The 72,089-nt window shown below is 35.7% G+C and overlaps 3 protein-coding genes across 3 annotated transcripts; all 3 read right to left on the bottom strand.

Annotated features, from left to right (window-relative positions):
• Positions 1-7,566: 7,566 nt before the first annotated feature.
• On the bottom strand, positions 7,567-8,529 carry LOC141517490 (olfactory receptor 1B1-like). The gene has a single exon (XM_074228531.1). It carries the CDS (start codon positions 8,527-8,529, stop codon positions 7,567-7,569), a length of 963 nt encoding a protein of 320 aa, XP_074084632.1.
• Positions 8,530-30,386: 21,857 nt separating this feature from the next.
• Positions 30,387-31,340, bottom strand: LOC141497497 (olfactory receptor 1B1-like). The gene has a single exon (XM_074200175.1). The coding sequence runs from the start codon at positions 31,338-31,340 to the stop codon at positions 30,387-30,389; it is 954 nt and encodes a 317-aa protein (XP_074056276.1).
• Positions 31,341-52,503: 21,163 nt separating this feature from the next.
• LOC141497560 (olfactory receptor 1L1-like) lies at positions 52,504-53,433 on the bottom strand. Its single transcript, XM_074200278.1, has one exon. The coding sequence runs from the start codon at positions 53,431-53,433 to the stop codon at positions 52,504-52,506; it is 930 nt and encodes a 309-aa protein (XP_074056379.1).
• Between the last annotated feature and the right edge of the window lie 18,656 nt (positions 53,434-72,089).

The raw sequence follows: 72,089 nt of genomic DNA on the forward strand, positions 1-72,089 counted from the left end.
CCAACACAGGGGAAATGGAATGAGACCCAGGACTAACCTCAGAGCACCCTCAGAAACCTTGGCTTTGTGAGCAAGCAGAAGAGCAGCATACTGGGTGGGAGAGCTCCAGCACCCCAGCTAGACATCAATTTGGTCAGCTCAACTGGACTGGAAGATCAGGACTGTATTTTCAGCAGAGTCCCTGTGTTTCAGGTTAAGTCCACCCTCCCCATCCCTGTGAGAGCAAAGGGACTCTTTCCAGAACAAATACAATAACAATCTCCACCCCCCAGGCTTAGATGTGGGTAGCAGATCTCTCTCAATAATGAAATTAGCTAAATGGCCCAAGGACCAAGCTCACATTGTTCAAGGAGAATTCAGACACTGCTCCTCCCCACTCACCCCAGGGCTAAGAAACAGAACCACAAATCAAGATCACAGACACTTCAGAGAAAGCCTCTAGTGCCCCTTCCTGGCTGGCCCACTTGGAGTTACTAGGATTTTCAAATCTAAAAGTCTGTGAACAAGCCCTTCCCCTAACACTCAGATCCTAGGAAAATGAAGAAAGGCCATCAAAAAGGGGTCCCATTGAAAGTTACTTTGAAGACAATGACCCTAACTCAAATAGAGCTAGGACTTCTGAGAGAATATGAATTGATCTCGAGTCCAGAAAGATTTTTTAGAAGAGATTGGGAAAGAGTTTCTAAATCAATTGGAAAAATTGGGAAAAGAAACTCAAGAGAAAAGTAGTACCTTGAAACAAGAAAACAAATACTTAGAAAATACAATTGAACAAATGCAAAAAGAAAATGATTTTCTCAAAACTACATTAGACAAATAGAAAACACCTTCAAAAATAGAATTGACCAATTGGAAAAGAAGTTGCAAAAGGTAAATGAAGAAAATTCTTCTCTAAAAAAAGGAATGGAATCTGTGGAAACTAATGACTTCATGAGACAATAAGAATATTGAACAAAACCAAAAAAATAAAAAAATAGAAGAAAATGTAAAATACCTCATTGGCAAAACCACTGATCCTGAAAATAGATTCAGGAGAGACAACTAAGAATCATTGAACTTCCTGAAAATCTTCCTGAATAGAAAAAAGTTTTACAGGATTTAGGATCATCATGGAACCAGAGGGCAAAAGAGTTATTGAAAGAATACATTGATCCCCTCCTGAAAGGGATCCCAAAATCCCAAGAAATATTGTGGCCAAATTTAATAACTATCAGATAAAAGAGTAAATACTGCAAGCAGCTAGAAAGAAAAAATTTAAATACCAAGCAGCCACAGTAAGGATTATACAGGACCTGGCTGCATCAACATTAAGGGATCAAAGGACTTGGAATGTGATATTTCAAAGAACAAGGGAGGTTGGAATGTAGCCAAGAATTCACTCTCTGGCAAAACTGTGCCTTCACTTACAGGGGAAAAGATGAATATTTAATGAAATAGGAGATTTCCAACTTTTTCTTGATGAAAAGACCAGAGCTAAATAAAAAATTTGGACTTCAAACAGGAGACTCAAGAGACACGTGAAAAGGTAAAAAAGGGGGTAAATGAAAAAAAGTGTTATACAATAAGATAAAACTGGCCATATTCCCACATGGGCAAAAAGATTCTCATAACTCTTGAGAATTGTAACTCTATTAGAGAGAATATACTTTGTCAGAAGTGATGGACACTCATGATATCTCCCTGACTCTGATGAACTATTTAAAATAATATCACCTTAAAAAGGGGAAACAGTGAAGAGAGGGGATAACGGAGGAGATTGAAAGGGGTAAATCACATTACATTAAGAGGTACAAAGGCCCTATTGCAATAAGGGGAAGAAGGAAGGAGGTGAGAACCATTTGAATCTTACATTCATCAGACTTGGCTTAAAGTTAACATATAGAAACTCACTTAAGTTAAGAAACTTATCTTGCCTTTCAAATATTAAAAGGGGAAAGAGGTAGGGTGGATGAAGAGAGGAACTAACATAAGGAAGGGAAGGAATAAGGGGCAAAGGGAAAGGCAAAAGAAAGGGGAGGGGTTAGATATAAGGGGAAAACCACACTGAAGGTGATGGTATTCAGAAACAAAAGTCTGGGGAATATGGATAAATTGAAAAGGGGGGGAAATACAGAGGGAAGATAGCATGGAGGGCAATAAAGAGTTAGTAAGTATAACTTTGAATGTGAATGGGATGAACTCTCCCAGAAAATGTAAGCAAATAGCAGACTGGATTAAAAACCAGAATCCTACAATATTCTGCTTACAAGAAAATCATTTGAAGTAGAGAGATACATATACAGTAAAGCTAAAAGATTGGAGCAAAATATATTTTGCTTTAGTTGAAGTGAAAAAATCAGGGGGTAGCAATCCTTATCTCAGACAAGGCAGCTGCAAAAATAGATCTCATTAAAGGAGATAAAGAAGTAAGCGATGTCCTCCTAAAAGGTACCATAGGTAATGTAGCAATTTCAATACTAAATATGTATGCACTATGTGGTATAACATTCAAATTCTTAGAGGAGAAGTTGAATGACTTACAGGAAGACATGGGCAGCAAAACTCTACTGGTAGGAGACCTCAACCTCACACTCTTGGATTTAGATAAATCTATCCAAAAAATAAACAAGAAGGAAGTTAAGGAGATAAAGAGAATGTTAGAAAACCTAGACATGATAGACCTTGGGAGAAAGTTGAATGAAGATAGAAAGGAATATACTTTTTTTCTGAAATCCATGGCATTCAAACAAAAATTGACCATGTACTAGGACATAAAAATATGATAAACAAATGCAGAAAGACAAATAGCAAATACATCCTTCTCAGATCATAATGCAATAGCAATCACATGCAATAATGGGCCAGAGAGAAAGAGACATAAAACTAAATAACTAAATAACCTCATTTTAAAGAATGCATGGATAAAACAACAAATTAGAGAAAGAATTAATGATTTTATCCTAGATAATGACAATAAAGAGACAAGATACCAAAACTTATGGGATACAACTAAGGCAGTTGTCAGAGGTTATATTATATCTTTAAATGCTTACCTGAATAAATTGGAGAAAGAGGAAATAAATGAACAAAACATGCAAATAAAAAAATTAGAGAAAGAACAAATTAAAAAACCCCAACTAAATACCAAATTAGAAATTCTAAATACTAAAGGAGAAATTAATAAAATTGAAAGCAAGAAAACTATTGAACTAATAAATAAAACCCAGAGTTGGTTTTATGAAAAAAACAATTAAATTGATCAACCTATGGTTAATTTGATTTAAAAAAAGAAATAAGAAAAAATTAAGAGCATCATAAATGAAAAAAGTGAACTCACCACCAATAAGGAATAAATTAAAGGAATAATTAACAAATATTTTGCCCAACTGTATACCAATAAATTTGATAATCTAAGTTAAAGGGAGGAATATTGATGAAAATATAAGTTGTCCAGGTTAAATGAAGCCAAGTTATTAAATGTTTATTTAATTTGTTATTTTAATTTATTATTATTATATTATTATAATGAAGTTAAGAAATTAAACATCTAAATAACCCAATGTCAGAATAAGAAATTCAATAAGCCATCACTGAACTCCCTAAGAAAAAATCTCCATGGCCAGAGGGATTCACAAGTGAATTCTATCAAACATTTAAGAAACAATTGATTCCAATTCTATATAAATTCTTTGGCTAAATAGGTGAGGATGGAACTCTGCCTAACTCTTTCTATGACACCAATAAGGTGCTGATACCTAAACCAGCAAGTGTCAAAACAGAGAAAGAAAATTATAGAACTATCTCCCTAATGAATATGGATGCAAAAATCTTAAATAAAATCTTAACAAAGCAATTACAGCAAGTTATCACTAGGATAATACCCTATGACAAAGTAGGATTTATCCCAGAAATGCAGGATTGGTTCAATATTAGGAAAACTGTTAGTATAGTTAACTATATCAATAACAAACCTATCAGAAATCATATGATTATCTCAATAGATGCTTAAAAAGACTGACAAAATACAGCACCCCATTCCTACCAGAAACAATAGAGAGCACAGGAATAAATGGATTGTTCCTTAGAATGATCAGTAGTATCTATCTGATACCATAAACAAGCATTATATGCAATGGGGATAAGCTAGAGGCATTTCCATTAAGATCAGGGGTGAAGCAAGGATGCCCATTATCACCTCTACTATTCAATATTGTGTTAGAAATGTTAGCTTCAGCAATAAGAGAAGAAAAAGAAATTGAAGAAATTAGAATTGGGAAGGAGGAACAAAATTGACTTTTTGCAGATGACATGATGATATACCTAGAAAATCCTAAAAAAATCATCTAAAAAAACTACTAAAAACAATTAGCAACTTTAGCAAAGTCACAGGATATGATATAAACCTTCATAAATCCTCATCTTCTGTATATATTACTAGCAAGATACAGCAGCAAGAGCTAGAAAGAGAAATCCTATTCAAAATTACTTCAATTTAAAATACTTGGGAGTGTACCTGCCAAGGAAGATTCAAAAACTGTATGAAAACAACTACAAAACACTTTTCTCACAAACAAAATCATATTTAAATAACTGGGTAACTATCAACTGCTCATGGATAGGCTGTGTTACTATAATAAAAAATGACAAGTCTACCGAAATTAAACTACTTATGGGACAGTTAGGTGGCACAGTGGATAAAGCACTGGCCCTGGAGTCAGGAGTACCTGGGTTCAAATTCAGTCTCAGACACTTAATAATTACCTAGCTGTGTGGCCTTGGGCAAGCCACTTAATGCTATTTGCCTTGTAAAAAAAGCTAAATTTTTTTTAAAAAAGTTAAACTACTTATTTAGTGCCCTACCAATCAAAATCCCCAAAATTTCTTTAATGAGCTAGAAAAAAATTGTAAGTAAATTCATATGAGAAATAAAAAGTCAAGAATTTTCAGGGATTCAATGAAAAAAAGTGCAAAAGAAGGTGGCTTAGCCCTATCAGTTCTAAAATTATAAAGCATCAGTTATCAAACTGTCTAGTATTGGCTAAGAAATAGAGTGGTGGATCAGTGAAATAGACTAGGTGCAATAGCAGGAAGCAATTATAGTAATCTACTGTTCGATAAACCCAAAGAGTCCAGCATCTGGGATAAAATTCTCTCTTTAATAAAAACTGTTGGCAAAATTGGAAGTTAGTATAGAAGAAACTTGGATTAGACCAATAAGATCAAAATGGATACAGGATCTAGACATAAAAGACAATATTATAGGCAAACTAGGAGATCAAAGATTAGTTTACTTGTCAGTTCTATGGAAAGGCAAGCAGTTTATGACCAAGAAACAAATGGAGAACATCATTAAAAACATACTACACAATTTTGATTTCATCAAATTAAAAGCTTTTGCACAGACAAACCCACTGTAACCAAGATCAAAAGAAAATAATAAATTGGGAAATAATATATACAACTAGTATTTCTGACAAAAGACTCATTTCTAAAATATATAGAGAACAGCCAAATTTATAAAATAAAAAAAAACAAGCCATTCCCCAAATGACAAATGATAAAAGGATATGCAGAGGCAATTTACAGATGGGGAAATCAAAGCCATCAATGGTCATATGAAATATTGCTCTAAATTAATGCCTATTAGAGAAATACAAACTAAAGAGTCTCTGAGGAACCACCTCACACCTCTCAGATTGGCCAATATGGCTAGAAAGGACAATGATGGATGTGGGAAATCTGGGACATTGATGCATTGTTGATGGAGCTGTGAACTCATCCAACCTTTCTGAAATTTTGCCCAAAGGGAAATAAAAAATGTGCATACCCTTTGATCCCACTACTGGGTCTATGCCCTGAAAAGATCATGAAAAAAGGATAAAAACATCACTTGTACAAAAATATTCATAACACCCCTGTTTGTGATGGCAAAGAATTGGAAAGTGAGTGAATGTCCATCAATTGTGGAATGGCTGAACAAATTGTGGTAGTTATGGAATACTGTTGTTCTATTAGAAACCAGGAGGGATGGGAATTTAGAGAAACATGTAAGGATTTGCATGAACTGATGCTGAGTGAGATGAGCAGGACCATAAAAATATTGTACATCATAACAGCAACATGGGATTGATGATCAATCTTAATGGACTTGCTCATTTCATAAGTGCAACAATCAGGGACAATTTTGGGGTATTTGTGATGGAGAATACTATCTGTATCCAGAGAAAGAATTATGGAGTGTGAACAATGACCAAAGACTATTACCTTTAATTTTTTTTAAATGTCATCTTATTATGTAATCTTACTATCTTTTATATTTTGTTTTTTTCCTTAAGGATATGATTTTTCTCTCAACACACAATTTTGATCAATGTATAGAATGGAAATAATGTAAAGACTATCAGATTTCCTTCTGTGGGGGATGGGGGAGGGAAGCAAAATTAGGGGAAAAATTGTCAAATTTAAAAATAAATAAATAAATTAGAATAAAAGATTAACTTAAGAAAGGCATAAAGAAGCAAATTTGTGATACATAAAAGAAAAAAATCTTAACTGTTCAAGATATCCAAACATTTGATATGAGTGGTTTCCCATCTCCTCCAAGCTCCCCTAGATCTTCAGGAAAAGCTTGGTTCTTCATTATGGGTTGTGTTATAGAGTCAATTCTAGTTCAGGTATACATTGTAATTGATGGTTTCTGAGTCCCTATTTGACATTGAGATTTTCTGAACTCTTAACCAAAGAGGTTCACAATCTAGAAGATTAATGAATTCTGTGAATAGGATAAGCTTCAGTAAAAATCCTAGTTCTAATAAGCTTTCACAAATGTACCATAATCAATGAATGTACTTAATTCTAGATTAATCATTATAACTCTTTGAGTATGAAGATTCTTTTTAATATAAAAACCTCATGTTACAATAGTTGTATTATTAATATTTGTGATCTCAAATGCTGGTGCCATCCCTTCCTATTTTATATTTATTCTCTTTATCTTCATCCTGTGTGTAATTATATTTGTACTTCTTGTTTCTCCCATTAGAATGTAGTTTTGGAGGCAGCTAGGTAGCACAGTGAATAGAGCATGGGCCCTGGAGTCAGGAGGACCTGAGTTCAAATCCAGTCTCAGACACTTAATAATTACCTAGCTGTGTGACCCATTGCCTTACCAAAAAGATGTAAGTGTTTTTTTCCAGAGCAGGAATTATTTCATTCTTTGCATTTACACCCCCAGAACCTAACACAGTACCTGGAACACAGGATCTTAATTTAACTCATTAATTTGTTGTAAAAATACATGTTGACCAAAAATTGCTATGAATTCAGAAATATTTTTAGTTATTTTTCATTTTATTAATCACTACAGTGCCCATCTAAAACTGTATTTATGTCTTTGAACATCAAACTGACATACATGTATAGTATATATATATTGGGCTAGAGAAGGTACATTTTCTTATTCACTATACTGAATCAGAATCAATATTATGCTAGAGCTAAAAACCAATGTGGCAGTGTTTAATATGCACTTGGTTCCATGGACTCCTTGGAATAGGTCTGTTGAAAGGATACCTACATATCTCAAGGTCAATCCAACTGAGTATTCAATTGACTGGAACTTAGAAGTCTGTGGAGAGCATCCTTAACATTCTTATTTCTGAAGCTGTAGACAAATGGGTTGGCCAAAGGGGTAATAGCTGTATAAATCACAGCAGCTGCCATGTCCTGCTCTGGGGAGTTGTGGGAGGGGGGCTGGAAGTAAACCCAAATGACAGTGCCATAGAGGAAACTAACCATAGTGAGGTGAGAGCTGCAAGTGGACACAGCCTTCCTGTGGCCAGCTGCTGAGTGCAAGGAAAAGATGGTAGCTGCAATATGGGCATAAGAAAACAGGATGAGACCACAGGGACCTGCCACAAATAAGCTGCCCTCCAAGAAGATAGCCAACACATTGTATTGGATGTCAGAGCAAGATGCCCTAACTAGGGTCCAGTGATCACAGAAAAAGTGAGGGATTTGTACAGCACCTCCACTTTCCCCAGACCACTGAAGAGGTAACAAAAGCCCTGAATGCAAAATGGAGTGGAACAAGGACAGGATCAAACAGGAAGCCATGAGGCAGTCACAAACATGGCAATTCATCAAAGTTGAGTAGTGCAGTGGGTCACAGATAGCCACATAATGGTCCAGTGCCATGACAGCCACCACCAAGGTGTCTGTGACAGCAAATAGATAAAAGAAGAAAAACTGGGCCAGGCAATGGGCTGCAGGGATGATTGGTTGGGAACAGACAAGATGAACCAACAGCTGAGGTAAAGTAACTGTGGCCTGTGCTGCATCCACTACAGAGAGGCCACGAAGCAGGTAGTACATGGGTGTACCAAGTTGTGAGTCCCGAGAGATGAGTAGGACTAGCATCAAGTTACCTGACACAGCAGCCACATAGGCAATTAAGAACAGTGGAAAAAGAAGATAGTTGGGGGTTCCACCTCTCCACAGTCCCACCAACAGGAATATGGGAGTATGGGAGGCATTGGAGCCACAACCCATGGTGGGAATGTGAAGACAGAGAGCCTTGTGGGAAGGGGAGAGGATGGATTTATAAGTAGATCTCAGTAAGTCTAGTTTATCAATTCAATTAAAAATTAACCCCTTCTTTCTGTCCTATCATCATTCTCTCATTCTCCATCTTCAATCAATCAATGAAAAAAAATCAATAACATAACTCACTCCCAGGCATTGTAGTTAGGATTGGGAGAAGTAAAAATTGTACAAAAGATAAAGTCCTATTCAAGGAACCCTCAAGGGTTAGCCTCTTGATTTGGTGCCAATAAAAAAATCCATTGTGACCAAGATTAATGAATTTTAAAGGCCAAATAAGAAATTTATTTGATAACTTTTTCCATGTTGTGGGTATTTGGAAACACTTCTCTTTGGGCTTCAGTTTCTTCACCTATAAAAAGAGAAATTGGACAAGAATCATCAATTCCAGTCCAATGTTTGGTTCTTCATGTTGTTCCTAGTAGTTTATCTAATTAAATATCTATATTTTAATAATCCACAATGTTCTAAATTATCTGACATTTTGAAAGGAGGTAGCAGTGGGAATTAGAAATTCTTTTTCACTAATTAAATGTGTGACCACATTCCAGTCTCCTTTGTTCGAATTTCATCAAATATACATCACAAACCATCAGTGTCTCCCAAAGCTCTGTCCTGGCCTCTCTTCTTCTCCCTCTATACTTTCTCATTGGCAATATCAGTTCCCATGAATTCAATTGTTATTTCTATGAAGATAGCTCCTAGATTTAAATATCCAATCTCATCTCTAGCCTGATCTTCAATCCCACATCACCAGCCTATGTTTTATAAGCATCTCAAACTCAACCTGTCCAAAATACAATTTATCATCTCTTCCCAAAAACCATCATCTTTTCCCAACTTTATGATTATAGTTGAGGGCAACATCATCTTCCTATTCTCTTGAGCTTATAATTTTAGTGTCATCCTCAACTTCTCAATGTTACTCACCCCATATATGAAAAATAAGTGGATTAAAGTAATATGTTCTGCATGACTAGATGAGTTTATGCAGGAAGTCAATTACTCCTTTTGTAGGAATGTTGTAGAAATTATTCATATTTCACTAAGAAGTTTAACCATTAAAGTTCTATTGTTGAAATTGTCCTGATTTTACTCCATGAATTTGCAATATTCTGATGCCCCTCCTACTTCCATGGCTATTCCTTATTCATTTTTTCATAGAAGTTCCCTGAAGCTCAATTTGAAACTCTCTTCTTTTCTCCATAAACTCTCACCTTCAGAAATTAAGTCATCTCTGAAAATGTTAACTAGAACCTCTCTGCAGATGATTCTCAAACCTCTAATAGTAGTTTTCAAAGTATATTCCTTAAGGTTCTCTCAGTGTACTATGTCATTGTCCTACACAGCTCCAACTTCAAAAACCATAAACCACCCAATTTTGCCTCCACACTAAACTCACCCTTTTCTGAGCTTATAGTTAACACTATGGACATATTTGTGCCCAAATAAATTAAAACATCTTCTATAAAAACAAAAGGTTGTAAGCCCTCATCTATTTTGAAGTTTCCACACTCTAACACCTTCATCATTCCCTTTTCCTTCCAACCCTCCAAAGCCTCCCTATCTCATCCCCGATGATAATTTTTCACCTACTCTTCTTAGATTGGCAGCTAGAAGGTCACAATAGCAACCCCATTCTCATAGGCTAAATGCTGCCTTCTTTTCCAATTTGAATCTCTGGGAAAAAGAAATTAAAGGGAAAGGGGAAAAGGAAAGGAAGAGAGGAGAAAAATAAAAAATCTAAAGGCCTAGGGAAGGAGACCCAACTTCCCAGGTACCCTTTTTTATTATTAATTTAAACAGTCAATGTTCCATGATTCCTATCAGTAAAAACTATAGTTTTATAAAGAAACAAAAATTAAAGATCACTGTATAAACACTAGGTCTGATGGCTGATATCCTGGGCTAGTGACCAACATTGAGGAGCAAAGATAAGAATTGAAGGATCTTTCCTCAGATTAGTCATGTGTGGAAATTAAGGAGTACTTTGATTCAGACTGAAGTAGGAAGCAATTATAGTAAAAGAGGAGAAGAGAGACGAGGGAAACATGAATAAGGGACAAGGATAAAGAAGAAAACAAAGGAAAAAGAGGGGAATGGTGAGAATGACAAATGGGGGAGGAAGAGAAATAGGATATGAAGCTTGAGACAGAGAAGGAATTGGGTCAGCGATGGGGGGGACTGGAAAAAGAAGGTAATGGAAAGGAATAGAGAGGAAATGAAAACAGGGGGACTAGGTATAGGGAAAAAAGAAAAAGGCAAGGATAAAAATAAAGGAAGCAATGGAAGAGAAAAGGGAGAAGAGTTACAATGGGGGGGGGGATAAGGAGAAAGGAAACATAAGAAAAAGAAAAATAAGATAAAGATGAAGGAGAAAATGATAGGAACCAGCAAATATATACAAAATTAAATTATGTAGAAAGTTAAAGAAGGAGCCAAAGAGAGAGGATCGGGGTGGTGGATGTTAAGTGGAGGGATAAAGAAAGGAGGAAAGAAATTGTTCAATAATAGTTGGGATTGTGGAAATACAGAAACAAAATAGTGAGGATAATGGAGTAGCAAGAATGAGTACAATGTGAAAATAGTACAGAAGCAAAAGAGGAATGGAAAAGTTAGAACTGTGGTGACAGAGAAAAGGAAGAAGAGGAAACTGGAAGAGATTATGACTGTGGATAACAGAGAGGGAAAAGGAAGAGGAATAATGATACTCATGAAACAGAGAATTGAAAAGTAAAGGAGAGAAGGAAAATAGGATTGGGAGAAGAGCCAGGGATCTGGGTCTCAGAACTTACCTGACCCAAGCAATTAAGGTGAAACAAGGTTTTGGGACTCTAAAACTCGATCAGCACTGATTGCCTCTAAGGCTGTTTGGGAACCATGAAAATCTCCACCATGGACACAGAAAGGTGGGATAAAACATTCAAGTCAATGCATTCAGCAATATTTAAAGATCTAGAAATCCATTGGCTCTGCCCACTTCACACCTTTCACCCTTCCCTTTTGAATGATTTCATTCCTTGCTTTTTAAGTACCAAATCTGGCATAGAATCAACAGAAATGAACTTTTAAACATCCCATGAGAAAAGTAAATGAGGATAAAGTCCTCCAGAGGATTACAAAATACAGCACGGTGTGGTGGAAAGAGATCTGGATATGAGCTCTTAAGCTAATTTTGAACAAGTTATTCTACAATCCCTCCTAAGTCTTTTTCCTCCTCTACAAAGTGGTGCAAGTAATATATGAAGACCTTCTACATATATCCCAGGAAATATATGAAAATAATTTGAAAAAAAATCAATGAAGAAAACTAAAAGAAAGCAATAAACTTCTTCATCTAGTCCAGAATTACACACTGAAAAGATGACCAGAATGACACAGCAACAGGAGAATGGATCATTCAGATGAAGTTAATGGAAGTTAAAGTTATTTTGAAACACAAGAGAGGTAGGAAGAAGCCAGAAAAGTCAGCCAAATTCTAATAAATAAGTGAGAGAGTAAATGAAGAGAGAGCTAAAGCAGTAAAGTTAGCCCACTCAAATAAATAGTGGAAACTGGGAGATATTAATATTATTGTCAAGTTATTGTCCAGAAGTCAGTGAGAGCTTCTGCAAATGAACTGAAGTTAGTCAGTACTCTATATGAGGGTAGGCCACAGTAAAAACTCCAGTAATTGGAATTTTGAAACTATATCCTGGTATATAAGAGCAAAGTAGTACTGAGGAGGGCAGAAACAGTACTCATAGTTCACTGCTCAAGGAGACTGGCCTGCACATCTTATAGCATTGGAAGTCATAGAAGGAGCCAAGACCAACCTGGGCTCCAACACTACACTAAAGGGAATGCATAGTAAAAGTGAGAGAAATTATTGATTATTTGTTGTATTAATAACTAAGACTCTTAAGACTAGAGAGCAATCTGTGGCTAAAACATTAGCCTAATTTTTAGCAAGTTATTCTACAATCCCTCCTTAAGCATTTTTCCTCCTCTACAAAGTAGTACAGGTAATCCCTGCACAACCTATCCCATAGAGCTTTTATGAGGAAAGTACTTTGTAAACAGTAAACTATAGAAACAAGAATTATTGCTATTATCTTTATCAGGTTAGGTTTTTCTCCTTTTCTACTTCTTTATCTAGAAATCAACCTGAATTCTTTCTCAAAGAGAGTAAAAGAAATTCTAAGTTTATACCAATGGATGAATTCCTGCTCATTTTGTTTACTCAGGTCTGGGAAAACAGATTCTCCCTTTTTTTCAGAAAGGTAATATGGAAATTAATCCCTCTTTGACCAAGATTTAGGTGATCCAAGTTCTGTATCCCCTAAGACTCTCCTCAGAATGAACTCACACAACATTATACTATTCATTCTTTCTCATTTCTTATTGACCAATCAGAGTTGATTGCCACCCTCAGAAACACCTGCTCTTCCAAGGGCATATTAACTGTGAGCCCACTACTGTCAGGAGTCTTTGGCATTCTAGAGAGACCAGTGACCACTTTTTATTAATAAACATGCTAGTTTTATTCATAAAATGATTAAATTACCCAGATACTATATATCTATCAAACTTTTAAAATGACACAATAGGAGACCAATGACCATTGGGTTCTTTAGGTCTTGTCAGGACTACTAACAAATAGTTATCTATTGGGGATAAAACTAATTTTTGATTAAGGGTTGTGAAAGAAGAAATGAATGATTGAAGGAGAGCACTCATGAACAAATAGCCAGGAAATAAAGATGAAAACCAAAAATTGAGGTCATAGATATGGCCTTATATTTTTCTTCCCATCTGGATTGGTATTGGTGGTGACACTCAAACTATAGAGGAGACAGAACAAAGCTAGCCTACACAACCCTTCCATGACTCACAGAGGATATTGGTTTAAGTATAAAATCCAAATCTAAGAGCTTAAGTTTAAAATATACATAAACAGAGGAAAAATGAATATAAAGTAGAAATATTGTAAGTAGAGAGGCCCAATAGATAAACCCAGAACAGGGCAACCCCACAACAATAAAAAAATATAGCCTCAAATAAAATTAATGACTTGATCACAAGGATAACAAGAATGATTAAAAGAAATTAAATATCAGATTAAAGATGGAAATATAAATAAAATTAGAATTCATGAAGAAAAAAGTTGTAAAAGAACAGATAGTGAAAATGTTAACTAAGTAGAAGACTACCTAAAAAATAGAATGGAATGAAAAGAATCTTAAGACTCCATATAAATAATAATAATAATAATAATAATGATTATGATAATAATAATATACAAAGTAATATATAAAAAATAAAAAATGTTCTGACAAAAACTATTTATATAAAAAACTCAATAATGATCATTTAATAATCATTGAACTCTGAATACCAAGGCCAAATGAAAACAGCATGTTATAAAATAAAAACCACTTAGCTCTAATTGCACCAGAGGACAAAGTGAAACTAGAAAGTAAAAACATCACTTCCTCAGAGAAATCTCAAAATGACAGTATTCAGAAATGTCTTTGTCAAAATCAGGAACTTTCAAATCAAGAAAGAAACCGTTTAAATAGGAAGAAAGAGTTCAAGTGTCAAAGAACCATAACTATAATTGCACAAGACTTGGGTGCAGTCAACCACTCTAAAGGATGTATATAAAAAAAGATAAAGGACTAAGAACAAATGAATGTATACTAATGAGAAAATAGACTTTAATAGAATAAAAGAATTTCTAGTATTTCTTATAAATAGATTACAGCTGAGTAGCTATTTTAAAATAAAATACAATATTTTAAAAAAATCTAGAAAAGTAAATCTATTTGAGCAATTAAAAGGAACTAAACAATGATGAAGCCTTTGCATTCTAATAAATGAGAAAGAACAAATATCACAGAACAAGTCAAGTAAGAAAAACACAAGGCCTAAAGGGGTAATTTCTCCTTTAAGTTTGCATTAGATAGGGGAAACTTATACATATAAGCATATGCAAATTATATGCAAAATGAAAGCATGGTAATTTCAAGGGAGAGGCTGGGTTAAGCAAAAAGTGTTTCATGTTACTAGGAAGCATTTGAGTTTAGCTTTACAAGAAACTCTGGAATATTGAGAGACCTGAGATGAGAAGCATGAGAAACAATCTATGCAACAGCATTAAAATGAGATATAAAACATTATGTGCCAGGACAGCAAGAATTCTAGTTTAGCTAGACTAGATATAAAGTGTGAAAAGGAGAGAATTGCAGCATAAGCCTGAAAATATAGCCTGGAGCCAGGCTATGAAGACTTGAAATACAAAATGGAAGAGTTTGTATTTGCTCATAAAAGTTATGAGATATGACTGGATTTTATTGGGCAGGGGAATAACATAGATGTGAGCTTTAAGACTCCATATAACTAATAATAATAACAATAACAATAATAATAAAAATAAAACAGTAATATATCAAAAATAAAAAGTCTTCTGACACAGACATTTTAATAAAAAAAAGTCAATAATGATCATTTAAGAATCATTGAAATCTAGGGGCAGCTAGGTGGCACAGTGGATAGAGCACCAGCCTTGGAGTCAGGTGTACCTGAGTTCAAATCCACCCTCAGACAGTTAATAATTACCTAGCTGTGTGGCCTTGGGCAAGCCATTAACCCCATTGCCTTGCAAAAACCTTAAAAAAAAGTATCATTAACTCTGAATACCAATATCAAACAAAAACACAGCTAGGTGGCACAGTGGATAGAGCACCAGCCCTGGAGGCAGGAGGAGCTGAGTTCAAATCCACCCTCAGACATTTAATAATTACCTAGCTGTGTGACCTTGGGCAAGTCACTTAATCCCATTGCCTTAAATAAAAATAAATGAATAAATAAATAAATAAGAATATCACTTTGGAAGTTTTGGAGACATGGAGAACAATTGAAAGGTTATTGTAATAGATTAGGTTAAAAGTGATGATGGCCTGAATTAAGGGTTTATATGCAAGAAATGTTTTAGAGGTAGAACTGATATAACAAGATATGACAAGTGATTAGAATTATGAGGTGGAGAAAACTGAGAAGTTAAGGATGATTTTGAGTTTAAGATTCTGAAGGATCAGAAGGACCGAAATAGGAAAGTTAGAAAGTAACAGATATAGGGAACTTAGGAAGAATGGTGGATTTGGGGAATGGGTGATAATGACTTCCATTTTGCGATTATGTTAGATTTAAATAACCTGATATATATACCCAAATACCCAATTTGAAATTAGTTTCAGTTGTAGCTAACCATGGATAATAACTGAACCCTGAACCCATGGGAGCTAATAAGGTCACCAGGAAAGTGTAGAGAGAGTAGTCCAGGATACAATCTTAAAGTGAGCTTATAAGTAAGGGTTGAATATGGGTAATGATACATCAAAGAAGACTGAAAAAAGGATAGGAGAAGAACCAATAGAGATTAGTATCATGTAAACCCAGATGGGAGGATGTATATAGGAGTATAGAGTTGTCAGAAATACCTAAAGCTATAGAGGATCAAGAACAGTGAGAATTGAGAAAAGATCATTGAACTAGCAAATAATAAATTTTAGTTGAGTGATGAGCTTGAAAATAAAATTGCAAAGAGTTGATTAGTAAGAAAGAGGAAGTAGATTTAATGAGTATAGATAGGTTTTAAAGAAATGATTTATGGGAATGAAACCAATGAGCTCTCCCCTCCAGACAACTTTAAAATGATGCTTCAAAATGAAGACTAGAGTTGCAAAATCAGTGAAAGGATGGGATGAAAGAATTTTCCAGATCAAGACAACTTATAAGGCCAGCAGGAAAAGTCTGTCTCACTAAAATGAGAAATGGAGCACAGGCCATTTTCAGCTCCCAGAAAACCCAACAGCAGGCCTTGGAAGTGGCTGAATGGACAATTGCATTTTCCAGAGCTCTCAACTCACAGACAATAGGGAGGTCATAAGACTTTCTGTTAGACAAGAGGAGAAAGTATCCATAGTGATTGTCTTTGGTGAATAGAAGGGCCTTTTAATCTATAAAGGAGTAAAGAATTGGTGATGTCAAAGGATTCTAAGATAAAAGATAAAAGTTCATTTGCAGGCTACCTCCTAACAAACCAACAGCAGGCCTTGGAATGGACAATTGCATTTTCCAGATCTATTAGCTCACAGACTGTAGGGAGTTCAGACAACTGATCAGAACATTATAGAAGACTCTCTACTAGCACTAGGTGAAAGATACTGTTATATTGCCCATATGCAGGTACTTGTCAAGTAGGATGCTCTCAGGAAAAACCCTAGCACAACTTCCATGAACTGATTCAAAGTAAAATGAGCATAACCATGAGAATATTGTATACAGTAACAGTAATATTATATGATGATCAACTATTAATGACTTGGTTATTCTCAGCAATAGAATGATTCATGACATTCTAAAGGATTTATGATAAAAAATGATATTCATTTCCAAAGAAAGAACTAATGAAGTTTGATTGCAGACAGAAACATTTTTCTTTGCTTTTTAATTTTTGTCTGTTTTTTTCATAACATGACTAACAAGTAAATGTTTTGCATCACTGCATATATATAAAACCTATATAAATTTCTTTCCCTCAATGAGAGGGCATAGGGAATGAAGGAGGAAGAGAATTTGGAACTAAAAAATTTTAAAACAAATACTAAAATTGTTTTGACATGTAATTGGGGAAGAATAAAGTATAAAATTTTAAAATGAGGGGTGGCTAGGTGGCACAGTAGATGAAGAACTAGCCCTGGAGTTAGGAGGACCTGAGTTCAAATACAGCCTTGGACATTTAATAATTACCTAGCTGTGGGCCTTAGGCAAGCCACTTAATCCCATTTGCCTTGCAAAAATAAAAACCTAAAAAATTTTCAAATGAAATTGACTACAAAAGAAGAATGAGAGACCTAGAGAAATTTATAGACGTAAGGAAATATGAGTCATTATATAAGAAGAAACTGAAAATTAGAATGTAAGGAGTATTTGGAATGGTAGAGGCAATCTTTCTGAGGAGACAGGAGGAGAAGCATCCAAAGGGGTTCTCATTTGTGAACAGAAGGATCTTTTCATCTATAAAAGAGTAAAGAATTGGTGATATCAAAGGATTCTAAAATGTAGTTTATGAAGATAAAAAAGGTCCTATTGGCAAATGGCCTCTATTTTATCAATCAAACATGAAGTCTTCTGAGAAACTCATAGGAAATGGGTGGTGTTGTCCTTTGTTCTAGGTAATGGATAAAGTGGTTAAAGCAGCACGCACCGACTATAGGTTCACTTGAAGGCCAGCATCTTTCAGACACTGATTCCTCTGACTTTAGTTGATGGGGTTCAGCATAGGATCATCACTGTGTAGAAGTCTGCTGCCTACTGATCTGATTCAGATTGTAGCTACTGGCTAACTTAAAGTAGAGTTTGAAGTGAGACCCATATAATAGGGTCATCATCATGTGGAGTCTCATATAACACTGAATATGAACATAATCCAAGAACAGTAATACCAATGAAAATCTAGGAGATAGTGATGAAGATAAATTGGAATATAATAAAAGCCCCTATATTGCCAGAGTTCACTGAGAAAGGGTATGAACTAGAGGTTGACAGAAGAATTTCAGTATGCAATTGCTTTATAAATTAAATCAGAAGATAAGAATAATTGGTTGATGGATATATATAGGAAGATCACATAGGTTATGAGTGTCAAGCAGTGAAAGTGTCCTGAGTTATACACTTAGTGAAGGTGATGGTCTTCCAAGAAAAGATAGAAAATAGCACATAGTTTCTTCAAGTCATAGCAATGATCAATGAATTCTTAATCACTGACAAGGTACATGATAATGATAAAAAATTGCAGATGACTACATCTGCCAATTGCTTGACCAGTGAAGGTAAATTCAGTCTTCATACTTTATTGCTGGAAGTTCATCAAAGATGAATGAATTAGGGATCACCTGTAGGAAGAAAGATTCATATCAATAGTGAGACAAAATGGAAGTCCAAAAATAGGTATTGCAATTAGCACAGCAAGGCATGAATGTTTCTTGATCCCTTATAAGTGATCAGCTGGTGCATGAATTTGGGGCCAGGCACAAAGCTAAAAGGCAACATAATCACCAAAATGTTATAAGAACTTGAATATCTGTATAAAAGGTTGAAGTATTAGTTCGTGGAAACAGAGTTGATGCCATATTATAAAGGACCCTGGATTTGTAGTCCAAGACTTAGTTTCAAATCCTAATTCCACTATTTATTATCTGTTTTACCTTGGGAAAATAAACTATTTAGTTTCACTTGGTCTTGGTTTCCTTATACACAAAATCATTAATCAATTATAAATTATCTCTAAGGTTTTTTTCCTAAAAAGGAGTTCTAAATTCCATAATAGCTATGGAAGGCAGAACATTGTAGTAAACATTTACTAAAGAATTTAGTAATCTGAATTTAGAGACAGAAAACCTGGGTTCAAATAATAACTGTTATAGTACATGTTATATATATGATATCCTATTGAAACTTCATATTCCTTTTCTGCAAAATATGGATAATAATACTCCAACCCATATCACAAGTTGGTGGTAAAGAAAACAATTTTAAACATGTAAATATAATATAAATATGATTTACTAAGATTCTGTGGTTTGAATTCTGATCCTAGCAGATCCTAGCAGAGTTGTACCAGGCCAAGTCACTTAATCTCTCTGAATCTCAATTCCATGCCCTGTAAAATAAAAATAATAATCCTTGAACTAACTTTTTCTCAGGTCAAGAGTAGGGAAAGCATTTTGTAAACCTTAAAATTCTGTAGAAATATTAGTAATTTATTCATAGAAAGGTAGCCAAGCTTTGGTATCTAGGAAAGACAAAATCATAGATAAAGAAAATTTAGAAACTTCTGGCTAAGATGGCAGAGAGAAGACGGGCACTGTGCTAAGATCTCCTGGTTTCCCCTCAGAAATAATACAAAAGAAACCTCATAACAGAAATCTGATTGACAAAACCCAGAAAGAGAAACTAGGAGAAGAACATCTACAAAAAGATCTCTCTCTAGGGATCATGAGTGAGTCAAGGGCAGAGAGCAGAGAACCAATGCAGGTGGGGTGAGAGCCAGACAAACCTAAGATCAACCACAGAAGCTTTGACTGTGGGAGCTGGAGTTAAAGCCGTGGAATTTTTGGCCCTGGGAGCAGAGGTCTGGGGATCCCCACTGGGGCTGGAGGGCAAGTTCCAGAACAGAGAGCTGCAAAGTGTGGCTGGATGTCAATCTGCTCAACTCAGGGCCATCAATTCCATACTTTCAGTGGAACCTTCTTCCCAGGACAAACACGGTAACAGCCTTCCCTGCCCCCCCAGCTCAAAAGTGTGGGCAACAGAGCCCCTTCAGCTGAATAAGGAGACGAACATTCTCACCTCAGGGACCAGTCCACATTGTTCAAGGATATATCAGACCCTACTCCTCCCCCCTTCCCCCAGGCCTAAGGGGAGGGCCTTAAATCAAGGTCTCAGACACTCCAGTTGCCACAGAAAGCAACTAGCACCTCATACTGGCTGGCCCACTTGAAGTTACTAAACTAAGTGAGCAAAGCCTCTAAGGTTTTCAAAACCAAACTTCAGAAAGCCAGCCTCTCTTCCAACGCAAGATACTAGTAAAATGAAGAAAGGCCATCAGTAAGGAAGACCCATTTAAAAACTGCTTTGAAAGAACAGATCCTAACCCAGAGTGATCTAGAAACTTCTGAGGAGAATATGAATGGGTCTCCAGTCCAGAAATACTGTCTAGAAGAAATCAGTAAGGAGTTTAAAAATCAATTGGAAAAATTGGGAAAAGAAATTCAAGAGAAAATTAACACCTTGCAAGAGCAAATTAACATCTCTCAAAAAGAAAACAAATCCCTGGAAAATACAGTTAGACAAATACAAAAAGAAAATAATTCTCTCAAAACTGCATTGAATAAAAGGAAAACTCCTTCAAAAATAGAATTGACCAACTGGAAAAGGAGTTGCAAAAGGTAAATGAACAAAATTCTTCTCTAAAAAAATCTGCAGAAATTAATGGAAATCTGTGGAATCTGTGGAAATTAATGACTTCATGAGAAAATAAGAATCTGTGAAACAAAACCAAAAACTCAAAAAAATAGAAGAAAATGTAAAATATCTCATTGACAAAAATCACTGACCCTGAAAATAGAACCAGGAGAAACAATCTAAGAATAAAAATTAAAAGGTTATAAAAAGGAAAAGAAAAAAATGATTTCCAATAAAATGAAACTGGCTATATCCCTACCTGGGAGAAAGATTCTCATAACTCTCGAGAATAGTAAATCTATTAGAGAGAATACACTTAGCCAGAAGTGATGGACACTCGACTTATCTGTGACTGATAGAATGATTTAAAAACAATATCTCCTTAAAAGGGGGGACAGTAAAGAGATGGGAGGATGGAGGAGATTGAATGGGGTGAATCACATTGCATAAAGAGGTACAGAGAACCTATTGCAATGGAGGGGAAGAAAGGAAGAGGTGAGAACTGCCTGAATCTTATATTCATTAAATTAGTCATAAAGTTAACAGACACTTAGTTAAGTTAAGAAACTTACATTACCTTTCAAATGTTATAAGGGGAAAAGGGGGAGGGAGGGGGGAGGGAAAGAGGAACTAATAGAAGGAGGAAAGGGCAAAGGGAAAGGGGAAAGAAAGGGGAGGGGATGGGATACAAGGGAGAAAACACACTGAAAGTGGTGATATTCAGAAATAAAATACTGGGAATATGGACAAAGTTTTAAAAAGGGGGGAATATAAACAGAGGGAAAATAGCATGGATGGCAATAAAGAATTAGTAATTATAACTTTGTATATGAATGGGATGATGGGATGAACTTTCCCATAAAACATAAACAAATAGAAAACGATTAAAAAAACAGAATCCTACAATATGTTGCTTACAAGAAACTCATTTGAAGCAGAGCAATACATATAGAGTAAAGGTAAAAGGTTGGAGCAAAATATATTTTGCTTCATCTAAAGTGAAAAAAGAAGGGGTAGCAATCTTTTTCTCAGACAAAGTAGCTGCAAAAATAGATCTCATTCAAAGAAATAAGAAAGGAAACTATATCCTCCTAAAAGGTACTATAGGCAATGAAGCAATTTCAATACTAAATATGTATGCACCAAGTGCCTTAGTATCCAAATTCTTAGAGGATAAGTTGAAAAAGTTACAAGAAGACATAGACAGCAAAACTCTACTGGTGGGAGACCACAACCTCCCTCTCTCAATCTAACCATAAATGGGAAGAAAGTTAAGGAGATAAAGAGAATGTTAGAAAACCTAGACATGATCGACCTTTGGAGGAAGTTGAATGGGGATAGAAAGGAATATGCTTTTTTTTCTGCAGGACCTGACACTTACACAAAAATTGACCGTGTACTAGGTCATAAAAACCTCATAATCAAATGCAGAAAGGCAGAAATAGTGAATACATCCTTCTCATATCATAATGCAATAAAAATCACATGCAATAATGGGCCAGAGAGAGATAGATCTTAAACTAATTGGAAATTAAATAACCTCATTGTATAGAATGAGTGGATCAAACAACAAATTACAAAAAGAATTAATGTTTTCATGCTAGATAATGACAACAACTAGATAACATACCAAAACTTATGGGATACAAGCAAGGCAGTTGTCAGGGGGATATATTATAACCTTAAATGCCTCCATGAATAAATTGGATAAAGAGGAAATCAATGAACTAAACATGCAAATAAAAATTAAAGAACAAATTTAAACCCCCCCAATTAAATATCAAATTAGAAATTCTAAAAATTACAGGAGAAATTAATAAAATTTAAAGTAAGAAAGCTATTGAACTAATACATAAAACCAAGAGTTGGTTTTATGAAAAAAAACAATGAAATTGATAAAATTCTGGTTAATTTTACAAAAAAAGAATGTAGAAAAACAAATTACCAGTATCAGAAATTAACAAGGTGAAGTCACCATTCATGAGGAGGAAATTAAAGTAACAATGCAAAATTATTTTGCATAATTGTATGCTAATAAATTTGTTAATCTAAGAGAAATAGATGAATATTTGCAAAAATGCAAATTGCCCGTGTTAAATGAAGGGGAAATTGGGGCGGCTAGGTGGCATAGTGGATAGAATACCTGCCCTGGAATCAGGAGTACCTGCCTCAGACACTTAATAATTACCTAGCTGTGCGGCCTTGGGCAAGCCACTTAACCCCATTGCCTTGCAAAAAACTTAAAAATAATAATAAAATAAAATAAATGAAGGGCAAATTAAATACTTAAATAATCCTATCTCAAAAAAAGAAATTCCACAAGCCATTATTGAATTCCCTGAGAAAAAAAATCTCCAGGGCCAGATGGACTCACAAATGAATTCTGTCAAACATTTAAGGAACAATTGGTTCCAATTCGATATAAATTCTTTGGCAAAATAGGTGACAATGGAACTCTGTCAAACTCTTTCTATGATACCAATATGGTGCTGATACTAAACCAGAAAGAGTCAAAACAGAGAAAGAAAATTATAGAACTATTTCCCTAATGAATATGGATGCAAAAATCTTAAATAAAATTTTAGCAAAGAAATTATGGCAAGTTATTACTAGGATAATACACTATGACAAAGTAGGATTTTTCCCAGTAATATTATTAATATATATATATATGTATATATATATATATATACATATATATATATATATATATATAATATTCCCAGTCCAATATTGGGAAAATTGTTAGTATAGTAAACTATATCAATAACAAACATATCAGAAATCATAAGATTATCTCAATAGATGCTTAAAAGGCCTTTGACAAAACAGAGCACCCATTCCTACTAAAAACACTAGGGAGCAAAGAAATAAATGGATTGTTTCTTAGAATGATAAGCAGTATCTATCTCAAACCATGAACAAGCATTATATGCAATGGAGATAAGCTAGAGGCATTCCCAATAAGATCAGGGGTGAAACAAGGATGCCCATTATCACCACTATTATTCAGCAATAAGAGAAGACAAAGAAATTGAAGAAATTAGAACTGGAAAGGAAGAAACAAAACCCTCATTCTTTGCAGATGACATGATGGTATACCTAGAGAATCCTTAAAAATCATCTAAAAAAAAGCTAGTAGAAACTTTTAGCAACTTTAGGAAAGTCGTAGGATATAAAATAATTCCTCATAAATGCTGAGCATTTCTATATATTACTAGCAAGATACAGCAGCAAGAGCTAGAAAGAGAAATCCCTTTCAAAATAACTTCAGATGATATAAAATATTTGGGAGTCTACCTGCTAAGGAAGACTCAGAAATTCTATGAAAACAACTACAAAATGCTTCTCTCACAAATAAAATCACATTTAAAAAAACTGGGCAAATATCAACTGCTCATGGATAGGCTGTGCTAATATAATAAAAATGACAATTCTACCTAAATCAAACTATTTATTTAGTGCCCTACCAATCAAAATTCCAAAAAATTACTTTAATGAGTTAGAAAAAATTGTAAATAGCTTCATATGGAAAAACAAAAAGTCAAGAATTTCCAGGGATTTAATGAAAAAAAAGTGCAAAAGAAAGTGCCTTAGCCCCACCAGATTAAAAATTATAAATCAGCAGTCATAAGAACTGTCTGGTATTGGTTAAGAAATAGAGTGGTAAGGGGCAGCTAGGTGGTGCAGTGGACAGAGCACTGGCTCTGGAGTTAGGAGTACCTGAGTTCAAATCTGGTCTCAGACACTTAATAATTGCCTAGCTGTGTGACCTTGGGCAAGTCACTTAACCTCATTGTCCCTTAAATAAAAATTCCAAAAAAAAGAAAAAAGAAATAGAGTGGTAGATTCTAGAACAGGGAATAGACTAGGTGCAATAGCAGGAAATGTTTATAGTAATTTGCTATTTCATAAACCCAAAGAATCCAGCTTTTGGGATAAAAACTCTCTCTTTGATAAAAAGTGTTGGGAATATTGGAATTTAGCATGACAGAAACTTGGATTAGACCAATACCTCACTCCCTATACCAAGATAAGATCAAAATGGATACAGGATTTATACATAAAAGACAATATTATAAGCAAACTAGGAGATCAAGGAATAGTTTATCAGATCAATGGAAAGGGAAGTAGTTTATGACATAGGAAGGGATAGAGAACATCATAAAAACAAACTAGATAATTTTGATTAAATTAAAAAGCTTTTGCACAGATAAAACCACTGTAACCAAGCTCAAAAGAAATTTAGTAAATTGAGAAACAATTTTTACAATTAGTATTTCTGACAAAGGACTCATTTCTAAACTACATAGAGAACTCAGTCAAATTTATAAACAAAAATAAATTCATTCCCCAAATGATATATGGTCAAAGGCTATGCAGAGACAATTTACAAATGAGGAAATCAAAGTGATCCACAGTCATATGAGAAATTGCTCTAAATCATTACTTATTAGAAAAATGAAAATCAAAGCATCTCTGAGGTACCATTTCACACTTCTCAGACTTGCCAATATGACCAGAAAGGACAATGATCAATATTGGAAAGGATGTGGGAAATCTGGGACACTAATGCATTGTTGGTGGAGCTGTGAACTCATTCAACCTTTCTGGAGAGCAATTTGGAACTATGCCCAAAGGGCAATAAAAATGTGCCTACCCTTTGATCCAGCAATATCACTACTGGGTCTATACACTGAAGAGATCATAAAAAGGGTAAAAACATCACTTGTACAAGAATATTCATAGCAGCTCTGTTTGTTGTGGCAATGAATTGGAAAGTGAGTGAATGTCCATCAATTGGGGAATGATTGGACAAATTGTGGTATATGTACATTATGGAACACTATTGTTCAATAGAAACCAAGAGGTATGATAATTTAGAGAAGCCTGGCAGGATTTGCATGAACTGATGCTGAGCAAGATGAGCAGAACCAGAAGACATTGTACACCATAACAGCAACATGGGGGTGATGATCAATCTTAATGGACTTTCTCATTTCATAAATGCAATAATCTGAGACAATTTTGGGGTATCTTCAATGGAGAATACCATCAGCATCCAGAGAAGGAATAATAGAGTATGAACAAAGACCAAAGACCATTACCTTTCATTTAAAACTAGCCATTATCTTATTATGTAATTTTGCTCTTTTATTTTATTTTCCCCTTAAGGATATGATTTCTCTCTCAACACATTCAATTTAGATCAATGTATAGCATGGAAACAATGTAAAGACTAACAGACTGCCTGCTCTGGGGAGTGGGGGGGGGGGAGTGAGATTAAGGAAAAAATTGTAAAATTCAAAAATAAATTAATTAATTTAAAAAAAAAGAAAAGAAAGAAAATTTAAGGGATGTTACAAATTATCAAATCTAATTCCTTAAAAGTTTTCCTCGTTTAAAACAAATTTTAATGAAACTTTTTTATATAAAGATCTTTTCTTGAAAGGTTCCTCCCCCTTGCCCCCAGCCTGTGAACCTTCTCTTAGACAAAGGAAACAGTAAACCAGAATGAACCCACACAGAAACAATCTGAGAATTTATACTAGCAAAATTAATCCCAAAATCCCTCAGCATGAGGGGCGCATTTTGCTATTTTTTCTTTGCAGTTGATCATTGGAATTAGATACAGCATTGGACTTTTCTCAACCCTTTATTTGACATAAGAAAACTGAGGCCTAGAGAGCTTGGACCTTTCCTCACAGTAAGCCATTAACTACAATGCATTTCACAGAAATTGTTCTGATAGGTGAAAAGTTATCTCTGAAAGTATAAGAATTATTTAAAGCACAAGATCTATTCATAAAAACAAGGAGAGAAATGAGAAAGATGACAGTCATATTATATTTCAATTTTTATCTACAGACCCTTCAGTTATAGAAAACTCTTTGGCATAAGGACATGCTCAGAATTACAGAATATAAGAGACGGAATGAAATAAATTTTAATCTGTTTGGTCCCAGGAGGTCTAACTAAGATCAGAGGATAGAAATAACAAAAGGCAAAATTAGGCTTGATATAAAGTAAAAAAATTCTTTTCAGCAATTATTGTCATTCAAATGTGGAATGCCTGAATCAGAGGTGCTGAGGTCCTTCTTAATTGAGATTTTAAAAGGAAGCTGTTTATAGGTATATTAAAGAAGAAATTCCATTCAGATGCCTTAAAGGTCCCTTCCCACTCAAATTCTGTTATTTTTTTTAATTGGTGTTTCTAATTATCCTGTTGATTTGGGATGATAGTCAATACCAATGGCTGTTAAAAGAACTTTTTTAACTGTTAAGATTCTCCATTTTAAAAAAATTGAACAAAGACAATGAATTTTTCTTTTCAGTACATATCTTAGTTTGGTAGAGTAACACCATGTTTTTTAACTCCCCAGGGTATAAAACAGGAGGAAGGAGGAAGAGGAAGAGGAGGAGAGAGTGAAAAAAGGAAGAAGGAGGAGGAAGCAATGGTGCTGGTGGAGGAGGAAGAGGAGATGAAGGTGGTGGTGATGGAGGAGGTAGAAGATGAGAAGGAGGAAGAAGAAGAGGAAGAAGGAGGAGAGGGGAGAAAGAAAAAAGGAGGAGGAGAACAAGAACAACAAGAAGAATTTACATACTGCTTTAAGGTCTCCAAAGTGTTTTACAAAAATCATCTCATGTTTTCTTTACAACATCTTTGAAACAGCTTTTTACAGATGTGAAAGTCAGATGAAGTGAGATTGAATGAAGTACCTGCAGCTAGATTAAGAACCTCCATCTTCCTGTCTCTGGGCCCACTGCTCTACTCACTACACCAACTATACTAGCTAATCTGTAGCAAAAGAGACATTATGTTCTTCATCAGTAGTTCTCAGACTTCAATAGGAAGACCCCTTTTAACATAAAAAATTTTGAAGATTCCCCCCCTAAAATTATATAATATGAACTTTTACATCAATTGATTGAGAAAAATATTAGAATAAAAAGCTCCTAGGAATTCAATAATACTTTAAGATAATTTGTGATTTACTGATAACAACCCAATGTGTATACACAAAAAACTAGACATAAATATGACATATTTATCCAATCAATACAAGTATTCATTTCAATTTAATTTCATTCATCTATTAAATGCCAACTATTTGCTAGATGGTTGCACAATCTACCTCAATTATTAAGAGGATCCAAAGGACAGTGTGGAAGAAAAGTTATTAGATTGACTACCAAAGTGGAGGTCTAACAGAAACTGAACTCATTGTTTTGTGCTTGTGAAATCTGGACAGTACACCAACTCCATATCAGGAAATTATATTGCTTCCATTTGAATTGTCTTGGTAAGTTTCTGAAGATCACTGTCAGGATAAGGTACTGGACCTTGAGGTTCTTTCTCAAATTAAACTACCAAGTATTCAGACTCTTCTGCTGAGTCCAACTCCAATGGACTGTCCACATTATTTGAATGCCAAATATATGTTTGCCTAAGAGACTATTTTATGAAGGCACAAAACAACCTCTCACTTGGTGGTCAGAAGAAGCAATACAAGCACAGTATCAAGGTCTCTCTTAAGAACTTCAGAATTGATTGCATGACATGAAAGACACTGGCACAGGAAAGCTCTGAATGGAATGTCCTTATCAAAATGAGTGCTGTGCTCTGAGAACAAGACAGAATTGAAGTAGCTCAAAAGAAATGTGAGAAGTGCAAATTTAGAGGAACCACTCCAAAAGTTCCCATGAACTATTTGTGCCCAACCTGTGATAGAGCAGCCTTAGCTTGTGTTGCTCTGACCAGTCATAGTCAGACACACTGTAATTTAACTCTGACTTAATGATGTCATTTTTGTCCTCTTCGAGAATTAAGGACACCAACCAACTATATACTAGATATTGTGCTAGCTCCTGGGTGAAAAAAGGATTAAAAATCAGCAATTTTACTGCATTTAAATAGCTGCTTGAATGAGAACCAGCAACTATATAGATAAATACTATATGTTTGTATGCATATGTGCATATAAATATATATTATATATATATATATATATATATAATATATGCATGAAGTAAGTTCCAAATAATTTCATGAGTCAAGAAGTGATAGAAATGAGGAGGGGAAGGGATCAGGAAAGGCTTCTTATAGGAGCTAGAATGTGGGTTGAGTCTTAAATGAAGCCAGGGATTCCAAGAGGGAGAGAGAAAAAGGGAAAACACTTCAGTTATGAAGAGCAGAAGCAGGCAGCAAAATGTCATGTCCGGGCAATACTAATTAGATCTGCTTAAAGACCATGGGGGAAAGTAATGGGAAATAAATCTGAAAAGATTAGATGGGGGGAAGGTAGGTGGCACAGTGGATAGAGTACCAGCCCTGGAGTCAGGAGTACCTGAGTTCAAATCTAGCCACAGACACAATAATTACCTAGCTGTATGGCCTTGGGCAAGCCACTTAATTCCATTGCCTTGCAAAAAATAAAAAGATTAGGTGGAGACATGTTGAAAAGAATTATTTTAAATGTCAAGCTGGGGTGTCTGTGTTTTATCCTGGAGACAACAGAACCTTGTAAAGCTTCCTAAGGAGGAGAGGGAAATGTGCTTTAGGGATAGCAATATGGCAGTCTTGTGGAACATGAATTGGAGAAAGAAGAGAGAACAGGAAGGGAAATCAATTAGGATGCTATTGAAGTCATGCAGGTGAGAGGTGGTGAGGACCTGGAGAGGTGCCACGTGAGAGCAAAGAAGGAGACAGAGGTAGGAGATGCTGCTGAGGTAGTTGCCCAGAAATGATTATTAATTGGGTGTAGTAAAAGTAAAGAACTGCAGATGACTCCTAGTTTGGGAACCTCAGTGGTAGTTATTTATTATACAAGTTTTATTTTGTATTGGTGTTAAATAAAAGTTAAAATAGTAATGCTCTAAATATATAAGAATTCTGTAATCTCTTACATTAACTCCAAGGACTCCTATGAGTCCTCTGCATATAGGTTGGGAGTCATTGATCTGTAAGATCCAAGGTAAGTTGATACAGATGCACATACACACACATCACACCAGTGAAAGGGTCAATGGTATTAGTAAGGAAACAATTTCCATTTGCTCTGGAGGATAAAGATATTCCTGAGACAGTTTTAATCACATTTGTGGTCTGTAGCCTATATCTTAGCACTTGGCTATTCATCGTTTTATATTCTACTGTCACTTTAATTAGTGACCTCCTCTGTTTCTTCTACTTGCCATAGGGATGAGCCTGGGCTCCTGAAGACTATGCTAGCAGAACACAAACTTTGGCAGCTCCCCTTAGAAGACTTCAAGTATAGTCCCCAGCACTGGAATTGTGTCCATCATCTCAGGACCAGCATAGTGAGAAGGAAGGAGAACACTCACAGCCTCATCTCAAGGAGGACCACAAAGGGATATTTTTTTCTAGCTATAGAAATGAACGAAGATTGTCCAGAAGTGTGGAAGAAATGAGGAATGTTGATGGAAGAACTGCAGTAAATGATTGAAGAATTGTGAAAAAATGCATTAGATTTTTAACCAAAGGATTTGGTTTCAAATTCTACCTTTCTTTCCTGATTGATATTAGGTAGTTAATCTTTAGTTTCCTCATCTGCAAAAGGGTGGTAATAATACTTGCACTACATACCTCACAGAATAGTTTTGAGGACCAAAAATTGTAAAGTGACTTATAGATAAACTCCATATATTATATTACCTGACTGTTACTCTAGATTCTTCCAGAATCTTTTTTTGGCTTCCATTCACCATCATTATCCACCAGGCTCTAAAATTTGTCAACCTTCCCCACATGTCCCATGAGTCTTAGAGCCAAACAATCATGGGGTCACTTGGCTGGGAACAAGAAGTCTGGAAAGGGCACCTTTAACATCCTTATTGCGGAGACTATAGACAAATGGGTTGGCAAGAGGAGTAATAGCTGTGTACATCACAGCAGCTGCCATGTCTTGCTCCTGAGAGTTCTGGGAGGGCGGCTGGAAGTAGACCCAAATAATGGTGCCATAGAGGAAAGTGACCATGGTAAGATGTGAACCACAGGTAGAGAAAGCCCTCTTTCGGCCAGCAGCTGAGGGAAGGTGCAATATGGTAGCTGCAATGCAAGCATAAGAGAGTAGAATGAGAGCACAGGGTCCCAGCATAAGTAACCCACCCTCCAGAAAGATGGCCAGCTCATTGGTTTGAGTGTCAGAACAGGATGTCTTCAATAGGGGCCTGTGGTCACAAAAAAAGTGTGGGAGGTGGATAGCACCCTCATTGTCAACAGCCCACTGGAGGGGTAATAGTAGCCCTGCATGCAGAAGAGAGTGAATAAAAGACACAAGCCAACAAGAAGCCAGTAAGCAGGCACACACCTGCTGATTCATTACAACTGGATAGTGCAATGGGTCACAGATGGCCACATAACGGTCCAGGGCCATGACAGCCACCACCAGTGTATCTGTGACACCGAAAACATAGAAGAAGAAAAATTGAATTAGGCAACGGACAGCAGGGATGGATGGTTGGGCAGAAGCCAGGTGAACCAGCAGTTGAGGCAAAGTAACTGTAGCCAGCCCTGTATCAACCACTGAAAGACCACGTAGCAGATAGTACATGGGTGTGTTGAGTCTTGAGTCTTGAGTGATGAGCAGGACTAGTGTTAAGTTACCCACTATAGCACCCATATAGACAGTCAAAAACAGAAGGAAAAGAAGACTTTGTGGAGGACCACCTTTCCACAACTCCACTAGAAGGAATATTGGTGTGTGGGATGCATTAGAAGAACAAACCATGGTGTAGGAAGGGAAGGTCAGATGAGAGAGATGTCCTTCTTCAAAGAGATCTCAACATCAAACAGTCAGCATCAATTTAGTTCTGAAGTTATTTTCCTATGTGATATTTTCAGTCTCTCCCTCTCTTATGACTCTTCTTTCTGTACCTTTAGTTAATCAATAAAGCAACAAAATTGTATATGTATGGTAATTAGACACTATTGGGGACAGGCAGAGGTGACACAAATCATAATGTCTTTAGTCTTAAGAAGCTTTCAGTCTAGTAGAAAAAATAATAAAACCCCATCAAAAGTGTCACAACTTTGTTGAAAACTGTATTATTTGATAAATCCCTTTCTATCTGGATACCAGTTTTATCTGACATGAGAAGCTTGGGAAATAACAACTAAATACTGTCTAATTATAATGAGAAAGCATAGTCCCAGAGAAAATATGTGGAAATATGCCTCTTTCATTTCATTGGAAAGGTAGGGAACTCTAGGTATGGAATTTTGCAATACAGTTACGTGTGTGTGTGTGTATTAATGTCATCTACATTGTTTAATTTTTTCCTTTCTTATAAAGAAAGCATTGATGTGCATCGAGCAGAGTTCAGGTATTTGGAGATATCCTATGATGGGAATTATTAAAAGCCCCTTCTGTTCTCTCAAGGAAAAAAAAATCAAGGGTTATAGTCACCCCAAGTTCTTCAGATCATCTAGGCACAAACAATCAATGCTTTATGCAAGGAATATTTACTGAGATGGAATGAAAGACTATATTTGGAAATGAATGTGAAGTTAAAGCAAAAGACATATATATATATATATATATATATATATATATATATATATATATGGGACAATACATATACTCTTTGTGTAAAAACAAAAGCCATCTACTTTTCACACATAATAGTATCCCAAAAATCTTAATGTAGTTTTAAATTTTCATAGCCTTATAACTATATGCTACACACACACACACACACACACACACACACACATATATATACATATATATATATGTATATATATATATGGGACAATACATATACTCTTTGTGTAAAAACAAAAGCCATCTACTTTTCACACATAATAGTATCCCAAAAATCTTAATGTAGTTTTAAATTTTCATAGCCTTATAACTATATGCTACACACACACACACACACACACACACACACATACACATATATATACATATATACATATATATATATATATATATATATATATATATATATATATACACACACAAATGAATACTGGATGTCCCAAAAGTCTTAGCGCAGTTTTAAGCAGAACTATTCATATGCCCTATATGTAAACATATAGAAAATTAGATAATATACATATATAAAAACATATATATATGCATAGGGAGAGATATATAGATGGGTACATTGATGCTCAAAGATATACATATAGAATATGGATAAAGATATGGATATGGACTCTATATGTGAATAAATATATGGATATATTATGAGCTAGAATTGTACATAAGACATTCATTCACTTTTGTGAAGGGATTAGACAAGTACCATAGCATAAGAAATTTCAGATGAAGCCCTTTGTTATAGAGATGACTTCTAGAGCCGATTCCAACACTAAAATTCTATGACCTAAGGTCATTTCTAGTCCAAAAGTCTATATTCTATAATAAATACATAGTGTTTGTTAAGGATAAAGTGTTAGAAGTTAGTCAGTCAGTCAGTTAGTTAGTTAGTTAATCACACTCCTTACTTTGCCACCAACCGGCTTTCTATCTTGGGCAACTCAATTCACCTCAATCATACATGGGAAATACAAGGTTCTTCAATAGGAGTATGAGGAGTCTGGAGAGAAACATGAGACATGAAATTGAAGTCTTCAAAAATCTTAGATACTATCAGAAAAAGATAAATAAAAAGGGAACAAATTGATAGGAGAAAGTAGGGCATAAATCAGAAAAAAAAGCATGAGAAATTTTACTTGTTCTGGAGATCAGAACTAGGAATAATGGTTGGAAATTACCTGGAGATAAGTTTAGATTTGATACAAAGGAGAACTAACTAATATTTGTCTGAAAATGAAATGAAAAATAATGAGTTTCCCATCACAGAAAGTATTTAAATAGTGACTGGCTAACTAGTCAGGGTTTTATAGAAAGTATTAATAAAATAACTGGAGAATATACTATATGATCTATAGTGTGCTTTCAAACTTGAGGATTCTAACACTGAAGTGCCAGCTTTACTTTCATAGCATTAATTCATACCAGTTCTACTATTTCAATTGTCTTCTCCTTCTACATCTCCTTCATTAGTTCCTCTTCTTTTTCCTTCTATTTGTGGGAATTCTCCAAAGCTTAATTTTTAACATTTTTCTTTTCCCTTTCTGTACCCTATCCTTTAGAAAATAAAACTATTTCTTACAACTTTGCCTATCTCCTCCAGTCAAATGATCAATAAATCCCTATCAATAAATTGCCTATTTCCTCCAGTCCTTACCTCTTGTGTCCTGGGACCAGGGCCCAATCCTAAGCAACAAAGACTGAGGCTTTTAGAATTCTCATCAAGTCCAGACAGGAGAACTGAGATTCAGAATGGCTTGAGGAAGTCATATGGACCCAGGAGGAACAAGGGACCTAGAAAAGGAATAGAACACCAAGAAAGAACAAATGTGGAATACATGCATGGAGAAAGGACCATGGATGAGAATATGAAGATTGAGACTGAGATTATAGCAAAAAAAAAGAGTAGGAAGGACAGGTAGAAAAAAAAGCAGAGAAAAGGAAAAAGAAATGAAAGAGGGAAAAGAAAGAAAATGGCAGAGGAAAGATGAGGTAGTAGTGGCAGAAAGGAGTAGACAGTGACAGAAAGGAGAAATGAAAGATGGAGAGGGAATTGAACAGAGTAGAGGAAGGGGCAGAAGCAAAGAAGTGAGTACAAAGAATAAGACCAGAAGATAGAAAAAAAGAGAATGAAAAAGAATGGAAACACCGATGTATATAGGAGATGAACAGGAAGAGAGAGGAAAAGGTCAGAGGGAAGGAAAAAAGTGAAACAGAGGTCAAAGAAAAAGAGTGATAATACATGAGGCAGAATAATAAGGCAAAATAGGAAAAAAGATTAATCACATTTGAAATTTTCAGAAGAATAGGAACAGGAAGAGTAGAAAAATGTTCTAGAAGCAGATAGGAGAGGCAATGACAAAGGACAGAGAAAATAAGAAAAGGAGAGAAAGAAAGGGATCAAGTAGATAGGGAACCGAAAAAGTAGTAAAAAATTCAGAAGTCAAGGAGGGATGAGGATCAAAATAATTTTCCAAACTTACACTTAGTGAGATGTTGAGATCAAAAACATGGCTCTGAAGCTCAGCAGCCTCAGAGGCTTATAAGGCTCAAAAAGGAACCTCAGAAGTTGTTTCATTCAATCTTATTTTATAAGTGAGGAAACTGAGGCCAAGAGAAGATAAATCACTTGGCCAAGTTCACGCAGGTGGTAGACTCATCTGAATCCAGATTCTTCATTTCTAACGTCAACATCCTTTCTTTCTAGGCTCTACAAAACATTCAGAAACAGTTGTATTCAGAGATATTTAAAGGTCTGAGCATCTCTAGGATCCTGGTCATCCACCCCTCCCTCACCTAGGTTTCATTACTTTGTCTTCTATTGCCAATTCTGGCCAAGACTCAACTGGAGGGAAAGCTCCAAACTTCCCTGGAGAGAAATCCAAGTTAAAAACCTCAAGAGGCATATTAGCAATGCCAACATTTGTAGAAAGAGAATTAAAAAATAGAGAATTAAAAGATGAAGGAATGAATCAATGAATAAAAGTCTAAATTAAGCACTGATTAAGTGCAAATCATTATCCAAACAGAGGGAGGAAACAGTGCTATTTAAGTTCAGACCCAAACACTGGTTATGTAAGCCTGAATAAATCAATTCCTCTCTCTGAGCCTCAATTCTTTTTTTGTAGATATTTTGAATGTTATTTTATTTTATTTTTCCTATTGCAGGGCAAAGATAGTTTTAAACATTCATTTTTTTTAGGTTTTTGCAAGGAAAATGGGGTTAAGTGGCTTGCCCAAGGCCACAAAGCTAGGTAATTATTAAGTGTCTGAGACCAGATTTGAACCCAGGCACTCCTGACTCCAAGGTGGTGCTTTATCCATTATGCCACCTAGCCACCCTAAACATCATTTTTTTGTAAGCTTTTGAGTTCTACATTTTTCTACTTCCTTCTTTTCCCTCCTCCTCCCTATGACAGCAAATAATCTGATATAGTTTACACATATAATTCTGTTTAACATATTTCCATATTAGTTTTTTGTGAAAAGAATAATCATAACTAAATGTGGGAAAAAGCCATAAGAAAGAAAAAAGCATACAAGTTATAAATGTGAAAATAGTATGTTTTGGTCTGCATTCGGATTCCATAGCTTTTTATATGGCTGTGGATGGTATTTTCCATCACAGGTCTTTTAGAAAAGTCCTTGATCACTGAACTGCTGAGAAGAGTTAAATTCATCATAGCTGAACAATAAACAATATTTCTGCTCACTTCACTCAGCATCTGTTCATCCAAGTCTTTCCAGGAATTTCTGAAGTTTGCCCACTCATAATTTCTTATAATTGTAGTCCATCACATTCATATACTTCAATTTGTTAGCCATTCCCTATTAGATAGACATCCCTTCAATTTCCAGTTTGTTTACACTACAAATAAAGCTTCTATAAATATTTTAAACATGGAAGTTGTTTTCTGTTTTTTTTTTATGATCTCTGTGAGAAACAGACCTAGTATTCATGTGGTTGGATTAAAGGGTATGTACAATTTTATTGTCCTTTGAAAATAGTTCCAAATTTGAACCTCAGTAGCTTCATGTGGAAAATAGGGAAAGCAAACCCTAAACAATCTACCACATGGTGCTGTTGTGAGAAAAGTACTATTTAAAAGGTAATTTCTTGAAAAGGAAGTTATTATCATCCTATCCAGCCCCTACACTGATGATTCAAGATCAATTAATTGACCCCACAGCCCCAATTATCTTTCCCAACTATCATTACCTCTTTTGGAATGACTTGAAATAGAATGAGAAGAAAGAAGGCTTAGAGTTTTCCATTCTAGTGATTGAAGAAATAGTAGACCATGGACCCAGGCTTCGGGATTCAACAGCAAGTACAGAGATCACTCTTGGTGTGTTGTGGAGTCCCTCAAAAGGTTTGAACAGCTAGAATAGAATAGAAGTAGAATAAAGACGTAGGAACCTGAAGACTGAAGGCTAGGAGAAATGTGCCCTACCAAGAAACACAAATCCAGAGAGATAATGTAGCCAGAATTCAGGCTTCTTTTTCCCTGCATGCCCAACTCTGAGAAGATATCCTTGGAGGTCAGTTAGGTAGTGTAGCACCAGCCCTGGAGTCAGGAGTACTTGAGTTCAAATCTGACCTCAGACATTTAATAATTGCCTAGCTGTGTGACCTTAGGCAAGTCACTTAACCCCATTGCCTTAAATAAATAAAATTTTAAAAAGATATCTTTGAGAAATCTAAAAATTGTCAAATCCTTTCTTTTTCACATTTTTCTTATCTGAAGGAAGGGACGTAATTACTCTCATAAATCTTACACTAGCTGTTTGAAAAACCTTCCGCAGTTTGCATAAATTTCTAGACTCCCTGGTTATTTCAGTAAGTTGCAAGGCCATCAAGAAGGAAATGTGACAGAATTAAGACTGCTTTTTTACTGGAATCTGAGCTGCTGCTTTTGGTTCCTCTCCCTATAAAGCTCAGGGTCTGCAACTGCTCTTTGACCTTTCTCAGTCAGCCCTGCAATTATAAGCCACAACTGGGTAATGAGTGACAAAGTTGACAGGTGGCACCTGTGTCCTTCATGGTCCCTAGCACAGTTCTGGGACCACCTTGATGAACAGCCTTTCTCTGTACTAGAATGCTGCTCACAGCCACTTCTGGCCAGGCCCATCCTCAGTGATCCTAGATCTCTCAGTCTCCTTATGCCAATCTGAATTGGAAGGAAAAACATCTCACTATGTCTTTTGCTCAGATATCTCCATCAGGATTAAGTCTGGTGCATTCCTGGTGAGTATGAAGCATTGTATTGGTGTTATAGAAAGTATTCCCATTTGAGGAGAATTTGATCTAGGTGATTTCCAATTATAAGGAAGTTGGAGAAAGCTCTATCATTGAACATGAATAGAAATATAAGAAACTAGACAAGGAAATTTATTTTAAATATCTTTTTTGATGTCTCTTGTTTATGCAAGATTGCCCCTACATCACTCTTCTCTCAAATAGCCATCCTACATTATGTCAAATTTTGCATTAAAAAAGAAGAAAAGAAAAATCAGCAAAAACTATCATTATATAGAAAAGTTTGATAATTTATGAAATTTAGGACACATGTGAACCCCCTTCCTCTAATCTCAGCAAAACTGTGGGGTAAAGGTCTTTCTTATATCTTTTTCTTGGCAGAAAGGGTCATGTTTGCTCTCTGTAAATTTATTACATTCATTTTAAATTGTTTTTCAGTTTTGCCTTCCACCTATATTTTTGTGACCATTTTGTATAATTTTTTGCTTCTGAATATTTCATGTTTTATCAGTACACTTCAATAAATCATATGGCCTGGAACCAAGATGGTGAAGTGGGGGTAGGAATTCCCACAAGTTCTTCCCCAGACTGCTGCAAATACCTTTAAATAATGACTAATCAAATTCCAGAGAGGTGGGACTGACAGAAAGACTAATGAAACAGTTTCCAAGACCAAGACAACTTGTAAGATCCATAGAAAAGGTCTGTTACATTAGGGTTACAAAGGCCCACAGTGTCACACCTGTGTAAACCAGCTCCAGTTGTCCAGGAACAGCCCACAGGGCACTGGGGTCCTAGGAGTGTCTGGGTTCCTGGCTGCAGTGGCAGTTTCCAGGCCTCTCAGCTCAGTGATTTCCAAGGAAAATGTGGAAGGATAGCAGGAAACTCTGCTGCACCAGAGTAAGCACAGAGTCCAGTCCAGCACAGGCCTCAGTGCTAACTTGACCCAGAGACCAGGAATAGATTTTAGGAACCATCCAGCAGGGAGTCACCAGGCAGCTGTTTTTGGAGTTCTCAGTCCACAGATGATAAGGGGGGTCAGGAGAGATTACAGAGGTCTCTTTGCTATCTGTCCCTGATTCTGTGTTTTACCCGTGCTCAGATCCATGCTGTGATCTAGGTCCTAGTCTCAGAAAAAGGAACTTTACTGCTATAGTGGAGAAGGGACTCTCCTCATAGTTCCAAGGCAGAGGGTAGTGTCTGTGGGTCATCCACAGATCAAAATACAGGTCAGAAGAGCAGTCAAAGTCTCTCATAAGACACTGAAGGAATTGAAGTTCTGGGGGGGGGGATGGGGAGGGGGGATGTCCTTAAAGACAGCTGAAAATCCCTCAAAAGTTTGGGATAGTGTGTCCCCCACCTTGAAAGCAGAGCTTCACCTTACCAAAGACTTAAGTCTTAGACTGGGGAAATGAGCAAACAACTGGTGAAAAAATCCAACCGCAGACAATTACTTTGGTCCTATGGAGGATCAAAATCCACACTCAGTAGACAGCAAAGTCAAAGCTTCAGTATCCAAAGCCTCCAAGAAAAAGATGAATTGGTCTCAGGCTATGGAAGAGCCCAAGAAAGATTTGGAAAATCAAGTAATGGAGATAGAGAAAAAATTGGAAAGAGAAATGAGAGTGATAGGAGAAAATCGCAAAAACCAAGTTAGCATTTTGATGAAGCAGATACAAAAAATACTGATGAAAATAACATCTTAAAAACCAGTTTCGGAATTCTGGAATGGAGTCAAAATGGCAGCATAAAGATAACAAGTTCCTGGAGTTTTCCCCCTATCAAAAATAAATGAAGTCAGGGGCAGCTAGGTGGCATAGTGGATAAAGCACCAGCCCGGGAGTCAGGAGTACCTGGGTTCAAATCCGGTCTCAGACACTTAATAATAACCTAGCTGTGTGGCCTTGGGCAAGCCACTTAACCCCGTTTGCCTTGCAAAAAACCCTAAAAAATAAAAAATAATTGAAGTCTCTGCACTGACATTAAAGCTACAAATCCCTCCAATAAAAAGAGAAAATGCAAAGAAGTTTTCAATAGTAGACATTGTGGAGGTCTTCAGTGAAGGTCTATCTTTTTGGGGGGAAAGGGGAAGTAAAGCCCAGTGAGGTAGGAAAGCAGGAAAGACAGTGGGAGGCTTTTAGCCACAGTTCAATCCAGGTCCTGACAGCTTGACAACATCATAGGTTCCAGCAGTAAGAAAGCAAGCCAGCAGGGAGAGTCCTAACCCCAAACTAAATCTTTTACCCTGGGAACACCAGGGTAAAAGACAGGACTGGATTGGGAACAAACCACTGCATAGTCAGAACCTGGACATAAAGGTGGAAATAAATCTCTGCAAATGACAAGGCAGGAATCAGATCCCAGTACCAGCATAAAATGCTTGGATCTATACTACCCATACCCCAGGAGCAGAGTTCAAACAATAAAGATGAGCCAAAAAAACTAAACTAAAAGAGCACTCACTATAGAAAACTACTTTGTAGATAGAGATGATAACAATGCCATGTTGGAAGAAGAAATCGGTGAAAAATTACTCACAGGGAAGTTTCAAAAGAGACTATGGCTTGGACTCAAATCCAAAAGCTCATTGAAGAACTTTAAAAAGAATTTAAAAACCAAAGAAGAGAGGAAGAAGAAAAATGAAAAACAGAAATGAGAATCATGCAGGAAAACTATGAAAAATAGACCAAAGAAATCAAGTTCTTTAAAAGTAAAAATAATTAAGATTGGGGGAAAATTTGTAAAACTCAAATAAAATCTTTAATAAAAGGAAAAAAGGAAAAATAAACAACTGGAAAAAGAATGTAATTCTTCAAAAAATAATATTGACCAATTGGAAAAAGAAACACAAAATTTAATTGAAGAAAATAAAACCCTAAAAATTAGAATTGAACAAATAGAAACCAATAAATCTATGACACTACAAGATTCCTTCAAAGAAAACAAAAAAGGCTGAAAAAAATGTGAAGTATCATTTGGGAAAAATAAATGACCTGGAAAAAAATCCAAGAGAGATAATTTGTGAATCATTAGACTACCAGAGAAACAGGATAAAAAAAAGAACTTGGAAAACATCTTGCAGAAAATTATCAGGGAAAACTGTCCTCATATGCAGGAGCAAGAAGTCAAAATAGGCACTGAAAGGGTACACAGAACTCCTCCAGAAAGAGGCCCCAGGATACAAACTCCAAAGGCTGTTATAACCAAATTCCAAAATTCTCATATAATTCTCCTATAAAAGAGAAAATACCACAAGCACCAAAAAGGAAACAATTTAAATACAAAAGAAACAGAATCAGACACTCACAGGACCTATCAGCCTCAACAATGAAGGACCGGAGGACCTGGAATACCGTATTTCAGAAGGCAAAGGACCTGGGATTACAACCAATTATTTACCACCTTGCAAAATTCAGCATATACTGTTAGGGGGAAAGATGAATGTTCAGTCATGTGAAGGACTTCCAAAATTTCCTGACAAAAAGACCAGAACTCGGGGCAGCTAGGTGGCACAGTGGATAGAGCATTGGCCCTGGAGTCAGGAGTTCCTGGGTTCAAATCCAGCCTCAGACACTTAATAATTACCTAGCCGTGTGGCCTTGGGCAAGCCACTTAACCCCATTTGCCTTGCAAAAACCTAAAAAGAAGACCAGAACTGAACAGAGAATTCAATTGCCAACTACATGATTCAAAAGATGCATAAAAGTTAAATGAATAGGGGAAAGAAAAAACAAAATAAAACAAATGTTAGTAAAGACCATCAAATTGTATACAACTCTAAAAAAGGACAATATAACACTTGTAATTCTTGAGAATTGTATTTCTCTTAGGAAATTTAAAGGGTTGAATATAATTGAAGAGATTAAACTTAAAGGATATGAGTATGGTTGGGTCTTGTCTCTCCATTGAAAAAGACCAAGATGACAACATTATGTTTGAGACAAAAAGTCCTGATGAAAAGCAAGGGTGTTTACTTTAAACTTAGGTGTCTCAGTTTCCTTACACTTACTTTAATCCTGCTGTGCACACAAATCTTAGCACTTTTTCTGATAAACTGGGTAGTCCTGAGTCAGTCTCAAATAATCAATCAATCTGTGATGGTACTTTGATAGCACTCTGAGCTTATCAAGAAATCAAGTAGTCAAGCTGTGATTGATGATACTGATTAATAGTATTTGACTGATAAAAATACCTGGTGAAGAGACACAAAGATTTATAATTTTAGAGGTAAAGAAGGGAGTGTGTTCACACTGAGTAAATTCTATTCAATAGATTTGGCTCAGAGAGGGAATCAAAGACATTCCCACTTGGGTTTAAAAATCTATCCTCTATAGGGATAGTGGGGTGGTGAAGGGAAAGATAAGGGAAGAAGGGACTGATGAAAGGGAAGGTGAAGGTATAAGTGAAAAAAAAACCTGAAAATTAAATTTTAAAGGAAAAATTAAAGGGGAAAGGGAGTAAAACTTTGGTGAGGAGGAATAAAAGGAAAGGAAAGAGAAAAATATAAATGGGGAAAGACAGCACGGAGGGTAATACAGAATTAATAATCTTAACTGTAAATGTGAAAGGTATGAACTGTCCCATAAAATGGAAACAGCAAAATGGATGAAAAATCAGAGTCCTTCAATACGATAGTTACAAGAAATACATTTAAAACTATGACCATAATGCAATAAAAATTATTTATAATGAAGGGTTACAGAAAAATAAATCAAAAATTAATTGGAAGCTAAATACCAATTTTAAATAATGAGGGAATCAAACAGCAGATCACAAAAATAATTTTAAAAATCCAAGAAAATAGTAATAATGAGACATCATACCAAAATTTATGGGGTGCAACCAAAGCAGTTGTGGGGGGAACCTTTATATCTCTAAATGCTTATATGAATAAAATAGGGAAAGAGAAGACCAATGAATTGGGTATGGAACTAAAAAAGTCAGAAAAAAGACTAAATCAAAGATCCCCAAATAAATACCAAATTAGAAAATCTGAAAATCAAGAGAGAAATTAATGAAACTGAAAGCAAGAAAATCATTGATTTAATAAATAAAACTAGGAGTTAATAGTCTGAAAAAGCCAATAAAATAGATAAACCTTTGGTTAATATGATTAAAAAAAGAAAAAATATAACCAAATTACCAGTATCAAAAATGAAAAAAGGTGAGGAGGAAATTAAAGAGATAATTTGGAACTACTTTGCTGAATTGTGTGCCAATAAATTTCATAACCTGAATGAAACAGATGAACATTTACAAAAATACAAACTGCCCAGATTAACAGAAGAGGAAATAAAATATTTGAATAACCCCATTTCAGAAAAATAAATTGAAGAAATTATCTATGAATTCCCTAAGAAAAAGTCTCCAGGTCCAGATGGATTTACAAGTGAATTCCACCAAACATTTAAGAAACAATTTTTATTCTATATAACTTTTTAAAAATAAGAGGAGTTCTGCCAAATTCCTTTTATGACACCAATATTGTGCTCATACCTAAATCAGAAAGAATCAAATCAGATAAAGAAAATTATAGATCAATATCCCTAATGAACATTGATGCAAAAATCTTAAATTAAATTTTTAGCAATGAGATTATAGCAAGTTGTTATTACAATAATACACCATGATCAGGTAGGATTTATACCAGGTAGACCAAAATGGTTCAATAGTAGTAAAACATTCAACATAATTGAACATTTCAATAGCAAAACCAACAGAAATCATATGATTATCTAAATAGATGCTAAAAAAGTCTGATAAAATACAGCATCCATAGCTATTTTAAAAACCACTAGAAAGTATAGGAATAAATGGAAATTTTCCTTAAAATAATAAGTTGCATCTATTTAAAATCATCAACAAATATGATATGTAATGAATAACCTCAGAGCATTTCCAATAAGATCAGGGGTGAAATAAGGATACCCATTATCACCATTACTATTAAATATAGTATCAGAAATGTTAGCTTTCAGAAAAACAAGAAGAAAAAGAATTTGAAGTAATCAGAATTGGAAATCAGAAAACAGTTTTCACTCTTTTCATATGATATAATGGTATACTTAGAGAACCTGAGAAAATCATATGAAAAACTTCTTGAAACAATTAACAAATTCAGTAAAGTAGCAAGATATAAAATAAACCCACATAAATTATCAGCATTTCTAAATATGAACAACAAAGCCCAAGAACAAGAGATAAAAAGAGAAATTCTATTTAAAGTAACTGTAGGCCACATTAAATACTTAGGAATCTACCTGCCAAGACAAATCCAGAAACTATAAGAACAAAATTACAAAGCACTTCTCACTCAAATAAAGTCAGATCTAAATAATTGGGAAATTGTCAATTGCTCATGGTTAGGTCAAGTTAATATACTAAAAATAATAATTCTACCCAAATTAAATTACTTATTAAGTGTCATACCAAACTACCAAATAACTATTTTACTGAGCTAGAATAAATAGTAACAAAATTCATCTGGAGCAACAAAAAGACAAGAATAGCAAGGGAAGTGATGGGGAAAAAGTAAAGGAAGGTGGCCTAGTTCTACCAGATCTAAAACTATATTATAAAACAGTAGTCATCAAAATGGCCTGGTACTTCTTAAGAAATAGAGTAATATACCAGTGAATTAGGATAAATTCAAAAGAAATAGTAGTAAATGATTACAGTAATCTACTGTTTGACAAAGCCAAAGACATTAGCTCTTGGGATAAGACCTCACTATTTGAAAAAATGCTGGAAAATAGTAGGGCAAACCTAGGCATAGAACCACATCTCACACCCTATATCAAAATAAAGTCAAAATGGGTACAATATTTAGACATAAAGGGCAATATCATCGATAAATTAATAGATCAAGAAATATTCCATCTATCAGATCTCTGGAAAGGGAATAAATTTATGACCAAAAAAGAAATGGAGCTCATTATAAACTGAAAAATGAATGATTTTGAATATATTTATTAAAAAGTTTTTGCACTAATAAAATCAATGCTGCCAAAATTAGAAGGAAATCAGAAAGCTAGGAAATAATCTTCACATCTAGGAGTTCTGATAAAGGTCTCATTTCTAAAATCTATAGAGAATGTCATCATATTTATAAGGTTACAATTCATTCCCCAACTGATAAATGGTCAAAGGATATAAATAGACAGTTTTCAAATGAAGAAATTGAAGTTTTATATGTATATATATATATATATATATATATATATATATATATATATATATATAAAATCATATGAAAAGATGCTCCAAATCATTATTGGATTAGAGAAATGCAAATCAAAACAACTATGAGGTATCACCTCACACCTATCAGATAGGTTAAAATAACAAAAAGGGAAAATGATCAATTTTGGAGAGGTTGTGGGAGGTTTGGAATATTAATACATAGCTGGTGGAATTGATCTGATTGAACTGATCCAATTATTCTGGAAAGTAATATGGAACTATGTCCAAAGAGCAAAAAATCTCTACATACCCCTTGATCCAGCAATTCAAATTCCAAATATCCAGAAGAAATAATAAAAAATGAGAAAAGTCCCACTTGTTCCAAAAGTCCCACTTATTCATGACAATTCTTTTTGTAAAGGCAAAGAATTGGAAATTGAGGGGATTCCCATCAATTAGGGAATGATTGAATAAGTTATGGTATTTGGATATTATGGAATCCTATTGTTCTATTAGAAACCATAAATGGTTGGGCTCTAGACAAGCAGGAAATGAATTGCAGGATTTGATGCTGAGCGAAGGGAGCAGAAGCAAGAGAATATTGTACAAATTAACAACACTGTGAGCTAATCAGCCTTGAGGGATGCAGCTCCTCTCAGCAGTTCAGAGAGCTAATATAATCTTATTAGACTGGCTATGGACAATACTATCCCCATCCAGAGGACGAAAAGCAAAACAAAAACAAAACAAAAAACCATTTAGAATCTGATGAACACTATATTCACATTTTAAAGAATATCTCCTATATATTTATTTCCCTTCATCATAATTCCTCATACCAAAAATAAATAATCTGCAAGCATGTTTAACACAAATGTGTTTGTACACTAGTCACCTGACTCTTCGCTGCTGAGGGGAGGGAGGTGACAAGGGAGGATGAAAGGAAATTTTTGACTTAAAAATATACATATGTATGGGCATGAATGTTGAAAAACTTTCTTAACATGTATTTGTAAAAATAAAATATCAATTAAAAATTCCAGGTCAAATAGATAAAGCAGTCCAAAATGTCAATGAGGAGAAGACTACCTTAAAAAACAAAATTTCCAGGTGGAAAAGGAGTAACAAAATTATCTGAAGAAAGTAAATACTTTATGATTTCTCTCTCATCACACTCAATTTGGATCAATGTACAACATGGAAACAATGTTAAGACTGACAAATTGCTTTCTGTGGGGGGCAGAGGGAGGGAAGTAAGATTAGAGGAAAAAATGTAAAACTCAAAATAAATAAAATCTTTAATTAAAAAAAAGAAAATAAATCCTTCAAATGTAGAATGAAACCAAGGGAAGATGACTTTCTGAGAAATTAAGAAACAAATTTTAAAAGTCCAAAAGAATGCTAGAAGAAAATGTGAAATGCCTCTTTGGAAAAATAACTAACCTGGAAAACATATCCAGGAGAAATAATTTCAAAATTATTGAAAGTCATGATCAGGAAAAGAACCTAGACTTCATTTTTGAAGAAATTCTCCAGAAAAATTGCCCTGATATCCTAGAAGCAGGGAGTAAAATAGAAATTGAGGGAATATACCAATCACCTCCTGAAAGAGATCCCAAAATGAAGACTCCCAGGATTATTATAGCCAAATCCCAGAACTCCCAAGTCAAGGTGAAAATATTACAAGCATCCAGAAAGAAACAATTCAAATATCATGGAGCTACAGTTAGTATAGCACAAGATTTAGCATCTTCTACATTAAGGGCATATAGGGCTTGGAATATGATATTCTAGGAGGCAAAAGAGCTTTGGATTACAACTGAGAATCAACTGCCCAGCAAAACTAAACAACTTATTTCAGGGGAAAAGATGGATAATCAGTGAACCAGGGGACTTTCACATTTTCCTGTTGAATATAGTAGAACTAAACAAAAAGAGATAGTGGATGGTAAGGGCACATTATGAAGGATTTAATTTAATTTAACTGGTTGTATCCTTGCATAGGAAGATGATAATGTTAACACACATAAACCTTCTCGTTTACTAGGGCAATTAGAAGGAGCATATATAGATAAGGTACAGGAGGGAGCTGAATATGAAGAATAATATGGTATAAAGATGGAGTTTATGGGCAAGAAAGGAATGTACTAGGAAAAGGGAAAGGAGAGGTAGAATGGGCTAAGTTATTTCATATTAAAAAAGCAAGAAAAAATTTTGGAATGGAGTGGAAGAGGAGGGAGGTGAGGGGGAGTGTGTAAGACTTCACTCTCATCAGAAGTAACTCAGAGAGGAAATAACATACACACTCGATTGAGTATAGAAATCTTTCTTACCCTAGAGGAAAATAGGAGAGGAAATGAATGGGAAAATGGGGGGGTGGGGTAATATAAAATAGAAGAGAGGGAAGGTCATGGACTTAGGATAATCAGATACAATACACTTTTGATGAGGGAAAGGGTGAAAGAAGAGAGAGAATAGAATAAATGGGAGTGGTGAGGAACAAGCTGGAGGGAAATACAGCTAGCAATAGCAGCTGTGGAAAAAATATTGAATAAATTTCTCTGATGGACCTACAGTAAAGAATGCTATACATCTCAAAGACAATTGATGGTTTCTGAATACAGACTGAAGTACCCTTTTTTCCTCTCACTTTATTTTTCTTGAGCTTTCTCTTTCTTAGTGTGTATGGTGTTATATTTACTTTTACAACATGACTATTGTAGTAATGTGAATTTTTTTTAAAAATACAAATAAAAATAAATAAATAAATCACACAACCATCAAGAAAAAAATGTGGGAGTAGGAACCATGATGCCTTGAATAGCAGAAAGTTTTGTGAGTACCATCCTGCCTGAATGGGAATGCTCTCAACAACATCAAGGCTCTGCTTCACACTCTCAAGGAACTGGGGTTTTAGTTTTCCAACTAGACAGCACACTACTTCAGAATAACTGTGGTTGATAGAAAGTATTGTATTATATTAATTCAGAGCCTTCTTACATACCCATTCATCCTGCTTCTACCTTCTGGGGGCCAAAAATAGAATTCCATTCCCTCTTCCTCATAAGAGTTTGAAGAGAGCTACTTTGCCCCCCCCAATTTATTCTTCTCTTATCTAAACTGAACTGAATACCCCTAATGCCTAATTCTTCACATAAAATTATTTCCAGTGTCCTTTGACAGTGTGCTAAAAATGAATGAGCAAGTGAGGTCACCACTTTTAATTACTCTATTTTATATTAATTCCCACACTTCTCTCAAAATAACTCATGCAATAACATAACAATTCATATGAATTAAATAAGAATAATGGGGTTAATTCATATATTATATAATAACAATTATTAATTTCTTATTTGAGATTAGAAATGTAAATACAAAGTTTTATATTTTCTTCCCATCGTCAATCAATAAATCATCTTTTGTGACATCCTAATTTAAAATCCAGTGTTTTATTTTATTGCTGATACTGTATAAATTGTCCTCTTGGTTCTTTCACTTCACTTTCCAACAGTTCATACAAATCTTCCCAGGTTTTTATGAAACTCTCCCCTTCATTATTTCTTACAACACAATAGTAATCCATTGCATTTATATACTGTAACCTGTTCTGTCATTCCCCAATTGATGGTCATCCTCACAGTTTCCAATTCTTTGTTATCATAGAAAGACTTGTTATAAATATTATTTTATATATGAACTTTTTTCTTTCTTTGATCTCTTTATTGTATAAGATGAGATATATAGAATTCTTTGCTTTTCTTATAGTTCCAAAATGTTTTCCAGGAGAGTTAGACTAGTTCATAGTTCCACTCAAAATGAATTAGTATATTTATGTTCCCAGCTATAATTTCTCATTTTCCTTTTTTTGTCATATCAACAAGTTTAATCAATATATAGTGGCATCTTAGAGTTGCTTTAATTTAATTTTCTCTGTTAGTGATTAAGAGTATTGTGGCTATGGGTAGCTCTTATTTCTTCCTCTGAAAAATGCCTTTTCTTTTAATTATTTGTTATTTGAGAAATCATTCTTATCCTTTAAAAATATGATCCTGTTGCCTAGATTTTTGAGAATTAGGACTTTAACTGAGAAACAGACTTGCTTTTCTTCTCATTTTAGCAGCATTGGTTTTGTTTGTGTAAAAATTTTTAATTTTATATGATTATCCATTTTAATCCCTATAAATTTTTCTATGTTTTATTTGGCAATGGAAACAATACTATCATTCTTTGCAGATGATATGATTATATATTTAAAGAATCCAAGAGAACAAATTAAAAGCTATTGAAAATAATTAACAACTTTAGCAGCATTGTAAGATATAAATAAATTATTAAATCATCAGTATTTCTATTAAAAAAACAACAAAGTCCAGAAGTAAAAGACAGAGAAATTCTGCTTTAAATAACTATAGTAATAGAAAATACTTGGGAATCTAACTCCTGAGAAAAATCCAGGAACTATAGTAACTAGAATCCAGAAACTAGATCTCAAACTGTATTGTAAAGCAGGAATCATGAAAACAAAGTAATACTGGCTAAGAAATAGAGATCAGAGTATCATTGGAATAGAATAGTTACACAATATTTTGTAGCAAATGACCATAGTAATTCACTGTTTGATCAACCAAAAGATCAAACTTTTGTGACATAAACAAACTGCATGACAAAATCCGCTGGGAAAATTTGAGAACACTTTGGAAGAAATTAGATATAGGGCTAACATATTCAAAATATACCAAAATAAGGTCAAAGTTACATAATTTGGACATTAGAGGTGATATCATAAGCAAATTAGGGGAGCAGAGAATAATTTATGTATCATTTCAATAGATAAGGGGAGAATTTAAGAACAAACAAGAGATGAAGACTGTTATGGTTTGTAAGATGGATAATATTGATTATATTAAATTTTCTTATGGGAAAAGTTTTAAATTACTTTCCAGAATGGTCAGATCAGTTCACAATTCCATCAAGTAGTATTTCAGTTTTCTCACATCCCTAGCAAAATTTATCATTTTTCTTTTCTGTACTATTAACCAATCTGATCGGTATAAATTTGTACCTTAGAATGGCTTTAATTGTCATTTCTCTCATCAATATTGACTTTGAATATTTTTATATGAGTATAGATAGATTTGATTTCTTCTTCTGAAAACTGCTTGTCCTTATGCTTTGACAATTTATCAACATGGGAGTGACTTGCTTTCTTTTTAATTTGACTCGGTTTTTTATATATTGGAAGAAAAGAGGCCTTTATCAGAGATATTTACTACAAAAATTTCTCCCAATTTTAGGTTTCTTTTTAATTTTTGTCATATTGGTTTTATTTGTATAAAAACTTTTCAATTTACTATAATTGAGATGCTAATGCACCGTTGGTGGAGTTGTGAACTGATTCAAACATTCTGAATTGTTTGCCCTCTCAATGAGGGGGGGAGAGAAAAGAGGGAGAGAATTTGCAACTCAAATTTTTTTTTAAAAAATTAATATTGAAAACTATTTTAAATATAATTACAAAAAATAAAATATTCACTTAAAAATTCTATTTGGGATAGGTTTGTGAATTCATGAGAATCAGAGGAAATAGTCTAGTCCTTCATCTGAATGGTCATGTGATCCCAAAATTATTAATGGAATGAAATTCATTGGTGTCTCTTCTTGGTTTTGTTGAGTCTTTGTTTTTTCCTGGAGATTGTCTTCATCATTGCAAAGATTGATTTTTAAGATTGATAAACTTCATTAAAAACTTTTTATATTGTCATTTTTCCAGAAATCTTCTATTCTTTCTGGAGACAAATCTTACTGGCAGTCTTAGGAGCATGAAACACAGGCAATCACCCAACTTCCCTCAACAAAAATAAACCATTGTTTATCCTCTATAGTTTTTCTTCATAGTTTAATTTTTTTGCTTTTTTCAAGTTTCATTTAGACACCTAATCCAGTATTCATGCACCTCTACCCTTATCCTTCTATCCAAATTAAATATAGTTATTAAATTCCATAATTAGATGGAATCCCGGAGGTTATCAATTCAAATCCTTCATTAAGCAAGAATCCGCTCTGCAATAAACTTGAATACTCATCCAGTCATTCCTGGAAGACTTTCTATGATAAGTAATTTGCAAAAGTCTAAAGACAACCCATTCCAAGAATTGACAAATAGTACTACTAGGTCAATATTAGGAAAATGAAAGGATGTGAGAGAAAGTCTTTGCATTTAGTAGAAAGGGGTTCAAGCTCTACCTCTGATGTTTACTATCTCTATGATATGAACAAATATCTTAACATTTCTGAATCAGGTTTTCTATCTGTGAAATGTGGAAGTTAGAAGGAACTTAAAATGCCTTTCAGATTATAAATCTATGATCTTTTGTTATTTTTATATTTTCCCCAAAATATTAATTCATTAAGACTATTGCTGCTGCATTGGGACAAACAGATCAAGTTTGATTCTTTTTCCATATTACAGTTTGTATGATTTTCTCCAGATTAAATTTCCTGTTTCACTGTACCCATGCTTATGTGGGCTTGGTCTTCAGTCTTCATAACATCCTTATATTTCACACTACTTTCAATATATAAATGACCCTTTGTACTGACATTCAACCTCAACTACATGTCTTACATCAACTTGTTATTTAGACAATTTCCTTCCCTTATCTTTTCCTCATGTGACTACCTAAGAAAAGAAAATCAGAGGGCTGGACTATAAGTCATCCCCTAAAGTCATCATAAAAATTTTTTTCTTATCATTCATCTAGTTGGCCAAATCTAAGTATTAATAATTCAAATGATTAAGATTCTAGAATTATCAGCAATTTCATACATTTATTAATCACTATAATTAGGAAATTAAAATAAAAATTATAAATAGCTATAGGCACCACTGTATATCTTCACATTAGAGGAAGCTTTGAGATACCATGAACAATGAACTGGGCATGGAGCCCATTGTTGAAATGGATATCTAATCCAACCCCAATATGAAGCAATATCACAAATAGCCATTGACCCTCTTTTTAAAGATATCTAATCACTCCATCAGTAGACAAATCATCTCACTATTAGATACTTTGATTTCTGTGAAATTCCTCTTCACTTAGAAAAAGTTGGAGTACAATCCAGTTCTGATGCTAGCTTGGCTTGTGACACCTCTTATGCTTTTAATACTCCTGCTAAGCATGTTAGTCCATCTCTAGGTTGCACATCTGCAATACAGGATTAAAAGTACTAAAAGTACTTAAATAATAGAATTATTGAAAAAAATACATGAGATCATTCACATAAGGTTTTCATTAACTGTGAGCAATTAAAGGGAAAAATAAATATGAAATATTATTATTCCTCTACCAAAACCTTCTCTGCTATCTCATTATGATCCTATGTTTTCAAAAGCAGATAGGATCAGAAGCTCTTAGAAGTATCACCAAAAGTTAAAGGTTTTTAGTCCAGAATTATGTATAGGTTGACTTAAGACCAGCCTAGCCAATGTCAGAGGGGCTCAAGGCCCTCTGTTCACCAAAATGTGATGAAAGTTTTGAACTTGTTTTTTTTTAGATTTTTCAAGGCAGTGGGGTTAAGTGGCTTGCCCAAGGCCACACAGCTAGGTAATTATTAAGTGTCTGAGGTCAGATTTGAACCCAGGTACTCCTGACTCCATGGCTGGTGCTCTATCCACTGCACCACCTAGCACCCCTTGAACTTGTTTTTGAACATTGTTTGGAACCTAGAGATGGACTAACATGCTTAGCAGGAGTATTAAAAGCATAGGAAATAGCATCCTTTATGTATTTAAGATCCTTTAACTTAAAAAAATCTCTTTTCCTTACATATAGTTGCCCAGAATGTATATATTTGTTTTGTATAATGCATAAAATGACCACAGCATTGTTAGCTCCATATTTACTGAAAGATCTTGCTCAGAGTTCTCTGGAGAGCACCTTTCACCTCTTGGTTTCTCAGGCTGTAGATGATAGGGTTCAGCATAGGGGTAACCACTGTATAGAAGACTGCCACCTGCCGATCCCGGTCCAAGGTATAGCTACTGACTGGTTGGAAGTAGAGTCGTATAACAGTCCCATAGAATAATGTCACAACGACGATGTGAGAGCCACATGTAGATACAGCCTTACGAAGGCCTGCAGTTGAGCGTAGACCAAGCACAGTGACAACAATGCACACATAAGAGGCCAGAATAAAGACAAATGGGGAGAGGGTTGCTGTGACTCCTTCTGTTAGAATCACTAGCTCATTGATGAAAGGCCGTGAGCAGGAGAGTTGCATCAGGGGAGGGAGATCACAAAAGAAGTGCAAGATGCGGTTACTGCAAAAATGAAGTCTTGAGACAAGGATAGTATGTAAAAGGGAATTCAAGAACATGAGAAGCCAAAACATCAATACTAAACAAATACACAATTTCTGGGTCATGATGGCTCCATAACGCAAAGGATTACAAATAGCCACATAACGGTCATAGGCCATAGCTGCCAAAAGGTAGCCTTCCATATTACCTACAGCTACAAAGAAAAAGACCTGAGTCATACACTTAGTAAAAGAGATAGTCTTACTCCTGGAAAAGGTGTGAATTAACAACTGGGGAACAGTGATGGTGGTGAAGCAGATGTCAATGGTGGAGAGCTGACTTAACAGGAAATACATAGGAGTCTTGAGCTTGGGGTCTATCCAGGTTACAGTAATGATCAGGGAATTCCCCACTATAGTAATTAGGTACATGGTGATGATTACCGCAAAGATGAGTGGCTGAATATCCAGCCGACTAGTCAAACCCAATAAAACAAATTCAGTCACTGGAGTATAATTACGGGCTTCCATCAGGGATAGGACATTGATGTTTACCTGAAGGAGGAAGAAGCAGGTAAGATAGCATATGAGAATCCAAGAGAATATTGAGACACAAATTTTTTTGCTTAATACACAAGTCAAAATCCAGCAGAGGTGACTTTTTAAAGTTTTTTGAAATTGATCTCTTTGTTCTTTTATATAGTCAAGAATGATGAAATTTGGGACCAAATACAAATGTCAAGGAATATACTGACACTATGATATTATATGATCCTGAATCCTTGTCTTGAAGGTAGAAGGATTATGCCTCTGAGGCAGAAGCAGAAAGTATAGTGTTCAGAGTGGAATCTGAAAATGTTGGTTTACAATCTGAGTCTGTTAGTTCTTTTTTTGTTATTGAAGATTTTATTTGAGTTTTGCAATTTTTCCCCCCATCTTACTTCCCTCCCCCCCAAGGAAAGCAATCTGTCAGTCTCAACCCTGTTTCCATGCTGTGCATTGATCCAAATTGAGTGTGATGAGAGAGAAACCATATCTTTAAGGAAGAAACAAAAATGATAAGAGATAACAAGATCTGACAATATAATATCTGTTTTTTCCCTAAACTAAAGGGAATAGTCCTTGAACTTTGTTCAAACTCTATGGCTCTTTATCAGGATACAGATGGTATTCTCCATTGCAGACAGCCCAAAATTGTCCCTGATTGTTGCACCAATGGAATTAGCAAGTCTATCAAGGTTGAACATCACCCCCATGTTGCTGCTAGGGTGTACAGTGTTTTTCTGGTTCTGCTCATCTCACTCAACATCAATTCATGCAAATCCCTCCAGGCTTCCCTGAATTCCCATCCCTCCTGTTTTCTAATAGAACAATAGTGTCCCATGACATACATATACCACAGTTTGCTAAGCCATTCCCCAATTGAACTGACTCTGTTAGTTCTTGCTTGTGACTTAGAAAAATGATTTTTTTATTTAAAAAAAAACTTTTCTGTAAATTAAATCAGTTCTCTAGGTCTCAGTTTCCTCATTTGTAAAATTATGACATTGAATTAAATGATCTCTAAAGTCCCTTTATGCTCTAAATCTTATGATTCCATTTTTGAGAAAAAGAAAAATATTGTGGAAAGTACTGTGCACTGAACTAGCAATCTGAAGACTAGAGTTCAAATCTTGGTTTATTATTTTACTAACTGTATGATTACAAACAAGTAATTTTCCCTCCATGTGGTTTACATTACATCCTCTACTTAAATTAGAGGATAATTATGAGGAAAAATTTTATTGATTTTAAAGTGTTCTGTTAATGTACATTATTATTATTATTCCATTCAAAGTTCTGCTCTTAGCTCTGGAACTTAATAACTATTTTTATCTAGGCAAATAATATAATTTCTCTGGCACTTAATTTCCTCATCTGTGAAATGGGAGATATAATCTTTTCACTATCTTCTCCCCAACAATGATGTTAAAATGCTAGAAAAATAGAGTTGTTGAAAGGCATCAAAAATACAATACACAGCTTCCTTCTCCTCCCCCTTCCTCCTCCCCTTCCTCCTCCTCCTCCTCCTCCTCCTCCTCCTCCTCCTCCTCCTCCTCCTCCTCCTCCTCCTCCTCCTCCTCCTCCTCCTCCCCCTCCTTAATCCCAGCCTCCCGGCCCAAGCAGCTCAACTCCTGGCCTTGCAAGATACCCCCAGCCTCTTCTGCCAAAGGCCCCACCCCAACTCCAGGAGCCGGGGGTCTGGGTGCCAGCTGGGGAGCCCCAGGTGACAGCTGCAGGTGAGGGGGCAGTGGCCAGTGCCCCTGCATCCCAGATCCACGCACACCGGAGCCCCCAGAGCCGCAGATGCCCAGCCCTGACCTGCCCCCCGGCCCACCAGAGCCCAGCTTTCCCACTCCTGTATTGGAAGAATGGAGTCCCAGGAGAGCGTGGTCCAGTACAGCAAATGGAATAACAGCCAGGATGAGGTCAGCATGAATGTGTCAGCCACAGAGAGTTTGGGCTGTGAGTGCATCTGTACCAAACTATGCACTGGGAAGATGGGCATCACTGTGAAGGTGATAAGTGGAATTATTCTTTTCTGGGTCATCTTCATCTTCGGCTATACTACCAGATACTACATCCACAAGTGCAAGTAGCAGAGTCTGCTGGATACCTTCTCCAGGAGCCCTCCACTACTCAGAAACCTCTTACTTCTCAGCTTAGATCACCAAGGCTGGCCTCTGGGGGCACATGTACCAATAGATATAGATATGAACACATAGGGATAGATGGACACATTCTAAGTCTCAGAGAGACAACATTACTAGAGTGACAGACACATACTGAAACAGAAGAAGAGACAATCATACATGGAGACACAGACCCACAGAAAGACAGATATACTAACACCGAAATACATACAAATCTCTCTTCTCCTTTGTCCCAGGATAAAACTCCAGACCAAACCATCCTCATTCAACCCAGAGAGAGTTACTATACTCAAATGCTAAAGCCCCAGTACTATATCTCCCATTAATTCCCTCCTTGGTTACCCCTGTATTCTTATTCACAAAGCAGAAAACTTCTCCTTTGGATCACCCCTCCAGGGAGAGTTACTACAACATGTATGGTTCAAATCCCAACTCTTCCAGATATGTATCAGAAAATTAGAAGTCATCAATGACACCAAATAGCTTTGAAGGTCCCCTCCATCTCTAAATTTTTGTTTCTGTGGCAATGATTCAATATGGATTCCTAGCAAAGCCAAAAATTTTCCCTTGGTTTCAGCAGGGAAATTTATAACCTTACCCCCACCCCCACCCCCAATCTGTTGTTGAAGCTTTAAGTTCCCTCTCTGAACCCACAGGCTTACAGTTGTGCCACTGCCCATTCCTGGTATATTTGTGTGTCTGGTGTGGGGGAGTTGTCTTAGCCTTTCAGCTCTGGAGCCATTGAAAGAGGTTTTTCATTTTAAAGTTATTCCTTTGCTCCCTCCCCTGGATTTGCCCTTGATTGCTGCACTATACCCAGGGAATTAGATCCCATGACCTTCCCTGAAGGGGGAAAAAACCAATGAATTTGAATTGGCGATCTGATGTTTCTGAAGGCCCCTAGTCATAGATGTCACAAAGCCTCTTGAAGCCAGGAGAAAACAGTCCCCATCCTGATCCATGACCTTACCCAAGAAGCAGAGGCTGAGCCATGGAAGACTGAGGTGTTCTGAGGGTTGAGCCCTCAGCCTTCTCCCTCCACCCCACCCCTTCTCGTGCCTTTCCAAAGAGGCAGAATATAATGGAAAAGAAGAAAAAAAGGCTAGACTGGAAGGATTCTAATAAATAGCCACTTTCCTGTGGTGTGACCTCAAAAAAAATACAATATACAGGTAATCCCAAGAGTCTTAGTACAGTTTTTAGTTATCAAAGCTTTAATTTGAGAATTAAAACTCAAAACTGAACTAAGACTTTTGGGTATAGCTTGGGTATGATGCATGTATTTGTATATATATATATATAGATATATATTAAAACATTTTTTTCAATAGTAAACATATACATCTACTCTACAAATGTTTATTTTCCATTAGAGTAATTTGATTCCCTTTCCCTTAATTATTCCTGCTCTTCCTTTTCTACTAGTCTTTTGTACCCTTTAGTTTTATCTCTTCACTTATCTCTGAGAACAGATATTCTGCATAGCATAGGTAAGGGAAACATTTCTTCTAATATATACATCTAATAAATTCATAGCCTGTAAATACTTCATTAAAATGTAACACAACATTTCACTATTATTAGCAAGTCATTATGGTTTATCTAAAGAGTCGTTGAACTATAGAGGATTACAAAACTATTCATTCTAAATCATACCTGAAAGAAGATCTCCTCTCCAGCATCTGTGAGTGTTCATCCAATCTTTTCTTGAAGAACTCTTGTGAAAAGGAACATACCACCTTCTGACATAAGTTTGGACAAGCACTAACCTTCATTATCTTTACTTGAATATAACATGGATTGGAAATAGAATGTGATCCCCATTTGACTCTCCTTTGGCATCCTCTCCATGACCCCACATGCCATCAAAGATCCTCATTTCATAGTTTTCTAATGTTTCAGCTCATAACCAGCTTTTCCTCAGTTCCCACCACTGGGTATAACTTTCCCCAATATGATCTCACATGCTCAGAAATAAATAAACCTAGTGAAGTGTGGATCCAGATGATTCTCTGATGAGGTATTAAAGAACTATGTGAAGGATATCATGATTTTTCCTCCTTTGGTCTCAACTCAGAGATGGACACAGAATATGCCACTCTTTACTCCCCCCAATAATTATAACATATCTATAATTCAAACTGGAAAAGAGACTAGGTACAATTGTTAAACACAGTTGGGATAATCTTTGAGGAGGCTGATCTGTTGAAAAGTCATCAAGAAGAGAGAACATTAAAACTGTTGGGAAAGAACCTTGAAGTTCATCTCCAATATTCTTAGTCTGTTGATAAGGATATTGATTTTCAAAGAAGCTAAGTGACTTGCCAAAAAGGATAAGTACTTTCCATAGGGATGAGTAATGGTATCAGGATTTGATCTCAGATCTTATAACTGAAAATACAGTGGTTTTTCTTTCCCATTACTTAAAGAATTGAAAAGCAAGTCAAAGGAGGAATGAACAGATTTTTTTGCATGGCTCCAGAGGGGAGAACCAGGGAGGAACAATTCAGCATGTATGTGAGGGTGGGGTTTGAGCTCCAGCAAGCACATCTCTGCCTTTTTTTGAAAGAATATGTATATATATATATATATATATATATATATATATATATATATATGCAAAAGACTCTACATACAAGCATATATGATCAGATATAAGCAGGCACACAAGCACAAGAGAGGAACAGAAATATCAACCTAAGTGATATTTCTGTTCCTCTCTTTCTTGTGTGCCTGCTTATATCTGATTTTATATGCTTGTATGTAGAGTCTTTTGAATATATATATATATATATATATATATATATATATTCTTTTTTCAATAAAAATTTGGACAGTGACAAGAAGAGGTTCATAACTGTCTGAATCTTTAAGAAGAAAATTTTATCCTTTTGAGGTTGATTTGAACAGGATCTAGGATATTAGATACTTACAGGTAGATCATATTTTAATCTCACTTTGTAGGGAAGACTATCCTCTTAAACAGAATATTTCCTTGGGGTGGAGGGGAGAGGTTAGAGAGAGGAGAAAGAGTTTAGATGCTGCAAAATTGGGTAAGTGGAGGAAGTCACTGCTCTCAAATCTTATTTCTACTGCTGGAGGAAGCCCTAGCTAGCTTGTAATCCTGGATGTCACTTTAGATAAACTCAATTTTCTCATATATAGAACTGGAGATAGGATGTAAGTTAAAACTAAATGGGATTAAGTCTCCCTTTCAGTTTGGAAATTCTGTGATTTGTGTCCAAAACTGCATTGAGATCACTTTTAAGTAACTATAGCATACATGTTCTACATTCTAACACTATTTCTAATGTTTCTTGCAGATCTGGCATGCTATATGCTATATTATAACATCAATTCTAAGTCATCTTCCTATGTAGCCATTCTGTCTTTTTTAATATTCTAGTATTCTATCTATTAAAAGTCCTTCCATATTAAATATTCTATGTTATAAAATACCATGTTGTATCAAATATTTCTCCCATTCCTAACATTCTGATTTTCATAAGGTACTCAACCCTAGACTCATAGTATCTCAAAGATTGAGGCTATCTTATTTCCCTCAGACTTATACCTAATCAATCCTTAGATACCTTTATGTAGAGCAGGCAGAAAATCAGTAAGAGGAAGAAGATGGAGAGAAAAATTATGTTAAAGTTCTCACAAACCTTACATCTCACCATTTTTAAATGATCAAGTGACCCTTAATTTCTTTACCCTTATCCAGTCCAGATCTTGATTATCAATGTCAAATTCCACAACATAGCACAGGTTTTTTTCCTATGGAGAAGAGGGGAAGAATAAGCTGTTATTCATTATTTCAGGACCCCACAGAGCCCTAATCTAGGTTCTGGACATTTCTTCCTCCCCCCACCCACCCTTTTTTCAGCTACAAGGACTCTGGACTCACTCCTACTCTGATTCCTCATCTACTAACATCAGCTCCCATCTCTATTGATCTTCTCTTGGGACCCATGAGATTTTTAATAATGTCCTTGGAGATTTTTGTTCAGAATCTGGTGGAGATGGAATTGTAGATAACTTAATGTCCTTAGAAATATATTTACCCCTCCCCTTATCCCTAGTGACAAAGAGGAAGAAAGAACTACGAATAAGAATTTTTAACTCTTGTTGACCACTTGATTCAGAATCCAAGAATATGCAACTACAATTAGTTCATCCTTCTTAAAGCATATTTCCTTGTACATTTCCTTGACCTTGGTAATGTAAACATTATCAATATTTTCTAAATGAGTGAATAGGCTCAATACTGTTAAATGAATTTTTAAAGTTCACTCAATTCATAATTAGCAGAGATGGCACTTAAACTCAGTTCTTCTAGGTCCAAGCACAATCTTCTTACCACTATACAGTAAGGGTATCAGAGTGAATATTGCACCACAAAAATATCACTGAGCCATCAGAACATATACCTAGTGGTATAGATCATTAAGGAAAATGCCAGTTAACCTGGAATATTACTCCTTTACCATAGGGAAGGTTAAAGATATCACGATGGATTCCACCAAAGATTCCAATAGGATATATGCTTCTTGCCCAACTAAGATGGGTTTTTTAGAAGACATTTTAGGGGAGCAGTCCAAATAATTCGTGTTATACTCTTAAATCATAGGGCTGAACCCAGGGAGAATATTAAGGCAAACAGAGTTAAGTGACTTGTCCAAGGTCACACAGCTAGTATGTATCTGAGTGCTCCTGATTCCAGCTCAGTGCTCCAAATAGCATCTCCCAGTGAACAAGCACTGTCCTTACTCATGTCCATGAAGTGGAGAAATACTTCCTGGGTACCACCAAATGTCAGTGATCCTCTGATCCTTCAAAACAGTATGAAGATAATGCTAGATTAACAAAGCCTATACCAGTGGAGCAAAATCACTGACAAGATTTATAAAACTGAAAAACATTCAAGGATAGGAAAAATTGTCTGAACTTCAGCCAAGCTTAGTGCAGAATATTAGCATTGCTAGAAAGATGGTCATGACTTGATAATTTTTCTCATCCTCAGCAACTCATGAAACCATCTGCAAATGGATGAATGACTATTAATTGTTTTGTTGGAAAGAATAACCACATTGCATAAATCATAGATCCTTCAAAGTAGGAAAGTGTTGTTGTTGTTTTTATATGTTATTTGTTTATACTTGTTTATACCTGTTTATTCCTGTGGGGTACTATTAGCAAAAATTATTATGGTCAGAGTAACTCATGAAACTGCTAATATGTAAATGTGTTTGAAAAATGAATCAAAAGAGAAAATACTGACATCATTGCTATCATAGTTTTATATTTTTAAATAATTTCAACAATACTGCAACCCATTATAATAGAAAAATACATTATCTCATTTTTTGCTAGTTTCTTTAATTTTAAAATTTACATTTTATAACATAAAAAGTGACATTAATATAGTTCTATGTTATCAATAGAACATAAGGGCTTATAAACTAGTCAAATAAAAATGTGATTCAGAAAATGCAGTCTCAAAGATTCTTGGAATTGAACAGGATTTCTGAGGGCATCTTATCAAACCCTTACATGAAGCAAAAATTCTTCCTGAAAATTTCTAGTAAGTGGCAATTCAGTCTCAAGAATAACAGAGAATCCATTATTTCCAGAGACAGGGAGGTCAATTTTTAGATAACTTTGATTCTTGAGAAGTTTTCCCTTCTGCTTGAGTTAAAAAATCAGTTTCAATATTGTAAGCATCATGACCAGAGAACAGCAACAAAACCGAGAGTTGGTGAGTTGAATTATCACAATATCAAGAAAATTCAAGCCAATGGCAGCAATGTATCACCATTATGGGAATGAAGGAGCAATAGTAATGGGTTTGAAGAAGATATTTAAGTCAATTAAGTGAGTAGTTATTTTGGACCAACTAGACAATATATTTTGAGGGGGAGAGCAGTTTTGAGAAGAAAATGGAAATAGTCAAGGACTCTTCTGTGAATCAGATATTTCACTTTGTTTACCTCACAATTCACCATACCTCAGAAAGATAACCCAGGGAGAAATGTATGAATGTGTGTGTGCATATATGTGTATCTGGGGTTTTTTCCCCAAACTCACTCCTAATTTAAGAATAAGAAAATGTTAAGCGAAGAAATTCATTAAAAAAATTAAAATTATATAAAAGGAATTTCAAAAAAGCACTCTACTAGATTTTTAAATTCTATTTTTAAATCTTGAAAGGGGGGGGGGTGGAGCCAAGATGGCGACAAGAACAGATGGCGTCTTAGGTGCTCTCTCATAAAACTTATAAGCTAAGGACGCTAACTAAATTTTCAAGAGACAGAACCCACAGAGGGACCCAGTGAGGCAGTTCTCCTACTCAAGGTAACCTGGAAAAGAGCAGAAAGGCACTGCTCCCAGGGGTTGGAGGGGTGGCCCAACAGAGTAAAAGAAGTTCAGCCTCCCAGAGGCAGCCCCAGGGCATTGAGAGCTGCTGCTGCAGGGGAGTTTCCTGAGCTACGCCCTAGGGAGCACCAGGCACCAATTGGGGTAAGGGGGGGGGGACCTCTGCCAGAGAGAGCACGTGAAGCCCAGCCTTCAGGGCACACAAAGAGCAGCATGGCCAGCTCTGCTGAGTTCCAACAAACAGAAGCAGGCAGAGCCAGTAAGCAGGAGCCCACAAGGCATGAGCCCATTGAACCTAAGGAGGGGAGTGAAGAGAGAGACTGTGGAGCTCTGCCCCTGGAACAGGACTCTGGGGTTCTGACCACATTCAGATCCTGATCACTGTCTAGGCCCCTCCAGTAGAACAGCAGGGGCCCCCTCCACCTCAGCTACATGGCAGAGCGGGGCGCATATGGTCATTCAGAGACCAAGAGGGAGGACAGAGCCTCACACACTGAGACCCTTGTGGGAGTGTCCCAAAAGCTCAGGAAGCACCCCAAAACCAGGCTCAGGCTGGGAAAATGGGCAAGCAGAAAAACAAGAGGAACACCATTGAGAAATATTTTGCATATGAGCCCAAGAAGGATCAAAATACTTAGTCTGAAGATGAGGAAGCACAAGCTCCTGAATCTAGAGACTCCAAGAAAAACAGAAATTGGGCTCAGGCTATGACAGAGCTCAAAAAAGACTTTGAAAATCAAATGAGGGAGTTAGAAGAAAAACTGGTGGGCGGGGAAGGAGAGAGATGCAGGAAAAACATGAAAATGAAGTCAGAAGCTTAATCAAGGAAATCCAAAAAGAGTGCTGAAGAAAATAGCATGCTAAAAACCAGCTTAGGTCAAATGGATAAAACAGTTCAAAAAGTTATTGAGGAGAAGAATGCTTTAAAAAGCAAAATTTTCCAGATGGAAAAAGATAAGAAAACTCTCTGAGGAGAACAAATCCTTCAGACAAAGAATAGAACTCAGGGAGATTGATGAATGTATGAGAAACTAGGACTCAATACTTCAAAACCAAAAAAAATGAAAAATTAAAAGAAAATGTGAAACATCTCATTGAAAAGAACAACTGATATGGAAACCAGACTTAGGAAAGATAATTTAAAAATTATTGGAATACCTGAAAGTCATGATCAGGAAAAGAGCCTTGACATCATTTTCAAAGAATTACTACAGGAAAATTGCCCTGATATTCTAGAAGCAGAGGGCAAAATAGAAATGGAGAGAATCCACTTATCCTCCCAAGAAAAAGGTCCCAAAAAACCAACCCCTAGGAATATTATAGCCAAGTTCCAGAACTCCTAAGTCAAAGAGAAAATATTACAAGCAGCCAGTAGGACACAGTTCAAATATCGTGGAGCTGCAGTCAGGATCACACAGTACTTAGCAGCAACTACATTGGAAGCTTGAAGGGCTTGGAAAATAATATACTGGAAAGCAAAAGAGCTTAGAATGTAGCCAAGAATCAAATGCCCAGCAAGGCTGAATGTCCTCTTCCAGGGAAAAAGATGGACTTTCAATGAACCAGGGGAATTTCAAATGTTCCTGTTGGAATGGCCAGAGCTGAACAGAAGGTTTGATCTTCAGATAAAGGACTCAGGTAAAGCATGGAGCTTGGAGGAGAGGGGGAAAATATGAGGGACTTGATGATGAACTGCATGTATTCCTTTTATAGAAAAATGACACTGATAGTACTCAAATGAACCTTCTCAGTTTATAGAGCTGGTAGAGGGAGCTTTTATAGTTGAAGCACAGGAGAAAGCTGAATTTGAAGATAAAATATGGTGTAAAAATGGAGTCAATAGAAAAATGGGAAATGTAATGGGAGAAAGAAAAAGTAGAGGGGAAATAGGTCAAGATATTTCATATAATAAGATTTTTCTTTATTACAATGAGCTATTGCAATGATATGGAAGGGGGAAGGCAAAGGGGAATGAGGGAATATTTGCTTTCATCAGAGGTGGTCAGGAGAGGAAACAGCATATATATACAATGCATATATATACAATACAATATATATAGGCATCTGGAGTAAGAAGGGGAGCAGGGGGAAGGGGGGATGTGAGTGATGGAGGAGAGGATGGACCATGGGGGGGTGGAGAGTGGTCAGATATAACACATTTTCTTTTTTACTTCTTGCAAGGGGCTAGGATTGGAAGGCCTGTCCAGGACCATAGGGCCAGGTGGATGCTGGACCTAAGGGTTGGTATGGGGGCTCAGGGCCTCTTGGCCCCAGAACCAGGGATCTGTCTGTTGTGCCACTCAGCTACCCTACAGCAGAGTCAGAGTGAAAGGAGAGAGAAAATATAGTACATGGTAGTGGAGAAATATGAAAGGAGGGAGTTGTGATCAGTAATGGCAACAGCAGAAAAATATGGAAGTAACTTTTGTGATGGACTTATCATAAAGAATGTGATCCACCCATGACAGAGTTGTTGGTGTTGGAACAAAAACTGAAGCACATTTTTTATTATTATTATTTTTTGAGGGGGTGCAGGGAAAATGGGGCTGGGTGGCTTGCCTGGGGCTGCATAGCAGGGTGATCGTTGGGTGTCTGAGGCTGGATTGGGACCCAGGTGCTCCTGGCTCAAGGGCCAATTCTCTGTCCACCACCCAGCCACCCCTACTATTATTACTATTTTATTTTATTTTGGGTCTTTTTTTTTCTTTTTTCTTTTTGGTTCTTGCAGGGCAGTGGGGTTCAGGTGGCTTTCATGTCACATGGCTGGGGGATTGTTAGGTGTACTGGGCCAGATGTAGGCTTGAGTGCTCATGGCTCCAGGGCTGGTGTTCTGTCCATTGCGCCACCTGGCCATACCTACAATTATTACTATTATTTTCTTTAATTTTAATTTTTTTCTCCCCTTTACTTTATCACTCAAGTGAGTCTATATTTATGGGCAGAGGGGGTATTTTGCTTACTCTTAAACAAGAATATTTTATTAATGTATTAAAACACATTATTTGTACAAAATGAGAATAAATATTAAATACAAAATGAAAAAACTTGAAAAAATAACATGATCCATTAGACTTATTTATTTAGATAGTTATTAATAGCCAGATTATTCCCATTATGTTCATGCATTGTAAAAATAGAGCATAGAGAGCAGAGACCTATGGAAGTGATAATGGATTGGAATTAAAGGTTGTGAGAGAAACTGTAAAGATTACAGTCAAGAAAGTTGCTTACCTACCAGAATATCCCACATACATGAGCTCTAAGACTGCTGTACAAGAGTGATGCATGAAGAGAGGGGGGCTAGTTTGGGGATGTCAAGGCATTGGTCTTCTCCCTTACTGCAGACCCTTCTCCCTTATATAGACACCAGAAATGGAAGGAGTTGATTCCATCTCTCACTTCAGAAATTTTCAGTGAGAAGAATCACAGGGGAAATTAATGTAACTTGCCCCTATTACTCTATAGAAAGGTGGAAAATACATTGGTAAAAGAAAAGGTAGCCAATCTGAATTTTTAAAAATACAGTGGGTGACACTAGGAGACTGGGAGACAGATGGCTAAAAGTCCTGGGAGAAAGGGGTAATTTAGATTTCTTTAATATTAACTTACTAACAATAGACCATATCAGTCTTGAGAGATCTAAGTAAGAGTAGAGAGGGCCTCACAGAGCCTGAGGAAAACTTCTGCAAAAGAATATGATGATGGGAACTAGACAAAAGTATTGAAAGTCTTAAATATTTTAGAATCATTCTGACCTTGGGCATGCCTGAAAGAAATAGAGAGATTCTCATAGCTGAAAATTATGTTTGCTCTGCAAATTTCATTTGGAAAGTGCTGTAACACTTATGAATAGAAACAACACTGTGAAAGAACTAGAATAGCAATATCTATCTCAAGACAAGAATAAACAGAACTGTGTTGACTGTTGATCAGACTGAGGATCAAGAAGAAACCAAAGAGATGAAACATGGAGGGGGAGCAAACCTAGACTTTGCTCCTTCATGGGATGGATCCCTGAAAAGGATGAATGAAAAGCTTTAGCACTCCGAGTGCTTTCATCTTGTGGAAGGTGATGAAAAAAAATCACCCAATTAAGTGCTTCAGGTTAAGATGAGGGCAGAGACCTACGTCTTTGTTTTGTTTTTGTTTTTTTTTTGGATATTTTATATCTTTAGAAATAATGTTCTATTTACTTTAGATTCATTCAACAAACACTCAAAATTGTTTTCAAGCAGTATCATAGAATTCTTTATTTGGAAGTGTCCATAGTGGTTATGTAGCCCAGCCCCTATCCTAAAAGGAATCTCCACTATATAAAATCTAACAAATGATCATCTAAGCTCAAGCTATAGATCTCCAATGAAGCCCATTCCACTTTTTGTTATATCAAGTATTAGAAAATTTTTTCATACATCAATTCTAAATTTTGTTCTTTGCAATTTCATCTTGTTGCTACTAGCTTTGTCTTTCAGTCTTCTTAATATCTCTTCCATCTAATGGTGGTCATAAAATAATTGAAGACAATTAAAATGTCTTCTATTTGGGTATTCTCTTCTCTAGTGCCAATCCTTTATCAAATTTCAAGTCTCCTGTGATATGGATTAAGTTTCATTCAGTAATCTGGTTAACCTTCTCTGGATGCTTTGAATTTATCAGTGTCCTTATTTTTTAAAAATAATCAGAATTAAGTGATTTGCCCAAGGTCACATAGTAAGTGTCAGAGGCTAGAATTGACCTCAGATTCTCCTGACTCCCAGGGTCAGACTTTGCCTACCTAGTTACCCCTAACTATAGTTTTTAAAAGAAAATATTGGGGTGGCTAGGTTGCTCAGTGGATAGCCCTGGAATTAGGAGTACCTGAGTTCAAATCCAGCCTCAGACACTTAATAATTAGCTAGCTGTGTGGCCTTGGGCAAGCCACTTAACCCCATTGCTTTGCAAAAAAAAAAAAGTGGATATAAACAACATCCAAAAGATGGCATTTTATATACATATATATATATATATATATATATATATATCTGCAAATATTTTTTACTGAAAACATTTACTCTACAGATAGGTCAAAAATGCAAAGAAACTCCTCTAGCAGACACTTTCTCACAATCATTATTGTTGACACCAGTCAAGGACTTTTCCACTTTAAACTGACTTCAGGATGCCAGTCTTGTTCTTTATTCCTTCTTAGTGTCTCCTCCTCAATGAAATATCCACCACTCTTATATGCTCAGATGCAATGAGAGCATTGTCTCCACCTACAAAGTATCATCACCATTCTAAAGAATGGTTACAGGAAAACAAAGAACCTTTCCCTTCTGTGGTTCCCACTTCACTAAGATGAGTATCTCTGTCCAGATACATAATCAAAGACAAGACAGTGATGCTTATCTGTATTGAGACCTTCTTTATTCTTCATTCTTTCAGGTACAATCTAAGGAATAATGACAAGAAAAGAGAAACCTTCAGGCTTCTAGGTAAATTGAATCCTATATTTAACTAGATTATCCTTTCCATTTCTAGAGAAAAGTCCTTTATTTCTGCTCTTTAACTTGATGTTCAAAGTTGAATGTCAAAGATGGATAAATTCCACTGAGAGACATGAATATCTTGGTTAAGCAAGTTCATTGAACATGCTGGGTCTCATAGGCAGCATGCAGACCAGAGTGTTTGTAGCTATTGGTCATGACTGAAGCACTTTTTGCTTGGTTCCTATTCCCCAATCTATGTCTCACTCTCACTTTTACCTTCATTTCATCAAATCACATCCTTTCCATTACTTCTAAACTTCTATAAAAATCACTGTTCCTTTCATCAAACTGGAAGTTTCCTTTGGACAGGGACTATGACTCCCACATTAGACTAAGAATTCCCCTTGGGCAAAGGTCAAGAGAGGTATTAAAATGGAGTGGAAAGAGTAATGAATTGAGAATCCAAAGATCATGGGCTCTTGGGATTTTAAATTGAAGAGACCTTAGAAGTCATTCAATCAAACAATCTCATTTTACAGATATTAAAACGGAGATCCAAAGGACTTGACAAGGGTCACATAGGAGTAAATGACAAGGAAAAGATTTGAACCTGGATTTTTTTGGTGTGGGGATTTGTGGAAACCACAGATGACATGCAAAGGTCAGCAAATAACAGAGAAAAAATTTAGAAACTCAGAAATGCAATTCAGAAAATATACTTATGGTATTATATAGTATCAACACATTTATCTTTATTGCCATAATAATAATAATAATAACTCAAACTTCTCTGGTATCAAAAAATTATGTAGGTTTTCCAGATTATGAGTGTAATATGGAAAGTATAATTGTACATGTTGCCCATCAACAGCTATGCCTGAGTATCTGAAGTCCTTTTTGGTATGGAAGTCAAGCCTTCTCCTACAATGAGGTTTTTTTCTGTTCCTTCTTAACAGTGTAATTTGTATTTATTTTGCATATATATATATACATATATATTTATGTGTATGCATATTATAAATATATGTATATATATATATATATATATTCCCTTGTTCCTCAAGTGTAAGAATTGTTTCAGATACTAGGTACTTGCTAAATATTGTCTGATTAATTGCATCTATTCCTTATATTTCTGCCCCACCCCAAACCAGCCCTATCTCTATCTCCACTTGAGCCTTCTAATTGGTATATTTCACATCTGCAATGGCCCTATTTCCACCATGTTTTTAGTCACAGCTTTATCTGACTTGAAGAATATCAGAGAAACACTTGTATGAACAAAGATGAACTGAACCAATACAAACTCTTCTTTCACCAGGAAACAGAAGGATCTACAGTCAGTTCTGGTCATTTCTGATCATATGGGGATTGACAACTATCTTTAAGTCTTTGAATGGCTATCTTACTGAAAAAAAATTAAATTGTCAGGGGTGGTTAGGTGGTATAGTGGATAAAGCACCGACCCTGGAGTCAGGAGTACCTGGCTTCAAATTCGGTCTCAGACACTTAATAATTACCTAGCTGTGTGGCCTTGGGCAAGCCACTTAACTCTGTTTGCCTTGCAAAAACCTAAAAAAAATTGTCCCTGCTTCTTCTCATCTAAGAGCAATTGGGAGAGGGGAGTCACAGAGAAGCAGATTTGGGTTCAATGGGAGAAAAATGAGTAATTGGCAGCAGCTGGGTGATGCATTGGCTAGAGCACTGACCCTGGAGTCTTTCTGAATGAGTTCAAATCAGACCTCAAACAGTTAATCATTACCTATCTGTGTGACCTTAGGCAAGTCACTTAACCCCATTGCATTGTAAAAAAAACCAAAAAATGAGTAATTGGAACTGCTCAAAAGTAGAATGGAATGCCTCCAAAGATCAATGATTCCCCATCACTGGAGATCTTCAACTGAAGGTTGGTGGGATAATTTACTCAGTGTTTCTGTAGAGAGGATTCTTGTTCAGCTCCAATTTACACTAAATGGTCTTTGAGCTCCCCTCCAAGTTAAATTATGTGAATGAGAGGAAGCCTTTCTTCTATGGTCCTATCCCTATGGCCTCTCCCTTTTCCATTCTCCACAGCAATGTGTCATCACGTTGTTAAATAGCTATTCATAGTTCCCCATCTCATCTCTTCTGGGTAAGAATAAATTAACAAACATTTATTTATCCACTTTTTTGCAGTTTCTTCTCATCCCTTCTAAGCAAGTGAATAGAGCAGTAAATAATGTCAAGAGTCAAGAAGACCTGAGTTCAAATATCGACTTAGATAGCTATTAGTCATATGACTGGGGTATTCAAGTAACTTCTATCTTCTTTAGTTTCCTCTAGAGTAAAATAGAAATAATACCTCCCATGGTTATTGCAAAAATAAAATGAAATATTTACAAAATGGTTAGCACAGTGTCTTACTGTGCTTTATAAATAGTTGTTCCTTTTTTCCCTTAATTTTTATTTACCAATCACTGAGAATAACAAACATACAAATAAAAATGCAACTAGTCCTGGTCTCAAGAAACTTATGTCTATTATAAAATATACAGAGAGTTTGACTCCAGTTTATAATTCATCATCAATTTCATAGAAAATGTCCAATAGAGTTATCAAAAGTTTCACATGGAACATACAGTCCCTTGGGACAGGATTAGCAACCCTAGCCAGGCTCCCAGCAAACTACCAAAAACCCACTGAGTGCAAAAGTGACTGAAACCCAAAATGCTTGCAAAGATAAATGATAGGGATCAATGACAATACTACAATATAACTAAATAAGAAATTGAATTTTATTTCTCATTAGTTCTAGAATTCAAAAGAGAGAATTTAAAAGGGTAGGCAATTTTGTAAATATTGTGAGAGGCAATATATTGGTTTCCTTACCTGCTAACCCTATTAAGTCATATTTCTAAGGTCACACAAAGGGGGAGGGAGTAGCAAATAGCAAAGAAACTTTGGGGGAGGGAAGAATAGAGGGAAGAAGAGGTCAGAATGTTGAGTAGGACAAAGACAAACCAAGAGGAAGGGAAATACCTTGAAGGCAATCTGTAGAGAGTTACAATTTATCCAAAGACCAAATACTGAATGGATATATGAATACATACATGAGTAGGATGAAGGCCCATTTGAATGTTATATCATTAAAAGGATATTAATATGGAGAGTTTCTAGAGGAGGGCAATGAGGATGCTGAACTATGTGAGGTTCTAGAACTGAGAGCATGGGTGTGTTTAGCTTGGAAAAGAAAAGATTTGGAAGAGGATATGAATGATGTCATTAAATATTTGAAAGGGCTATGCATGCAAAACAAATTAGACTTGCTTTGCTTGGTAATAAGACTAAACTAGTAACAAAAGAGAGAGAAGTGATGAAGAGGCAAGATTAGGCTTGATTTATGGGAAAGCATCATGACTATTAGAGTCTTCCAAAGGTGGAATAGATAATTGCTGTAGCAATGGGTTTCCACCTCATTGTAAGACTTCAGACAGAAGTCATATGACTTCTTGTAAAGTCTGTTAAAGAAGATTCCTGTTTGGACATGGATTACAATATTTTACAAGGGGGAAAATAAGGCTTAGAGAAGGGCAATGACTTGGCTAATGTTACTTGGTTGATTAGGAATAAAGGCAAGGGCTAGAACCCAGACAGGCAATATGCACTAATAAAGATAAAAGGTAGAATTCTATGCCTTGAGATAAAATGGGTCTGCATAATGTAAAACAATGGATGTTCTTGAGAAGAGTCTTTCCAGAATTGGGTATTTTGTGGAAGCTTTAGGAAAATGGATGAGCAGAGAAAGTGACTCAGTGAGTTCCCAATTAGTTACTTGCTCAGAAGTGAAACTTTTACTCAATGAGTTCAATTAGTTGGGTGATAAAAATTTATCTCCCAAGTGATTCATTAATGTCAGAGTCAGAAAAACAGACATCTCCAGAGTAACCTCCCCAGAGCCTTGTTAAGTTGGCTACACTAGGGACCTCACCATAAAGAGAAAACTTTCTTTCTAGGAGTCATCCAGTTTCCCCATGGGTCATCTCCTTTCATCCTGACTCCCTCTTCAGACTTAGAGATAAAAATATTTCCTCTGAGAGACCAGAGAGTAAAGAATAGTCATTTGATTCCTTATGGAGGCCTCACTTTCACCCCCTCCCATCTATTAGTTTATGATATTGTTCAACCACTCTGATCTTCAATGTAAAGGCCAGGTCCCTCTATCCCCTTCCAAAAAAAAAAGTTGAGATCATGTTGTATTGGCAAGATCCATAAACTCAGATTCAGATCCCTGAGTTAGAGTTCTTTCCAGCCACTGGACTTCAATTTCCACAACCTGAAAACAGAAATATTAAATAATTAAATAATCTTTAGCATCCTGTGCAAATCTAACACTCTAAGTTCTAATGTCCTATGTACAATATTTCTTTTAGATTATCTACTTCCACAATTTACTAAGCCTCTAGAGTCTAGTCTGAGACTAGGCTTAGAAGTCAAGAATGAAAGGAATATCAGAGGTCATCTAGATCAACTTTTACCTAAATTAGAATAACCTTCTACAACTATCCTGAAGAGGAGCATCCAACCTCCCTTCTGCAGACCTCAAAGATAGTAAATGGATCCCCTTTGGACTGCCTTTAAATGTTAGGAAATTTTTCATTCAATTAAATTT

This window comes from Macrotis lagotis, chromosome 1 (genome assembly GCF_037893015.1).
Source record: "Macrotis lagotis isolate mMagLag1 chromosome 1, bilby.v1.9.chrom.fasta, whole genome shotgun sequence".
In the NCBI taxonomy this organism is placed as follows: domain Eukaryota; kingdom Metazoa; phylum Chordata; class Mammalia; order Peramelemorphia; family Peramelidae; genus Macrotis; species Macrotis lagotis.

Bases quoted from the DNA above. Each gene is read 5' to 3' on its own strand.
- LOC141517490 (XM_074228531.1), bottom strand. From the start codon at position 8,529: ATGGGTTGTGGCTCCAATGCCTCCCATACTCCCATATTCCTGTTGGTG.
- LOC141497497 (XM_074200175.1), bottom strand. From the start codon at position 31,340: ATGGTTTGTTCTTCTAATGCATCCCACACACCAATATTCCTTCTAGTG.
- LOC141497560 (XM_074200278.1), bottom strand. From the start codon at position 53,433: ATGGAAGCCCGTAATTATACTCCAGTGACTGAATTTGTTTTATTGGGT.